The sequence below is a fragment of the Styela clava genome, chromosome 7 (assembly GCF_964204865.1).
Source record: "Styela clava chromosome 7, kaStyClav1.hap1.2, whole genome shotgun sequence".
NCBI classification, from domain to species: domain Eukaryota; kingdom Metazoa; phylum Chordata; class Ascidiacea; order Stolidobranchia; family Styelidae; genus Styela; species Styela clava.
The window spans coordinates 5,284,483-5,356,571 of NC_135256.1; the positions used below are offsets into that span (position 1 = coordinate 5,284,483).

General features: G+C 35.9%; 5 protein-coding genes and 1 pseudogene across 5 annotated transcripts; 1 reads left to right on the top strand and 5 right to left on the bottom strand.

Moving 5' to 3' along the window:
- Positions 1 to 11,735: 11,735 nt before the first annotated feature.
- Positions 11,736 to 21,291, top strand: LOC120328835 (uncharacterized). Its single transcript, XM_039395379.2, has 13 exons — positions 11,736 to 11,852; positions 12,346 to 12,735; positions 12,815 to 12,904; positions 13,521 to 13,919; positions 15,475 to 15,558; positions 16,043 to 16,441; positions 16,824 to 16,886; positions 17,187 to 17,258; positions 17,527 to 17,673; positions 18,169 to 18,270; positions 18,974 to 19,084; positions 19,670 to 19,888; positions 20,748 to 21,291. The coding sequence occupies exons 1-13, from the start codon at positions 11,816 to 11,818 to the stop codon at positions 20,972 to 20,974; spliced, it is 2,340 nt and encodes a 779-aa protein (XP_039251313.2). The 5' UTR covers positions 11,736 to 11,815; the 3' UTR covers positions 20,975 to 21,291.
- A 1,371-nt stretch (positions 21,292 to 22,662) lies between these two features.
- On the bottom strand, positions 22,663 to 26,652 carry LOC144425269 (uncharacterized). Its single transcript, XM_078114822.1, has 4 exons — positions 26,257 to 26,652; positions 25,739 to 25,798; positions 25,136 to 25,354; positions 22,663 to 23,268 (listed from the first exon to the last, which is right to left on the bottom strand). The coding sequence occupies exons 1-4, from the start codon at positions 26,600 to 26,602 to the stop codon at positions 22,985 to 22,987; spliced, it is 909 nt and encodes a 302-aa protein (XP_077970948.1). The 5' UTR covers positions 26,603 to 26,652; the 3' UTR covers positions 22,663 to 22,984.
- Positions 26,653 to 26,925: 273 nt separating this feature from the next.
- On the bottom strand, positions 26,926 to 41,563 carry LOC120327847 (uncharacterized). The gene is made up of 5 exons (XM_078114370.1): positions 41,514 to 41,563; positions 40,841 to 41,215; positions 40,393 to 40,461; positions 31,743 to 32,144; positions 26,926 to 27,083 (listed from the first exon to the last, which is right to left on the bottom strand). Exons 1-5 carry the CDS (start codon positions 41,545 to 41,547, stop codon positions 26,926 to 26,928), a joined length of 1,038 nt encoding a protein of 345 aa, XP_077970496.1. The 5' UTR covers positions 41,548 to 41,563.
- A 2,343-nt stretch (positions 41,564 to 43,906) lies between these two features.
- LOC120327848 (inositol monophosphatase 3-like) lies at positions 43,907 to 44,533 on the bottom strand (annotated as a pseudogene).
- Positions 44,534 to 50,598: 6,065 nt separating this feature from the next.
- Positions 50,599 to 53,523, bottom strand: LOC144425293 (uncharacterized). The gene is made up of 3 exons (XM_078114871.1): positions 53,446 to 53,523; positions 52,414 to 52,647; positions 50,599 to 51,614 (listed from the first exon to the last, which is right to left on the bottom strand). The coding sequence occupies exons 1-3, from the start codon at positions 53,504 to 53,506 to the stop codon at positions 51,424 to 51,426; spliced, it is 486 nt and encodes a 161-aa protein (XP_077970997.1). The 5' UTR covers positions 53,507 to 53,523; the 3' UTR covers positions 50,599 to 51,423.
- Positions 53,524 to 54,458: 935 nt separating this feature from the next.
- LOC120327849 (uncharacterized) lies at positions 54,459 to 60,682 on the bottom strand. The gene is made up of 6 exons (XM_078114371.1): positions 60,554 to 60,682; positions 60,303 to 60,399; positions 59,510 to 59,896; positions 56,506 to 56,739; positions 55,486 to 55,707; positions 54,459 to 54,700 (listed from the first exon to the last, which is right to left on the bottom strand). Exons 2-6 carry the CDS (start codon positions 60,334 to 60,336, stop codon positions 54,459 to 54,461), a joined length of 1,119 nt encoding a protein of 372 aa, XP_077970497.1. The 5' UTR covers positions 60,337 to 60,399; positions 60,554 to 60,682.
- Positions 60,683 to 72,089: the final 11,407 nt, after the last annotated feature.

The following is a 72,089-nucleotide window of genomic DNA, read 5'->3' on the forward strand; positions in this document are numbered from 1 at the left end:
CGGCTTCTCTTTGAAGCGTGGAGTCGGAAAACACATTCTGATGTCAGGCAGGTAGTTTAGAAAAGACAAGCAGACAGAATGCCTGAAATGTCGGGAAAAACACCTGCAAGGCAAGAGAGAGACGGAATTTTGAGATGCGTATTATGCATGGAGTTTGAAAATTTCGGTATATTGAGTATAAGCTTATCGTCTAGCAGAAAAATTGCATTTCTTTGTTAACCCTTTTGCCAACTTAAGCACCAATGCGCTCATCAATTTCAATGACAAAGTCTATTAGAAACAGACCATTTTCATTTCGTAGAATCGTGTCATGTATTTAACTATTCTGCCAAACAAAACTATAATTAGTTATTAAAAAAGATAAAAACAATCATTCTGAATAATCCAGTAACTGGACTGATAACCACCGAATATGGTGTAGCGGGTCCGATTGTACCCCTAGGGTTCGGGAGAGCTGTTCCGGTGGTTCGATGAAAGTCCTCTGAAAAAAATTCACAAAATTTTTCCTTTACCCAGCTTTTTACTAATGTAAAAATTAAACTGCAGATATGAAAATTCCACGTTTTGCTGCTTCATTTGGAATTCGTGATAAGGCACACATATTTTATTGTGAAAATTTACAATTAAAACTTTATTATTTTTTTGCGTCGCAATCCAAAGTCGCCAATGGTAGAAGCTATAGTTGTCATGCGCTAGATACGCCACTGATACTTTGAGAATGAACTAAAAATACATTCATTTTCAGCTTTCTTCAACACTGATTGAAAGTTAGAAAGACTGTACATCATTTCACCAAAAGAAATGCCTCATCATTTGTCTGGTATTCATCACTGAATGAGATGGAAGCCTATCGAGTCTGACCAGTAAACCAAGTATGTAATCGGAACATTTCGATTTTTTTAATTTGATTTGCATATTGAGGTTCAATCCGAAGATCCTTTGCACAATCCCCTATAGATTCTGCAGAAAAATAAAAAAAATTAATTTGTTCTTAACCCTAACTAGATAGTTACTAGTCTGAAACTTGGTGTCAAAGTTTTTGTACCAGTGATCCCAATCTAATATACTAAAATAGTGCTCTTGAACTTTTTACTACGTGTTACATAGTTTTCTATTTTTATTTTCTTCGTATATAACATAAAGTATAAAAAAGCTGTTTGGTGAAATCATGACAGAAGTCTTACTCCGGTCACAAGATATTATGTGTGATAAATGAACACACTACGTCAGAATTAACATTAATTTATGACTATAGATTGTGCTCAGAAATTACGTAGCCGCAAAATTTTCCAGTATATCTCTCCCCGAATATAACATTTTTTTTTGCAGTTATAATTTCTTCTCGCTCATGTAATTCATTTCGCTAAATTCGTGGCTTGAACAGACCAACACTATATGAATTTAGTGAGTCCCGATGTTGAATGGGACCTGTGCGCGTTCAAAAACACAAAACGGGCCGGGGAATTTATTGAATCAGACTGTAGTTCATCGTATACCTATTGTTATTTGTATACCGGTATCTGACTTGGTATTTACTCATTTATTATAGTATACTCGGTTGAATATCTACGCACTAAAATATCATTCCAAATAGGTAAGATTTGTAATTTTATGTCGAAATCTGCGACAAATTATTTTTTTTTGTATATTGAGTATAAACTTAGCTTATAGCAGAAAGATCCCACTGTTTTGTTCGTTTTCTCCAGTTTAAGCACCAATTTTTAATGGCAAAGTCTATTAGAACCAGACCATTTTAATTTCGTAGCATTGATTTAACCCTGTTAAAAAGCTTACCTATTCTGCCCAACAAAACCGTAATAACCTGTTATAGCAATATTCCCTGTTATGTCCTCTAGTCTGATGTGGAGATGTATTAGTATCGGCAATATTGGCCAATTTTTCGGCATTGGTATTGTATCGGTATCGGCTAAATGTATACCGATATTTTTGATATATTTAGCCTCTTTGTGATCAAAAATGTTTTAAAATTTAAGTGAATCTGAACTATTAGCCATGCACGTCCCCACCCCCGCGAGTATAAACAGGATTCTGACCTATTTTTTTTTAGCTATTTCAGCCAAACTAGTTCAACTAATTCGGATATTTCGCTGACTTAATTTTATATTGCCATTTTTAATATTACATGCATGCAATTAGAAAGAAATTTGAAAATCAGTGAATTTTCGAATATGTAAAATACAAAATACGACGTTATGCTACGAGTTTTATAATTGATCACCAAAATTTAATAGCGTCAGTTTACAATGTACCCGAATCAAATAACGCATCCGGATCACAAACATCAATTTCTCTTTATGGAATATGTTTCTTTTTCAATCTTAAATGATGTGTATTATGAATGATGTTCAAAGGAATTTCGTTAGACCTTCGCCACTAATGCAAAAATGTTAAATTTAATAAAAACGCCACGTTCTGAAAAAGTCGGAAGAAAACGCAAATTTCCATGAAGTGTCCGCCGCAATTAGACAGGCCACTCAAGACGAAAAAAAATTCTTTTTTTCGATGGATAATATTTTTTCTGTTATGTTGTCCGGCGCAACGTATTCAATTGATGAATATTCAGTCTACTTATAATGTCTTGCTTTATTAAGTTAATTGTGTGCTCAATGTAACTTGCGACAAAATAACATTTCTACGACAAAAGAAACCCACGGCAACCCACGGACATAAAAAGTGTTTTGAACTATCCGATTATATTTAGTTTTAATTTGTATTTTTGTGATGTTACTAATAAAGTGGTATCGGTACATCTCTAGTGAAACACGCACAACTGTTTAAGCTAAAGGCAGTTAAATTAATTAATATTATTCATGCCATATTTCGTCCCTTCTATTAGTGCGGCCAAGCTTGTGCGTGCACTGAAAAAATACCACAAAATGACACAAATTCATAAAAACATAAAAAGAGATGAAATTATAATTATATATATGACAAAATGTGCGTGTTTGTTTAAGCTGTGGTTGAAATTTGATTTGTTACATTTACAAGTTTATTCGCCAGCGTTTCTTCGTAAAGTTCTTTGAGTTTGATACTACTGTATTTCAATTATTTTTTACTGCCAAGACGCCTGACCAATTTTATATGTTCATGTTTTTTCATGGTATAAAACAGTCCTTTCTAGTGTGAATGATTTACATACATTTTCCCATATAACATCTTTCATTTTGTAGCTGTCGCATATTTTGTGCTTTTTCAATGTTTATTCGGTTCCTAATATTAATTGATTAATTGAAATAGAAGATTGAAAGTGAAGTGTAGCGTTTAGAGCACAACATGTGTATTCTTATTTTGAAGTTTGATATTAGGGCGAAACAATTTTTTTTATTCAATATTTTTGCTCATACTAAAATACGTTATAGCTCGTAAATTGTTTATGGCTGTGTTTACCGTTTATTTATTTATTCCAATTGGCTAGCAATAAGCACTTTTAAAAATGGTTATTTAATTTTTAGGCTTTGAGAAAGAGTAGCGTATATTTGTTTGAATATACTTGTACGAGTAACGAATATATTGACTTGCTTTAGTGTAAAGTCTGATTCGTTCGAATCATATCTTCAAATAAGGGGTGTGCAACCTTTCTCGCAGGAGGGCCAGATATCAATACCTGCATAAAATTTTTTAATGATCTTATGGAAACATTATTTTTGCAAAAATTATGAGTTAAAACGCATAATTTTTTGGAAATTGTCCTTCAAATTTATTGTCACACTGAATTTAAAAAATAATCAGTGAGAAATTTGATGCTAGATTCTTTTCTCAAATACTTTTATACAAATTTGCTCTAATGGAAGTGCTAGTAATTTGATATTCATTTTCAAAGTCTTCTTCTATCAGACAGTTTCATGACGACCATTTTAAAACTATGTTAAGTCGAAAAAAAGTCGTATTTGAAGCCATGACGTTTTTCAAGTGTGGAAAATTTTATCTTGTTCGAGATATGTTCGGTAAAAATCGCCAGGATTCATTTTCAAATATTTTCAGTTGGATCTTATTTTAGATTAGATTTAAACGAAATTAGCTAATAGACGGGAACCAAATCTCAATGAGCTTTTGTATCTCTTAATCGTACATTTTTTAACTGCTCTCCATTTGCCTAATCTCATTTGCCCGTTCTTAAAATTTCATTAGCTCTGCACTCTCCTAAAATTGCTCGCTACTCAGCAAGTGTGAAGCTCAGTTTTGTGAATCGCTTTGTTTGCTTCGCTGTTAGAACATTGTAATCACATAAACATAGATACTAATATTGGACTGGTATATAAGCGTTGCAAGGCAAAGAGAACCATATTGTACTAAATTAATACTCATTTCTCTGGCCGCGCACAATTCAAAATTAGCACCTCTCTGCGAGGCGCACAATTTTCCCTCGCCGACTGCATTTGGACCACGGGCCGTACTTTAAATCTTTTTTTGAATCTTTTTAAAATATATCAAGGATTTCGAAATCTATTCAATCAGAAAGTATTGTTTATACCCGTCAATTAATATGAAATCTATAAAAAAGTATTTGAAATTAAACATTTGCCCTTACCGAAGAAGCATTTGACCATAACAAATTGTTGCAACTGACGTAAACGTTCAAATTTCCAATCCAAATTTTAAAACGCCTAAGAGAAAAGAAAAGATTCTACCTTTTAAATTGGAAGATGTATGAAGCATGCCCCAATGAGATGGAAATTTGTCCACATTGTGCTTCGGTTGTGAATTGAATTAATTATATGCAGTTGCATCTTTCCCTTACTGTCGTCAATTGATAGTAACTAGGAAAAATGCAAAGCTCAGTTGTCGATATAGCTTCTGTTAATTAATTAAACAAAATCTTGAGGGTTTATTTCGTTCGTCTTTTTAGTTTCGTCATGGTTTGCCTGTTTCCTTGTCCGCATTATTGTTCCGTCATGAATTGAATTAATTAATCGCAGTTGCTTAATTTAAGATGTAACTACTGTTAGTTAGGTTAAAAAAAGTTTGAGGACTTAATCTGATTCGCTCTTCAAAAGTCGTTGTTTTGGGTTCACCTTCTGTAAATATGAAAGTATATATTAATACTATATATATATATATATATATCTGAAGGTATATAATAAAAGTAAGAAAGTATATATTGACTTGTTGTCCGTTGATTCACCTTTAAATTTGGATTAGAAATGCGTCAAATGCAATTCCTATCTTTCAAATGCGTTCTCAAATTTGAATCCAAACTCTGTCGCAAGATATGTCTAGTGGGAAAATTTTGGTAAACTTCATTATTCAAAAAAAATCGAGTTGAAAACAATTAATTTTTACGACTTTTTATCACAATGTGTTTTGATTTGTATTACGCTGATATTTGATGACGCTAGGATTTTACAAATTTAGTTTCAGAATGTTTGATGTATTTGTGAAACATGCAAGACCCGATAATGAGACCAATAAAAATTAAATTGTTGAATTTAATATTTTCATACGTAAGACATTTAACATTTCATTTATCAGATCAAATCAAGTAACTTAAAGTTGTCAAATTTTATATCTTCACGCAGTAAAAAAAAGTAGGAAACAATAGGATGAAATGTATAAGTTATACCTGTTTTACCTCCATTCTTACGTTAGTTTAAAATCATTAATAATATTTCAATAATCTGTTGCCGGTACTCGAGTTTATTTTATTTGATGTTGTCAGTTTGCAGGGATTGAAAGATTGAAACCACTGGGCACTGATGTAATGAATTTGTTAAAATAAGTATACATACTGTTTTCATTAGCATAATAAATGCGAAATAAAAGCAAATTATTATTGGGTCATATATACTAACTCATGCCCATTTATAATATTGCATTGAATCTTATGCTGTAAGTCAGCGGTCGGCAACCTACGGCCCGCGGGCCAGATCCCGCCCGCAGAGTAATATAATTTGACCCGCGACGCGTCACTGAATTATAGTAATAAAACAACTGTTTTGACTATTATATTCTTTACGTAACAGAATTTGTTGTAAGACACGTGAATACTAAATCATATTATAACCTAACAAGTACATAATTCACGATTTCTCGTTCAATGAGCCTATAATTCAATTATAATTGGACAAATGGCAACAAAACGCAAAAAAATGATGCTGAGTGCAAAGGGTATATTGACGCAGAAAATATTTACATGGAATTTTTTGAGATGCAATGCAATCAGGAAATAAATCGATACTCTATTCGAGAGATGTATCACTGCTTGATTTTTATTATAAAAAGTATCTTTTTCATATGAATCTCAAACAAGTCATTTGTAATTTTTTTTCTTTAATGGCAAGTAAACAAATACAGATATCGCATTAAATAGCATCACATTTGTTTTTGAGTATATTGTCAACATAGAATTCCTAGCGCGTATTATTTATCACATAAGCTTAGTTTGTTTGTATGAAGGTGGTCCGCAAAAATTTTCCCTCACTTAAAAAAGGTTGACGTCCACTCTTCTATGGCCCGCGGCTTCATTACCTATGGCCCGCGTTGCAATTGCGGGAGGGTAAAAAAATCGAACAAAACAAAATTTGGTGTTATTTCGTCATAAAAATAACCAGAAAAATCTTTTGAGACATTATTACTTCACTAATGTCATTGAACTGACTAGTGTTGTGGCTAGCTGAGGCAACCAGCGAAGTTGAATACTGTGCTTGACTAGTCTAAATTGTTAACTGGCTTTCTATCTTTTGGGTCGGGAATATATGCTAGCAAAATAGGCTTCATAAATAACTAAAAATCTAATGAAGAATCTATTAGCCTAGGTTGGTAATGCCTGATAACTAAATATTAATATTATGGCCGAACAATAAAATTCCCGTTGGGTGGATTTTCGTAATCAGCCCAAACTGTATTACAAAAAATGTTGCCTATGTATATGTCAGAAAGTTTAGTAATTACCCTCCTGTATCTCAAATTTGGTAAAATTCCTTATTCAATCAATCTGCAGTTATTTAGAAGTTACACTCTTGTGGTACGCGAACACATTAAAAATAATAGTGTGACCCGCGAGGCCATCAAGCTTGGGCCACACTGTAATCTAGTGGATCAACGCATACGAAGCCACTTCTGTCAAGTTCGGGCTTACGTGGGAAAGTGTCTGTCTACGCGATGGGTAAAGTTTTCTTCGCATTAGTATATATACGATTACAATTAAAGTAATTATTAAACTACTATAATAAATTTCCTGGGAATTGACACTGTTTAACCGCGGCCAGGGCGGTATTACGAAGTCTCCATTTCATTTCTGACACTTTTTTTTGATCAATGCGCGCTGCAGGAGTATGTGTACCAATATGGTGGTAACTAATTTTGTTTGCCTATTTTACATCAAGTTTTGTAAAAGGACGGAAGCCTATGGGCAGGGGGTATATTCATTTGGCTAACACAAACAGTCTCCGAACCCGTAATAGAACTAAAATAAGGGGAATCGGAATAAAATTATGGCCCAACCCTAACCTGGTACACATACTACGGGAGTACCGGTCAATGGGCACTGCACTAGAACCCAAATAAACGACTGCAGGGTGCGCATACGTGCAAACCCTTTTCAGTTCAAAGGGTTATTCAAAAATTCTGAACACCAGGGCAGATGTCAACGGCGGTATATTGATTTGGGTATTTTGGTATTGCGTGCCCAGGCGTGTTTTATGGTTAACGTGGGTCCTACAGATACAGTATAAACCCAATAAATTAACTAGTTTAATCAAATCAAATAAACGGCACCATCCCTAGAAAAGTTAACAAAATAGAATGCTTGAACTAATACAAATGGCGCAATATTGACATATAATAGAAATACTGCTCGTAATGGTGGCAAAGCAAACATTTCGTGAATATGCTATTTGCCACCCGGGAAAGCGACAGTCAAAAGATATCGGGGAATCCCAGAGTGGATTTGGTCGACTTTAAATACTGTTTGAACCTTGACGAGAGAGGTTATCCCGAGATATTTCGACACGAGAAATGTCAATATTATGGGTTACCTAATGCTCTAGTATAGTAGAGGTGTGCAACCTTACATGGGGGTCAGATATAAGCAACCGATTAACTAAACTAAAAGCTCGTTCCACGGACACACCATGCAAAATTGGTACTTCTCCTGGTGGCCGCACAATTTTTTTCCGTGGGCCCCATTTGGCCCGCGGGTCGGAGTTTGCACACCCTTGCCCTAAAGCATCACTTTACTTAATTAGAATCGTTTTTCATAAGAACGGCTCAAAACATTGCTGATATGAGAGTTGTTAAATTTTTTGTTCTTGAACATATTTCTCAATTTTTGACAGTGGCTGCCGCAATATTACAAGTTTTGACTAAAATGCTCAAAGTTGTCTATATAGTACGTGAACACTAGAGCAGATAGCGCACTGAGATAATTAATTTTAATTTTTAAAAAATTTAAGAAGTCTCGTTGAGGATGCGACTGAATTTCGACCCACTCCGTTTCTTAGTAAATGATGCCATTACATATACGGTAATTAATTTTAGGTTCCGGTACCTATCGCCGAAGTTTGTTTTGCTTACACGTAGGGATATTTTGTTCAAAGCCCCTGCCAAAAAAACGCCACCGCCCGAAATAAGAAAAATGAGTAATTATCCAGTTAGGGTTAGAAATACAGATAGCACTGGTAATTTTCAAATCATTTCTAACTCCAACTGCATGGATAATTACTAATTTTAAAATTACTAATTTCTAAAATCTCACATATTTTCATTAGTGGTTTTGTACAAAAAATCCGTCTTCCAGTTTAGAACAAATACATTTGTCTTGATATATGGTATATCAAATCAGCCCATGCAAATTTGCGTTTCAAATTCCTTCACTTATTGAATATTTGGAATTTTATCAAAAAGAAAAAAATAACAGCTTTAATAGCATGTGCCCCGCTCTTCATAAGCAAATTGATTTACAGCTTCTCGTTCAGGATATAATTTAATTGTTTGCTTTGCAATCACTTTTTTAAAAAGGAATCGGAATTTGTAAATGATTTATATGGAATCTATACGAGCGAAATATTCCATGATTCCATCTACAGGCATGAGCAAACTGTCAATTTGCGTCAGCGGATTTACGGTCTCAGGCAGTCACGTATGTAAGGGTTTCGCTTATACAGTGTGTGTATAGGAGTTACGAGTATTTACAATAGGAACCTTTCGAGTATAAACTGTTTACTGTATAAGACGTAGTGATAACAGGAGATTGAAACTACGGGGGTTGAAAGTTTTTGATTGGAAATTTCCCCTCAGGGTCCTAAACCTAGCTTATTCGAGAGAAAATGTGAAGTAAAGTCAGTACTCATTTGGTGAGAAATAGTGTCTTGAGGGGTTTCGATGTATTATCGTCTATATAAAAACGTTCTGTGGAACGAAATTTCACATCGAAAATGTGGGATAGTGTGATCTTTTCAAAAAACCGTTGTTCTTAGGTACCTTGGAGTTTTAGATTTGGATGAATGAATAAGAAAAAAATTAGATGATTGTTTAGTCCAGTGATTCTCAATTTTAAGCCGCGCCCACTTTTTGGAATTTGTCAATAATCTACAAATAATAGATATTAAGGCGAAAGTATGTTTTATTAGAAAAACACATTGAAAATACTCGTATGAAACGTAAATAACCAAAATAAAGAAATGTAAATGTCCAAAATGAGTGGGCGAGATCAAATATATTTCTTTTTTTAGCTTCAGGTTCCCTCGAAAATCGTATATGTCACCCTTGTGGGACGTTCACCACCATTTGAAAACCAATGGTTTTGGGCTTTAGGCAGAGGTTCTCAAACTTTTTTCAAGAAATCCATAATTTTGTAAATATGTATTTTGGAAAATCTCGCCAATGACATGATCAAATACTAGACGGTACACAGTGCTTTTAAGGCCGCAACGTTAAATTACTAATATAAAACAATCATTTTTACATAACATTCATTTCAATTCAAAGCTTCGCTTGTAGGCCGTGAGTCTTTTTTTTATGAAATTGTGACATGGCTTCACTTTGCAAAATAGATAACGCCAGGTTTTAACTCCGTGATGCTTTTCACATATATATTGGGCAACACTCTAATATCAAATGAAAAATAACAAAGAATTACTAGAAAATAAAATCAGTAACTTTCAGGATTGTGTTAACTTCCAGGATTTTGTTTGCACGACCCATTTTTGGATCGCGTCCAATACCTTCGGAAATATTGATATAATTAAAGTAAGCATATTTAGTGAAATTCGTGGCAAAATAATAGTTTGTGCTCTTTTTAAATGAAACAACAAAAATTTTGGTGAATTGAAAAATCTCCTTCCGGCAACTTTTTCTATTTTCAAGTATTGCAAATTTGGACACGATTAGTTGCGGAGAAAATCTTTTTTTTTGACAGCAATTTTCCGAAAGATACATGCTCTATATATGAAACAAAAAATCGGGACAGTGCGAATTGGACAAACCTTGATTAGTTTTCAAGACTTAGTAGTATCCAACTCATATGAATATTAGTAATAATATTAAAATTATAGAAATCGCATTTTGAATAACTTATCTGAGGAACAGCTAATGTTAGATACTAAATTGACGTAATAGTATATATATATCGTATATATAATAATTATTACATAACAATATAGTAGTCTCTCTCTCTCACCAATGAGCCTCCTTGCTCTAGTAAAGTGACTCGCAAATCAGTGATAAATGGACTGCTCCCCAGAAAAAAAAAATATTTTAGTGATATTAAATAAAATAAAAATATATATAAATAACTGTAATACTGCATGGCCGGGACATATAAGTCTACCGGGCGGGACTTCGGACATCTTGTTAAAATTGAAACTCTCGCGGCTAAACCGGGACGTATGATAAGCCATTGCATAGATCCACTTGGTATCAAATAGCGGGTTATTAGTACCTCCATAACAGCATAGTTAACTTCCTCAATAATATATTTATAAATCCAATTATATAGTTCGTCATTAAAACGCCTTGTCGGGGTTCTGATATTTGTGAATCCAATTAAAATGATTCGTCATCCACACGCTCTGCCGGGGTTTTAAAAAGGGTTTGCCCGCTATGCTTGATATGACCTCTGTGCCCTTTATAAAAACACAATATCTGTTATGAAAAGACTATTGTAATGTAAAACAGGTGATAATAACATTGGTGTACTTGGATTCGGGGACGAGAGATAGAAAAAGAAAAACTTTCGTAGTAAGCAGTACACCCACGCTGTTATGTAATTTGAAGTCTCGTGCTTCATTTTAGAGTCCATTGTTCTATTATTTGGTTAGCCGGGCACCTAGCTTGTAAATATTGCCTTGTAAAATAACTTCCCGATAATTGAGGTTCATTCGACAGCAGTAATTGAAGCTTTGTGAAGTTACAGTTGGCTAATAAATTTCTCGAGACATCACGTCACTATTGATTCTACATTTTGCATAGGAGATCTATTACACAGGCATAGCATATAGGCAGACTAATGGAATCGTAATATACTAGCAAGTTTGCAAAAAGCGTAGTCTGAATACTGATCTATGCAAAATAATGTCTAAATTGGGTATTCATATACAAGTTTTCATTATTGCTTTATATCTTTTGTAAATGTTGATATTGTTTGTAAACCTCTCCATCTCTCTTCCTTGTCATTAATATATTTATACCTCACGACGCTATCCACATCTTGTACTGGCCGTAATATTCTTTATTTTTAAAACCACAGAATTAGTATTTAAATTCCTCTATATATTATTATTTTTCTGAGTAAACTTTGATATTTATTCACAGTATAATAGCTGCCTAGAATTTAGATAAAATGTGATAATCAAAAAACATGTTTTCAAAAGTGTTACGATCATGGCATAAAAGAGGTGAGTTGTAATATAAAAATGAATACGAAAATTTTACAATATTTTATATCGCGTCCGGAAAATTTGCGCAGAAAATTTCGCCGATGAAAATCTCGCCGCAGGAAATTCAGTCATAGGAAAATTCGCCGCATGAAAAATTACCGCAATTTGCATTAAAACAGATATTTGTGATAAAAACAGTTAGCTTCATAAGGTTAGGGTATGCTCTTAAATAACGAATTCTTTTTAAATAAAAAGATACTTCAACAACCTGTTTTTATCAAAAAAACTTGTTTTACAGCAAAATGCTCTTGCAGCGATTTTTCATGTGGCAAGTTTTCCTATGCTACGAAATTTCCTGTGGCGAGATTTCCTACGGCAAAATTTACTGCGGCGAATTTTTCTAGACATGCTTGCAATGCAGACTCCTATTATTACGAATAAGACAACAATATGTACATCTTATTATCGTCGAAGTAAAATTATCAACAAATATTTTAAAACATTTATTTAGACGAAAGATTTGTTGTGAAATATCAGATTCTCGCAAAAACCCCATTTGTGATAGTTGTCTTATCCTTGGCGGATACAAGTAATGAATGTCAGCAGTATATCGTTAGTGGATACAAACAGGTCGACCACGGGGTTCCCAACTACGAAGTTCGATTGCCAAAGAAGACGACTGTCAACATTGAGTCTATTACCGGTTCAGCAGAAGTCAAACCTTCCGACGAAAGGCCCATATTGTACAGCGATCTAAAAAAGCAGAATAGCATCCACTACAAAGTAACATTACAGGCGCCCCATGCTGGGGATCACTTATTACAGCTTCGTTATCGGAGTGGCGACAGTAATATCCACACACATCCTTTCCATGTCACATTGGAAGAGAAAACAAACACAGGTAAATCATAAAGACATCAGTAATTATTAATATCTTGTTCCACTAGCATACCATATAAACCCTACATATTTACATACAGTGCCAGACATCCGTAGAGCAGGGAGCACAAGTCAATTGTCGCCAAGTGACACCCAAAAACCAGTCATCCCCAGCAAATCAATGCGACCAGGTGAGCATACATATTATTTTTTATTGGTTACACAACAATTTTCCCTGATGTATGGCGATCCGCGAGTAACAGTGTCGATGGAATTTAGAGCATTATTGAAAGCCATTGGAAATAAATGGTTGATTTTATGAATCGGAATACACAGTAAATAGAGAATGAAAAATACCTACGCTTTGCTAAACGAGGTTCGTCACATGAGATGAGAATGACCGCGCGGTGTTTGCCGCGAGACTTATGTACAATGAGGTGCATAAGCTATAAATCGATTTCCTTTTTATTTATAAGTCCACAGAAAAGTAACGTGCTCAGACTATGACATCAGCAAAAGTCCGCGAACTGAATATTTTTGCTGATACCTCTTGAGCGCTACAGTAGACTTTTTCATTCGTAAAATCGTACTGCTTTTCCCACCGAATGGGATGTCGACTTGTTGTTATTGCACTTCCAATTAGATTATTGCGCAGTTCGCTATTGTGGTTTTTATACCAATGAAATGTTAGATAATTTGGACAACTTCCCAACAATGAAAATACTCGCCTAATATTTTATCACGTAAATATTGTCCTTCTATTAGCTGTATATTTTAGGCGATAAAAGAGTTACATTATTTTTTCAGAGGGAAAATTTCTGGTGAAATATCAGATTCTGACGAAAGGTCCACTTGTTGTAGTAATTTATTCATTACAAGACACCGCGCATGCATGTCAGAAATTCACTGCTAGTGGATATAAGTGTATTGAAAGCGGGGTACGGAACTATGATGTTCAGTTGCCTCGATTTTCGGAATGTAACAGCAGTATCGAGTCTTCTGATCCGTCTGTGGAAGTCAGTCCACGATTTGAAATGCCTTTACTGTACATCGACCTGAAAAACCAGATGAGCATCCAGCATAAAGTCACACTACTGACATCTTCCGGTGGTCGTCACCTGCTTAATCTCTGTCTCAAACGAGAAAACGAAATTCTTCTCTCAGATCCATTCCATGTGACATTAGGATCTGATGATTTGTGTGACGGTAAGAGCTTATTTATAGATTTTTACTTTTCATTTTAGTTATTGATTAATCCACATTGTGGAACCATAAAAATAAATGCCTAATCACACCGGCTTTCTTCACCACCAAATCCACGCATCTGAAACAAATGGGCTAATACTGTAATAGCAATCTATAGGGTATGCTGAAATCTGGAAGTACGCGCCCTCAAGTACCGTACTTGTAGTGAGAGTACCATAACGATTTTATTAGTAAAATATTCCTAACCCCCAACTGAGCCCCGGTACTGCAGTACGGTAGCGGCGGTGTGGCTCGTCATGCTAAGCGTTAGGAATACGCTCGCCACCGCACCTCTGATTACTCTGCGTGGGTTCGCAGGTTCGGATTCCCATGCGGGGATGGACATGTGCGAGAGGATTACTGGACTCCTCGCCGCCGTAGGGTGGTTCACGTAGCCGCTGGTCGGTTACGGATTCCTCCACCATCAAGTCCATTCTTCCGAAAAATAATAAAAAAATAAGTAACTAATCCCGTACCCGACATGGAATGGTAACCGTACAAGAGGCCGTGGTTTGCCATATGGTTGAGCCATCTTATAGGCTTTCATCTCCCCCGGGATATATATGTATATCCTATCATATTCGAATGAGGCTCTCCTAAAATATGCGAATAGTCGTCCAAAACGTGCAGACGATCACCGAAAATCGGCAAGCTGTTTCTCTCGTTTTGTCCCCGTAATCTCGATATGAGAGAGATCGCTGGTGTAATTGGACAATTGTTGCTATAGTTTGGTAAGCACTATGACCTGTTTGCGACGTCGTGGTGACGTAATTTTTGGATGGCGTAGTCAGGTGGGGGTTAGGAATACCATATTCCAGGGTGTTCCAAACACAGGCCCGCGGGCCACGTGTGGCCCGCCTCTTCATTATCTGTGGCCCGCGTCGCATTTGCGCGAGGGTAAACAAAAAATCGCATTTGGTGTTGTTTCGTCAAAAAAGCAATTTTGACACTTTCTCCGTTATGAAAGGTTTGAAATTTTACACTAAATGTAGATATAGTAAGATTTTTGCACATTTTAGTGAGTTTTTTTGTGGTTTTTGCATGCTTTAGCTTAAAAAAAATGTCAAATAATGATCAATATATTTGACAATAGGGTGTTTGTTTTGTATTGCACTGTTTACATATTCTTGGCACTATTGTGGCCCGCGAACAATACAAAAATAATAGTGTGGCCTGCGAGGTCGACAACCTTGGATCACCCTGCCATATGCAAAATTTGTTATACTACGCCCACTGGAAGTAGTAGTAGTAAACTATAATAGACCTCGTTAACTAGACCAGAGGCATTTGTTTGCCATATGTTTAGGCCGTCTTAACCCCTTTGTCTTCCCGGGATGAATATGTAAATCCAATGACTGTGTAGCCAATGGAAGAAACATTGCATAATTTGTTATTTCCTATCAGGACAATGCAGTAATTGGTTATGATTATGTCTGTATGCTGGCGCTAGCTAGTCATGTTGTACTGGATGTCACTGGTGTGTTAAATGTTAATCAATGTGAAATCATTTTTTAAGGTTTAAACTTTGCTGTGCAGGATGCCGGGGTGTCCATCACAAATGAAACCGAACCAGAGAATAAGCAACAACAATTGAAACCTGGTAAATATTCTTGGATAATTTCCACAAATTTCAGCCTTGGTCTACCAGCAGACCAGTCTTCAGTCTAACCATGTGATTGGTTTTAATCAGCCAGTTCGATAGATGAGAATTTGTTTTAAAATTGCTCTGATGTTGAAGCAAAAACGTTGTATGGGGTTGAATTACATAGTCAGATAATGGCAAAACTATTCTTGGCTCTAGCGCAGTAAACGTCAGAACTCTTTAAATAACACTAAACAAAAATGTGTTGTGAAAATATTTTTGTTTGACGTTATTTAACCACTCACGGCGTGTACTTCTTTAGACCCATTTTTCTTTCTTTTCTTAGCTTTTCAATTCTTAGTCTGTTAAATTATGGAGTGAATGCCTAATTCACTTCCTTTATTATAAATTGTCTACTGAGACGAGCATGTTAACACTGACTAGTTCAAATTTCTATTAAACCATAGTTGAGTTCACTTCCGTGACTTTTTTACTTTTTCAGAAGAGAGATTTCTGGTCAACTATCAGATCCTTACTAAGGGTTCATGGATTATTGTGATTTATTCATTGGCAGACACCACCAATGAGCGTCACCAGTTAATTTCTGGTGGATATCAATGCATCCAGCAAGGTATTCCAAACCATGAGGTTCGGCTCCCTCGTTGGTCATCATGTGCCAGCAGTATTGAGTCGATAGATGGATCTGTAAAAGTCAAACCTGAAGAGGGAAAGAATCTTTCCTACATCGATCTTAAAAATCAGAAAAGTGTTCAACAATCCGTTACATTGTTAGCTCAACGTGGTGGTTTTCACTTATTGCAACTTCGTATAAGGAATGGCAATGAAATACTTCACACAGCACCTTTCCAGGTGACACTGGAGTATGAAGATTTGTATGAAGGTTTGTAATAAGTCCTATTTGTCAAACAGGATATGATTTACATATTTATCTCTGGGATAGGAAAGCCGATAAGACGACTTAACCATATGGCGAATCACAGCCTCTCGCCCGGTTACCATTCCATGTCGGGTATGCGATTAGTTAGTTATGATTTCGGAAGCACGGACTTGATGGTGTAGGAAGCCGTAACCAACCAGCGGTTACGTGAACAACCCTACGGCGGTGAGGAGTTGAACAATCCTCTCGCACTTAATTATCCCCACATGGTATGCGAACTCACGCAGAGTAATCAGAGGCATTCCTAACGCTTAGCACAATGACCAACACCGCCGCGCCGTGATATTTGTATGGGTTTTGAATATTCTTCAATCTATTTATACAGGTGGAGACCCATCAAAACCACAACCATCTTATACAAATCAAAGGCAAGGAGGAGAAGTTGGAGGTGACATTTTTTTTTCAATTTGTTTTATTGAGCATAGGGGAGTCCAATGCCGTCTCTATTTCTATTTTAATTGTTCTAGAGGTTAGGTCACTGATGAGATTGCCTTAAAGTGGAATATGTCAAATTGTGCAGTATAAAATTTATCTTGTTAAATGTCATTTATGCTTTATTTCAGGGATATTTGAACCTGATTAAAATTAATAAAAAAATTGTTTCGATTTAATCCTCATCAAACCCTTTTCTAGCTACAAGCACTGATTGTATTACTTAGCCTTACTCGTCTTAAATGTCTACTTTTAGTTCCGACTGCTGATCAGCTGTATGATGAAATTGACGAAGCATATGAAATCCCGATAGAAACTCAACCGAAAGGTACAAACGTTGATTTTATCTAGCAGACTTCACTGAAAGTGCTTCAGATGTATCAGTGGCTGTCAGTTTGCATGGGACTTAATAGTCTTGCTAACGATGTCTTAGGTTCTATCTGCATTTCACTCTTTTAACAGTTACAGACTATGATATCGCAAAATAATTAGGTGGAAAATTAAAAATTTGCTTCTGATAAGGAACTTTGCTTTACGTCGAACTTTCCCATTTATGATGTTTTTATTTTGTATTGATTTAATAACTTAATATTCAGTGCCAGTAGGAGTTATACGAAGGTTTGAAATCGAACAATATGATGATATACAGCTCAGGCAATCTCCGATTCCCAGACCCAGGACTTCAATTTACAATCCTCCACCTTTACCTGTCAACAATCCTCCACCTTTACCAGTAAGACCCGGTGAGTATTGTAATAACAATTTATTTAATAAAATTAGAAATTATTCGTATATGTGCTAACTTCCCAAGCACAATTTTTAAAACAATGAGAGTTTGGGTGAGCACATTACTGATAGAGGAATTGCAATGAACCTGCGACATGAATGAAGCACTTCGGGTAAAGATTGGGTGCTCCAGCAGTATGTGCACCAAGATGGCGCACAACCTGAACACAGTATGTGTACCAGTTTAGGGTTCAGGTTGTGCGCCATCTTGGTGCACATACTACGGGAGCGCCAAAGATTGTCAGGCAGAGAAAGGTCATTCTATGAGGCAAAAATTTCAAGATCGTTTTGATATTACGGTTAATGGAATTAAACTTGTCATAGTTACAACACTTTCACCGCTGGGCCATGCATCTTGTTGGTATATTACAGAATCAAGGAGTTCTATCTGCTATGTGTACTGAAACAAACATCTTTACTGCAACTGCTTAAAATTTTTTTTCTCATATTAGACGATTTTGATGATGATGATGAATGGGATGATGATGATAACCTATATGAAGATGTGGATGCAGAAAAAAATAGTGAAATCCCGACAGTAACCAGACCTCAAAGTACGGTGAATAAGTTCAATTTTTTTATTTTGAAATATAGGGAACAGTGGAAACATCCTTGTTCAAACTGCATCTACTTAGTGCTGAGGTTAAATGCCAAGTGGTGCCATTGCAACCCTAGTTCGGTACTCCTGAAGTATGTGAACCAAGATGGCGGACAACGGAACGTAGTATGTGTACCAGGTTAGGATTAGGCCATAATTTTATTCTAATTTTCCTTATTTTAGTCCTATTACAAGTTCGGGGACTAGCCAAGTGACTCACATAGTATTTGTACCGGAATATATGGCCTAACTTAGCCTGGTACACATACTTCGTTACGGTGTCGGCCATGTTGGTTCAGATACTTCGGGAGTACCGTCATTACTACCCTAGTTCTAGCTCAGTGGTTGGCGCATCGTCTTAAGCGTTAAGAATATGCTTGCCATTGCACATCTGACGGGGTGCGCAAGTTCAAATCCCATACAGGGATAATTATGTGTGATAGGATTGCTGGACTCTCCTTCGTCGTAGGGTAGTTAGTTTTGGCTTGTTCCACTCACAAGTCCAAGCAGCTGAAATAATTACCTGGATAACTAATGCCATGCCCAACATAGCCTCTTAACTGGACAAGAAGCGGTGGTTTATATTATTGGATTGTCTTTTCTATCTACTGTCTTAAATATGAAATTTCATCATATTAATTCAATTTTTATTCGTTCAGTACCAAGTACAGAATTGGAACGGACCAAACAACAAGACACTAAACCTCTGGTCAGTCAGGAAGAAAAAACTTTGAATTTCAATACAATGCCTTCTCTACCATTAAAGCCTGGTAAGCATTCTGTATGAAGTAAAAGTATGGTAATTTTGTATGAGGAGAAAATTATGGCGCTCCAGAAGTAGGTGTATCAATATGGAGGTAATTAATTTTTTTCGCCTATTTTACATCAAGTTGTGTAAAGGGGCTGAAACCTATGGGCGGGGGGATATTCACTTGGCTAACACGACGCTCATAACCAAACGAGCTGCCGTGGTTCGCTCTTCGCTGTATGATTAAACCAGCTTTCTTCTTTCCAGGGATAAATATGTAAATTCTATATATAGATTCTTACCCTATCGACTTGGTACTCCTGAAGTATGTGAACCTAGATGACGGACACCGCAACATAGTAGGGGTTAGGTGCAAATATTACGGGAGTCACTTGGCTAGTCCTCCAAGGGGTAGGGCGCCTATTTTACATCAAATTGTGTAAAGAGACCGAAGCCTATGGGTAGGTGGTATATTCAATTGGCCAGCACAGACAGTCCCCGAACTCGTAATAGAACTAAAATGAAGAACATTTGAATGAAATCATCGACTTTCCTCTTCCTCCAAGAATATAAAACCCTTAATAAAATTTTGTTTCCTGTGTTTCAGGAGAACCAACTGTTCGAGGAATTCTAGAAAAACATAATGTTGACAACTATTGGCCTTTTTTGGAAAAGTTTGGTATTAAAAGTGTTAAAGATTTTGCTCAGCTGAAAAAAGAGAAACTTGAAGAGTTCAGCGTCAAAACAGTAGGTGACAGGATCAGAATTATGAATGCTGTGGAGAGTTGTAAATCTCCTTTCATAAGTTCCAGCGCAGAAAAGAAAGGTAAGTCCAGAATTATAAATAAGACATATTACAATAACAAAAAAGCCAATGGGTCAAAATTTTGGACACTCCAGACTCAAGAGGTATGTGCACCAAGATAGCGCACAACCTGATAACCCTAACCTGGTACACATACTGTGTTCAGGTTGTGCGCCACCTTGGTTCACATACTTCGGGAGCAACAAATTTTGAATATCCTAAATAAGTGCATTTCAACATTTTTGGTTCCAATGAGATATTTTGAGGAACCCACTTGCAATAATTGAGTCTCTGAAATCTGAATTGTGTAATCCAGGGGTGTGCAGCCTGCGGCCCTCGAACCAACTATGGCCTAGACTAGGGGTGGGCAACCTTTTATTGGCTTGCGTGACAAAATCGGCTAAATTTAATGACAAAGTTATTCCGCGTGCCGACCAAAATTGTCACGAACTCACTCAGTTGTTATGTCATAATATATATATTTGTAGCCATATGTCATGAACGGACAAAAAGAGTTCATATAAACAACGAATTGGTCACAAACAATAATGAATGAAGGTAGTTTTATCAGTCTTGAAACGTGTTTTAAGGAGAATAATCTCATATCCTAGGCCTCAGACGTGTGCCGAATAAATGAGCTCGCGTGCCAAGATCGACATGCGTGCCAGAGGTTGCCCACTTGATTGAGTTCTTTCAATAATAATGGATTCTTTTTTTGTAATTATGTTTATGTGACATTTAGTCGATCTAATTCAATGTGTTGTTTATTTTCTTCCTGAAATGTGAATTGGAATTTGTGCTTGCAATGGGGTTGAAGGACATTCCAGAATTTGAAAGAACCTAGATATTGGAATTGAATTTCAAATTTTTTTAATTTTAGAAAACTTTGCTGTTGATGAGCTACTGGAGAAAATTGGCATGATCAATTTCAAGCCTCTATTCAAGCAGGAAAGAATATCGATGGAATTACTGAATGCAATGAAGGATCAAGATTTCAAGGATATTGGAATCAGGCAGGAAAATGATAGAAAAGCCATTAAGCAAGCACTTGAGGGAATGCAAGGATATTGTGACTTGGAATGTCATAAGTATGACATTGCGGAATAAAGATCAAATTTCTGTCTCAACTGATTCTGTAATAAGTTTTTAATTTGTAAAAAAAATTATAAAATATGAATTTCTTTTCGTCTCAGAATTCTATTATTGGCCTAATACTGGGAACCTTCTTCTTTTCATTAATAATGACCTCATCGTCACTAGGTCAAATTCACGAGATATTTGTCCCTTGTTACAATCTTTTCTTATACAACTGAAACGATTGCCATGTCGAATACAAACTACAGCAGGCTCAATAAACATCACGTAAAATATAAAATGCATACCGTTCATACATACATACGGTTGCAAAGTGCGGTATTGAATATTTATATGTAGGTATCTATAATGTAAAAAATCAAAAAACAATCAAACTGAATAAATTGATTCGAAATCAAAATAGTGAAATAAACATAGAAATCGGAGCCCTCTCAGACGCTACTGGCCGCGTTGAAACCTTGATAGACAAGCGATAGAAGTATGGAATTCCTATCAATGTGATTCTACCAGCACTAGCTACAGTATTGTCAAATGAAATCTCGTTTTTTTCTTTTCTTTGTATGTATTGCTCGGCAGATTTTCCCGTTTTCTGCCACGCTCGCTGACCTGGGTTTTACGTCTGTTTCATGGTACGTATTCCGACAGGAACGCGTCACAAATACATATATGGGATAGTATTATTATTAATATTTTGTGATATAATTACACAGGAAAGAACAGCTTGCGGGAAAGCTGTAAAAATTTCAAATGAGGATTAGAACACGGGATATAAATGCCCTACATGAGCAATCTTAATAATTGATATAGAATATCAGTGAAAAAAGGAAGACACATGACTAGAAATAGGTTTTAAATTAAAAAACAATACTGTTAAAATGCTCTCATGATTAGTAAAAACACTGTACTCGAATCGGGCTTAAACATTGAAATTCATAGCGGAACAATTTGCCTTTTATTTTATTTGCCGCATGACAGCAAAGTTATCGCTGTGAGTAAACCACGCGCAACGTTTACCTTGACATCATAGCAATAAAAAAGGTTCGCTGTTATAAAATTTCAGTAAAGTTGCATGGTTTTCTGAAATATTATTAGCAGATATCACCCACCAAAATAATAGAAATTTAGTTATCAATTCAGGCTAGACAAGCACTCTATTCAACTTCGCTAGTTGTCTCAGCTAGCTACAGAAACTCAATGACATTAGTGATGTAACAATCTCTCAAAAGATTTTGCTGGGTATTTTTTATGACGAAACAACACAAAATGTTATTTTGTGGCCAAAGATGGTGATGCTGCGGGGCCACATGTGTCCCGCGAGCCTGGGATAAGACCATTCTGATATAGTATGTGAAACTTGTTTACGTTTCAACTCCAAAACATACCTATAAGATTGGTTAAATTTCCGCAACATAAAAAAATATAAATCTCACCGCCCCAACTAGCCATAGCTTAACTACATCACGCCTGCATTGCATAATCAACAAAGTGAGGATAAAGTAGAAAACATATAAGTTTAATACATAGATAATAGACCAGTTTAGATCCTTCATGGCTTCCCTTCTCCGGTGAATTGTGTTCTTTTTTTCAATTTTGCATGCTACTCATTACTGGTGGGAAATTTACTATTACGAACAAAAGTTGAATATAAAGTTAGCTTATCATGCACAAAAACTTCATATTTTTTCATTTCAACTTCAAAACACTAAACCACACTCGAGCTAATCAAAAACAAAGTCTAAAAGAAATGTTAGCTCATGATGTACAAAATTCCGTATATCAAAATTAACATATATAACAGTAATTAAAAAAGTGCACTCAATCATTTTCGTATTATAGGTTATGATTACTTGAAGGGACTACTATTTACAGAGAGAAAGTGGCAATGTTATTCACATTTATATAAAAATTCAGTGACTAGTATGCGTACTGAGACAAAGTAAATGCCGATTCATATGATCTAATCTAATATTACAGTAATAGTAAACTAATTAATAGCTAATGTATCACGATTATACTAAATTATTAAGGGGAATCAGGAGTCACAGGCGCATAGTAAGGCACATTACAAGATGCAGAATGAGTAGCCCCAGGGGCATCCTGAGAAACATTACAATATAGCATGCTCTCCATTACTGCAAGTGCACCTTTAAAGGATTTCTTGTCTTTTTCCTGCGTAATCCCAACATCCTTCAGATCCTCGTCGCTCATTTTATTCAATAATTCCAAAGATATTCTTTCTCGTTTGAATAGCGCTTCGTTTTTGATCAAGTTAATATCACTCAGAAACTCTTCCAAAGAGAAAATCTCTGAAAAAGAGAAAACAATATTTTTATATCTTGGATGTTGAAGCCTGAGATTTGCACTTTTGAGGCTTTTAACTTTCACATTAATGTGTGTATGTACGGTCGGCGATTTTATAATTCAGTAATCGCTCACCAGGCAAATTATGGAAGTCAGGTGGAGGGCCATACTGGGCAACAAAAATAAGTAAACCCATTTAAGTTCATGATGAGCATAGTAGATAGCATCGTAAATGTAACTATCACACAATCGAGTGTCCTAATTTTTTGGTAAACTGTTTATCCTACTTTCTTTTTATACTCCTGAACTTGAGACATGGACTTTTAATATACTAGCACTGACCATTGAGCAGGCTATCGCTGCATCTTACTCTTTAGAGGTCTCGCGACCCGCAAGTCGGAGAAAACCCCAAATTGATCGAAATATTGTGAGTTTACTTACTTCAAATTTCATAAACAACGAGAGTTTACCGTTCTAATCAGACTATTATTATGTTGCATGGGTGCCTTTTTTTAAAGAGGATATATAACGCCTTCAGTTATTTTTAAAATGAATTCCCGAGAATTACCGTTGTATTTTCCGCATCTCGCGTTAATGTCGCTTTAAATTATATTCTTTCGTGACAGATATCACTTGAAAGCAAACCAGACACTGTGTGGTGGGCAAGAAATACGTTTCCGCCTTGTTTTCCTTATGTCACGTTTTTTTTTGACACTCATTTTTATTGCGAAATGTTTTATTTTATATAATTTAAAAAACAGCGTGAGCAAGCTTAGTATCATCGTCAAATAACAACCAAGTCCGTCTAAGTTGATATTTCGGGACCTAGCTAAAAAACTAGATTGCGCGGCGTTAAGTCGGCTCTGCGTTTCTTCACTATTGTCACATGGCCCACGCTTGAAAACAGAGGAGTGTTTTTTTCTAAAATAAAGGCACAAAACGTTAGAAAAAAGGGGGTTTGAATCTCTAGATCACAACCCCAGTTAGAATAGCTAAAAAAATCGTTCTGCTATTAGATACAAGTATAAGCTAAAATTGTTTCGCGGTCCGCACGGAATGTATCGACATGACAGGGTTAGGACCACCCTGGTCTACCTTATTAAAAAAAAATCCCGACTTCTCTTAGCGCTAGCTAGCTGAATTGCAATCGCGGAACCAACACATAGTGCAAATAGCTCATTGGTTGTATAGTTGAAGAGAAAAGAAGAATTTTTTTAAAACAAAATGCAGCAACAAGAAGAGAATACTAGAAAGAAAAAACAATAACAATTTAAGAAAACGACTCATAAGCCCATTTCGTGTCCAATAAATAGGTTTCAGTGTTTATTTTTAATAAAGAAGGTTAATATGATGCTTGAAGACGAAAAATAAGCAAACATTTTGAAGTTAGAGTCGTCTGGTTAACTTGTAATATTTTGATAAACACCGATAAACTATATAAAATTATGCTATAAAAATTTCTGTGGTGCCCTTCTTTGCTTGATGCCCTAGGCACGTGCTTATATTGTTTAATTGTTAATCCAGCGCTGATTGTAGCAATACTAAACTGCTGTTAATATTGTGAAGTGTACATGTCGGCGTGTCGCCTATGTCGTAGGATAGCATTCTATCCCCTGTTATCTTTAACAAACATACATAAATTTGCAAACAAACATTCTAATAGAATGAAAAAAAATTATCATTACAGAATTAAATCCAATAGCTATCAAATGAACATCAGCAAGTAATTCCTCCCGTTCAATGTTTTGTATGACATCAATCACAGCCAGCGTATAAACGTACCACAGCCTTAACTAACCAGCTATAAAAGTATTCATAAGATTCCATAACACTAATATGTCATGTTATAAAGTTTATAAACAATAGTCCCACCTGTCTCTGTGCTATTGGAGTTTATGAAAGGGGAGTCGGAATTCGCAACAGCATTCATAATTCTGATCCTGTCACCTACTGTTTCAACGCCGAACTCTTTAAGTTTCTTTTTATTTAGCCGAGAAAGATCTGGAACGCTTCTAACACCAGATCTTTCCAACAAAGGCCAATAGTTGTCAACGTTATGATTTTTCAGGAGTCTTCGGACAGTAACTTCTCCTGTGAGTTATGAAATAAAACGAGGATATTTTGTTTCAATATTTTATGTGTGTTTTTTTTTTATTTAGTTTGGACATGAGTCAATGTCTACTTTCACCTATATGGGGATACAAATCGGAACGGGCTTAAGAACAAAAGTGTGACAAACCAATTACCATGTGCAGTATCAAAGGTGCAAGTTCATAAACAAAATTCAAAAACACTTTAGAACTAATCAGGGAAGCAAACTGACTCTAATGATTCATTTTCGCCTATGCCAAAAGTGTTTTCTCAGTACATAAAATTTGGTTGACTATACAGACAATGGATAATTTTGTCTAGTTGCTTTTTATTTACCAATCTATAGAGGAGGCGGTAGGAATATAAATAAATAATCACTTTTACCGGGAAAAGGGACTTCACATGAATCATCGACATCAGAAGTTTCCCATTCTTCGTCACCATCTGAAAATTACAGAATGTTGTTTTATATCATTGTAGAAAAAATAATAGAAAGATAATATATCCCGTTATTAATTAGCTATACATACAGTCTTATTTGACCGATAAAATATTCAGGTTACAAATTTCAGTAAGATATTGCGAATTGAATGTTATCTGAGAATAATGCAAAAATTTGGCGTTGCCATGTGCATTTCTCACTTTCATTGACGATTCTGCAATGGCCATAATCTTTTAAAATATTGCGCATGAAAAAAATCTCTGTGAAAAGCAGAGCCAATTCACTATGAATTGAGGCCGCGGTATGGGGAAGATAAAAACGACTTTGTTTTGCCATTATATTCCTTGATATATGTAACAGTTTAATTTTAGGTCTGTACAATTCAGCGGAATCATCAAAAATATTCCTCATACTCTTCCATGATTGTATCTTGTATGACGTGTAGAAATAAAAGACGCACTGTCGTGCACATCTTCAACCTCCAATTTCACCTGGAAAGGTGTTGTGTGGAGCTTTTCATCGCCATTCCTGATAATGAGTTGCATTAAGTGAGGACCACCAAACTGCGCTAGCAATGCCACATATTGATGGATACACTTTTGATGTTTCAGGTCATCGTATAAAAGCTCTTTTCCCTCTTCAGGCGTGACTCTTACAGATCCATCAATTGACTCGACTCTGCTGATACATGGTGACCACCGCGGAAGCCGAACCTCTTGGTTTGAAATACCATGGATGACGCATTGCTGATATCCATCAGAAGAGAATTGGTGACATTCATCGGTGGTGTCTTTCAGTGAAAACATTACAACTACCCATGAACCTTTTGTCAGAATCTTATAGTTAACCAGAAATCTCTGCCCTGAAAAATGTTAAAGCAATTCTTTGATGATCGGAAAATCCAACCTATCAATATTAATAAACAAAGGCGCTCGTTTACCTTAGTGCAACAGTGAGAAATTCACAACTTCAACAAAATCAACGAGCAAAAATCTTTACTAATTGCCAATGCAAAATTGTAGGCAACCTGATGAAATTACCAAAATGTCGTTACCTGGTCATTCCATTAGGGCCTCCATATTGCCGTATATAAGTAAATACAGTGGGTTTTTATTTCTACACAAGATGTCTATTGCCAATCAAGTACAGTGTTTTCCCACCCCGTCTGCGAGTAGAACTTACTCCAAATTCTCAATAAATGCTTACTTCGTTTTGATATTGTTCTATTAAATGGTCCTGTCCCGTTTGTTCTGTCGTAGGAATCGTCTTGCTGTACGATTGGAATCTCTGTTAAACATATATTCTCTGTTAAACACATGATCAGCGTTTTAGTCAAAAACATTTCTAATCTGAAGTTTAATAAATTTTGTTCGTACAAAGTCCGTGCGATGAAGCACTACCTATTCATGGCGAATATAGGTACCTCAAAACGAAGTGATTTAGGACCCTTCGTCGTACAGTTGAGTCTTCGTCCCATCCCCACAGCATTTTACGACCGCAAGACAGTTTGAGTTATTACTTTGCTTTATTGTCATATAGTACTATAAGGTAAGAACACTTGTGGATTTATGCGTCATTTGGATTGTGGTCTGTAGTTTAAGTGAAGGGAACCCTATGTAACGTTTTTTTCGATCAAGGTCCGAGATTTTAGTGACCCTATCTCAACCGAGGAGAAATGTTAAAAATCGTTTAAATATCCGCGGTATTTTAGTTATGCATGATATATTGTTATTTTGAATATTAATCGATTATTTTATGTCAGAAACCAGAATACCGTAAACAGGGTAATTTCGGATGCCTTGCACCTTCGAATAAAATTTTCAATAGTTCATAGCTTGACTAAATTGCGTTGTATTGTGCTTTTGGTTTCTGTAGTAAGCTCTTATATCTCTGAAAATGTTATTGTATTTGATCGCTATGTCTTCTCTTTCTTGACTAAAAAATCACGTTTTAGCGAAAAAGTGACACTTCGTATCAATGTAAATGACATATCGCAAGATGTCGCCGCAGCTTCGAGAAAAATTCAAATAAATCAAGAATACGCGTTGAATTGAAGTCGCCCAAACGTTGATGATTGTTGACTCTTTGATTGCATCGAAATCGGTTAAATTTCCACATAAATAGTTTTCTGTGGATCTTAAATTCAGGGAATCGAATGTTAGAGGTGGCAATTCACAAAAAATGTTCATTGTTTCAAGTGAGTTCCTTTTAATTAATTTATCTTGAGAAAATCAAATGAAGGCGTCCACATCGGTATTTTAGATTAATTTATGCACGACCGGCATTCAAATCAGTCGATTCAATAATAGGATCGGTCACATGCACGCTAAACAGTATTTATCCGGGGGCTGTATACAATGTGGCGCGCAAAGACGCTGTCAAAACAATAACGTTGATAATCGCTCTTCGCATATTATAGGAGTATGTCAAATTATTTATCGTATTTTAAGGTAAATTTTGATCTACTTTTCCATGTTTTCGTTATTTCCCCCTATTATTTAAGTAATGACAAAAGGATGTAACAGACGCTCTATTCGGTGAAATTGTCGATTCTAAGTTATGATAAGATAGCGTCTAGTTCGTGATTCTTAAACTTTTTGAGCCGCGCCCCACTTTGAAAATTTTACAAACTTTGCGCCCCCGTTTTTTGTTTGAAAAACTGCTTTTGTGATGGGCCGGTCGCTTCATACTAATATGGCGCTGTAAGAGTGTTGGTCTAATAGCGTCATTGCTCAGATTGTTTAGGCATGAAACGCATCGGATTACAACTTCGCCATTCACTGTGGTATGCATAAAGCCCCGATCAAATAGTGGTCATCATACATTCTTCGTTTTGCGCTCAGTTTGCAATACCTAGTAAAGTCAAACTAAGTTTTCAGTGAAACTTAGAACGCAACAAACGTATGCTTTTTGCGCTTTAATTAATGTATTTTCAGCTTGAACGTTTACATAAGACACATGAATTTTTAATCAAATGTTTACTTCATCACATTGGGCAATGCAAAAATTATTTACTGTGTGTTAAAAACACACAACAATAACAGACTTCTTGGTTTGCCTAACGTCTCAAAAATTAACTACCAATACATTTGGACATCCACCAGGTTCAAAAATACAGTTTACAAAATGACAAAGTGTAAATGAATTTATGTATATTTTTATCATAAAGGAAACCAGTTCATTTTTTTAAAAGTTATTATGCATGTGGACAATTCCCCCAATCTTGACCGATGAAAAATAAAGTAGCTAATGATGTTTGCGATTGCATTGTGTTTTAATCTCCCGATTGTTTTTGTCCGCGTGACGTGTTATATAAGCCGTAAAAATCTTTATTTCGGTGTTTATTCTCCCTAAATCAGGAATTTTCCTCGACTCATGTTTTGTGTCCCATGAAACACGTGAAGAAAATGAGTTATTTTTTATTATATAGTAATCATAAGCGACGAGATGCTGAAGATAGAATAAAAAAGTGAATCCGCAACCAAAAAATTCTTGATTAAAAAAGCGGTATTATTGAATACTAAAAATAAAAAGTCATGAGGTTTGTTTTGCGATGGACCGCGACAGAAAAAAACCCTTTCTTATACATTGCAAACCTCATAAATTCATTGTGCCTGTGGCACACCTGTATTGATCTAAAACTACCGACTTGAAATAAAGAAATAAATTTTAATCCGTGGGATTTTATCGCAAACTTAGAAGTTACTCTAACAATGATTTAAAATGAATAGGTGGCAGCATTGCGATGGCGCGGAGTAAGAGTTGCAGTGACAACTCATATTGGTCTAATTTGCAAGAATATGAATCAAAACAAAATGTAATCGAGCAGTTCACAACACATTTTTAAGTCCGCGGAATGCCATGGTATTTTAGAGTACCGCGGAGATTCCGTGGAAATAAATATGTATTTTTGATTTACTAATAAACTTTACATGTATTTTCATTGTACCAAATTAAATATATTTTCTGGGATTTTATACCAGATCTTTCTGACAACGATAACGAATTCGCATGAACGCAATATATATCAATACTAAATATAATCGGGCAGTTGATTATTACTGATTGATTGACTATTATTACTATCAAATTATTATGACCGTGGATTGGCGTGGTATTTTAGATCTGTATTTTGTCGTGAGACGCGCAACCGCGAGTTACCTTGGACACAAATGAATTAAAATAGAGAGATATTTTAAATTTTTGTAGTTGTCACAGATTGAATATTTCGAGACAGAAAAATTTATTATACCTTGAATAAGCCGGCATATTTAACGAACGCGGTCACCATTTTAGGGGCCCCATTCGCCAAACTTCTTTATCGTTTAACGTGTTAGTAAAGCACCTACTTTCTCGTAAAAGGCAAAAATGGTATTCTCGAACATTCGAGAGAAAATATTCGAAAGAATTTTTTGCGCGCCAAAACAGACGTCTTGTAAATTGCCTTCTTCTCTCATTTTACCAAGAATCGGTATTCACCCAAGTTCGTTGACACACTGGAGTACTCGCAAACTAACGAGGCTAAATTATCCTCGTTAACAGTAATTCGACCTGTTCTTAGCATGGATTCAAGTTAAAATAGTCATGCTGTGGTGTTCGCATACTTTACGAAAAATCGGCAAGGTATTAAAAATCCCTAAATGCCCTTGGGTACGAGTAACTGTAGTCTAGTACCTGTAGAGTAGCCAATTCTATTCACTGGAGTACAGCTACAGGTACCGGTATAGGCACATACACAGACTAATCCGATTGCGGTACTAACATCAAATATGAGATTACATATTCATCTATTTTATTGACTGTTACAGAAGTATGTACTCCAGCATTTATTTCATATATCCATAGATTACTGATATATGACCCAAATTTTAAAACACAAGCTGCAAACAGGGGAAACCCAAATCGTCGCAAAATAGGCTTGTCCGCTCTGGGCGGATAGCGGCGGTGAAGATTACGGTTGATTGATCATACCATGGTTTTGTTCAACGACGACCGTGCGTAAGATTTCGAGAGAACGCGCTTGACCTTGCGTAAAGTGTTTACGACAGGGGTCGGCAACTTACGGACCCCGGGCCGGATCCGGCCCGCAGAGTATTACAATCCGGCACGTGACGCTCCACTGAATTATAGTAACAAAACAGCCGTTTTGATGATTATATTTTTTAAACTAAATTTTATTATAACCTAAGAAGTATATAAGTCACAATTACTCGTTTAATGAGCCTATAATTTAATTATAATTAGACAAATGGCAAAAAACGCAGAAAAGTTGAAGCTAAGTGCAAAGGATTCAATGGCGCTGAAAATATTCAAATGGAATTTTTTGAGATGCAATGGGGAATAAAATCTAAATCCTATTCGAGAGATGTATCACTGCTTGATTTTTATTATAGAAGTATCATACGTTCGGTTTCAACTTTCTAAAAATAGGTGTGGCCCGCCTTCCCGCTTTGCATGGAAATTTCTGATTCCATTTTGTGACCTCTCGTTGTATTTAACGATGGCGTGATCGGGTCACAGAAAATAATCCGTTTATTTTTAGGACGTACAAATTATCAGGTCGACAAGAAAATGTTATGCCCGTGTCGAGAATCACATCAATGTAATATATTACAGATTTGGCGCGAAATGGCGAATAAATAGAGTTATTGATGAAAATATTATAAAAGTATTAAGTATTAACGGGTGAGTCGAAGTGTGCAAGTGTTCTCAGTGTTCCCCGATTCTAATCAGCTCCCTCTCACTGGTATTTTGCATAATCGCACGTTCCGTTTGGATTACCCGATACTGTTCATATTATTTTAAAAGGGAACTGGAACATCGTTTAGTGAACTTGCATCGTCATAACTAAACAGTCATGCAACCATCAGTATACTAAGAAACTAAAAGCATCATTCCGAAAGAAAAAGAAGCTGCAAACACCAGAGCACTAACCATTTGACTTACCTTCATGCAAATCATCAGCTCCTAATGTCACATGAAATGGTTCTGAGCGAAGAGGGTAGTTTTCTCGTTTGAGACAGAGATTAAGCAGGTGACGACCACCAGATGATGTCAGTAGTGTGACTTTATGCTGGATGCTTGTTTGGTTTTTCAGGTCGGTGTATGATAGAGGCATTTTAAATCGTGGACTGATTTCTACAGATGGATCAGAAGACTCGATACTGCTGGTACATTCGAGAAACCGAGGCAACTGAACATCCGTACCGGAAGTTGCACCACTCTCAATGCTCTTATATCCAGTAGCAGTGAACTTCTGACATGCATGTGCGGTGTCTTGTAATGAATAAATCACTACCACGATTGAACCTTTGGTCAGAATCTGATATTTCACCAAGAATTTTTCCTCTGAAAAATGATTCGCAAAATGAAAATTGCTCAAACTTTCCACGAACCTCTAGTCAGCTTGGGCTATTATTGATTAAAAACATGGGTGTGATGATGTTATACGTTAGAATAAATAAATTTTAAAGAAGATTAAGAAGAGGGAAATGTTTAGGATGAACATGCAAAAATGGCCAGCAATGCAAAAATGTAAAATTTGGGAAAAGCACTTCCGTAATGTTTCAAGACAACAAATTAGTAATTATCCAGTAACGGTTTGGAATGCAGGTTGCGCCGGAAATCCAAATCATTCCAAACCCCAACTGAACCCCAACAGGTATTGAAACGTGGAGGGAGTGCTTTTTTTGAATTTCACATCACGTCCCTTTTGAGCGGGGGCTCCAAACCACACAATTTAAATACTAAAAATAGGTTAATTCAATGTACAATAAAAATATTCCTACTCGTAATGTTGGATATTCTGGAAAATTGCAATTGAAGTGCTTAGAAACGCTCTTTTTCATCAAGTATCGACATTTTTGGTTTATATCTTTTAAAATAATATGGATGCACGTTATTTTATTAAACCATAAAAAATAGTAAATTTCAATGTACTATGGAAATATTTCTACTTTTAATGGTGGGATATTTGGAAAAATCGGAATCGATTGGCTTTTCACCAAGTATCGACATTTTTGCTTTATATTTTTTTCAAATAATGTAGATGCACACTATTTTTTACATCCTAAAAAAAGAAAATTCAATGTACAATGGAAATATTTCTACTCCTAAAAATTGAAATCGATTGACTTAAAAACGCCCTTTCTTAGGTTTTAAGATATTGACATTGTCTTTTATATCTCAGCATGCGCATTGTTTTTTACATTTTAAAAGTAAGTGCAGTAAATTTAACGTACAATAAAAATATTTTTACTCTTGATGTAGTATATTTAAAAAGAAATATTTGCGTAGAAACGCCTCGTTTCGCGTTTCCCATTATTTATCGACATTGTTTGCCTTTTTTTTTAAACTTATATTGATGCGCGTTAGTTCTTACATTCGAAAAATAAGTAAATTCAATGTATCATAATAAACAACATAAATAATTCTACTCCTAATGTGGGATATTTTGGATAATCGCAACTGAATTGCTCAGAATGTAACTGTCGTGCTACCTATTTGAGCCAACATAACTCCAAATTTCTAGCAATGACTCATATTTTGGAAAACTGCATTTGGATTTTATAGATTCTTTTTTCGATTTTTCGTTAAATATCGCGACTAGACTGCGCATTTTCTTTGACACTCCAATAATTTTCGATTTTTCGCCCCGTGGAACTCTAGCAATTTTTGCTGTAATGCACTTTAATATTTTATTATTTTCTATGTGAACACTGCTTTGATTTGTGCGTGTAAAATTCACAGGATCGCGATGGCGTAATTCACGAGAGAAATTATCTCCACTATTATTTCAGTTTTGTAGCGCACACGAGGTAGCTACCTGAAAATAATTCGGAAACGCTCCTTATAATCAAGCACTTTGTTCCCCTGTTGCAAAAGTTTCCGAATAAAATGCTTTTACTATAAAAAAAAAAGTGTTCCCATCGCCCTACATTTTTTCTTCTCGGCGACTATGGCCACTCAATGCGGACTACTGTCTGACGTAATAAGATTTTGCATCTCAAGATTTTCAGTAACTTATTGACATATATCAATTTTCGTTCGTAGGGACTAGTCAGAATATATTCAGTATGATCATTTTCACACAAAACCAAAGAATTCTACCACATGTGCGATAACGAACTTATTTTTATATGTTTTCAGTATATATCCTCCTGTGGCCTGAATGTGTGTTTTTGCCCGTGCATCGACTTCCTTGTTTATCTCATGTAACAATTAATTGGCAGGAATAACATAACGGTGATGAGGAAATTGGATTCTTGCATTCGCCCATACTTTTTTCCCACTCGACCAATTTTTAAACATAGTTGTTAATATTGACATATTTGTGTATGACTGCCAATTGCAAATTTTTGTATTGTGTCTCAAATAGGACCCGACGGTATATGGCGTATCGTGCTCACCGTTAGGTAAACACGCTTGCCGTCGCGAACCTGAACTGGTTTGATGCTTACAACGGCAACAATACCGCGCGTCCTGAATGAAATACACAATTTCGTGGACTATGCGCCCCGTTATACACTGTTTGTTTACGACGATAAAAGTTACGGGGTCGGATTTACATATTTATCCTGGGGGATAGGAACGCCGATGAGAGGGTCTAATAATATAGCGAAGGAACACAATCGGTTACGTGAAACACTCTACGGCGGCGAAGAGTGCAGCAATCTTCTCGCGTATATTTAATCCCGCGTGGGATTCGAGCCTAACCACACATGGTAAGGTGCGGTGGCGAGCGTATTCCTAACGCTTAGCGCGATGCGCCACACCGCCGAGCCGAAGTATTTATTTATTAAAGTACCGCCTCGAATCTATTCCTGATCGCGATGAAATAGGGTCAAATGTACGTTTACAATAAATGCAAATATGGAGCTTAGATTACCAGGTGGGTACGAAACATCCACATCGTTGTGTGTTTTCATAAACGCGATCCCTAATGTATGCGGAAATTTTCTATTTTAGCCAACAATTGCAAACTCGAGCCCTGACTGCTACATTTAAATTGCCGATGGATTTGATAAATATGTTGAAGAGCGAGAGAGCAATATATGGACATCAAAACCCAAAAGGAGGTAGTACGGGTAGCAACACAGTAGACTACCGGTACCACACTTTTATGACGCGAACGCAGAGCAGCAATTTTTAATATTGATGACGTCATCGCACACAAAAACAAATCTCATAAAGCCAACAGTAAATTTTGAATTGAATATAATCTAAAATACATATTGGTACACTAGGTCAGGGCTACTCAACTGGCGGACCGCGGTCCGAATTCGGACCTTTTGACCATAAGATTTGGACCGCGTCTGCTTGTTTATTTTGGCAGCATAAGCATCGTTTTATAGTTTTAAATGATTTCGATACAATTTAAATACACAGCTATACAGTTTGTCGTACTGGTACCGATGTGCGATATTTGTGTCCATATTTGCGAGCCATTCATTGCTCTTGTATTCAATTTCAATCTTGTATTGAGACATGGCAATAATAAATTTCACACAATAGCGCTTATGAAAGTGGCCGCATTTTGTGCCAGACTCTCTATTGTTCCCATATCTTTGGTCCAGTGCAAACTATGATTAACAACTCAAGTTTAAACAAAAGTTTTCTACATTTATCTTTTACAAATTTTTTCTCGTGTCGTGGCCCCATTCAACGTTGGTTTCTGGCAAGTTTATATCCCGAACAAATCTTTACGTGTTTCGTGAGACTTAGTGTAAAAACATATCAATTCAGCGACCCATACCCTATCTCCATCTTTTCACACCGGAACCTGGGATATGGACGTGCCATAAACTGACTATTGTACATATCGCCGTTGTGACGTACCTTTTAGTCTTGTGTACTATACTAGCGTTTTATTTGTATAGTCGATTTCATGTCTGTTGTCCTAGTATAACGGAGCAGTCCTAAACTGCTGTTATCATTGTTAGGGGTACATGTCGCACATCTGTGTCTTAGGCCAGTACGGTCTTGAACATGTATCCCGTCTCTGTTTTACTGTTTAATTGCTATGCAGATACTGTTACATTTTTGAGACAAATGAACATACATACAATATTGCATTTGAAGTTTCGTTTATTTGATGAAATAAATTTTCTGTAATGTCGGGACCACAGTAATTTTGAAGTTTTGTAAACGGACCTTTGGTGAAAATAGTTGAGTTGCCCTGCACTAGGTAATGAGGAATTCGATTTTTTCACAACAACAAGAATAAAAATCCGTGTCCAACAACGAGATTTATGAGCAGCAAATGCTTGTCATTTATCCCCAGGTATTTCCTTGTTCACATGACAAATACTCTTGTGATGGTGCTAAATTATTGAAACAAAAAAATATGTGATGCGTCTAGGCTTGCACGTAATTGACAAAAATCAATTCCGTAATTACGGCAAAATCAATTACGTAATGACCCCGTAATTGCGATATTTTTCCACGCATTTAAACCTATCGTAACATCCCATTGAATCCACTTTTTTTCCGAATGGGACATTGAAGTTGGTTTTTCCTATTCTTGGCAGTAATACACGCCGGCGGCAGATGTTAAAGACAACTATCAAGGAGTGAATTCAAATTAATTTTATTCTGATTTTTATCTTTTGTGTTAGCTTTGGTTTTTCTTTATCACCTTCGCAAATTAACCGTCCCATTTTTATGCGATCAATTTTATTTTATTATTACCGACACTGGTATACGGATATTTATGGAAACGATAGTTTTTTAAAACCACCTTAGTACTGAATAAAAATTACGGGTTTCTAATTTATTAACCAACGACGAGCGTATTCTCTCATTTGATTACACTTGCGATTTCCTCGCGACGAAGACTTGTTTTTGCAGCGTTTTCTGCATTATCCGACATTACTGCCTTGTTAGCATTTTTATAATAATAATCATTGATGTCGACTTATTGACGATATTCCGATTACCATGCTTCATTTTACATTCAATCATTTCGCGGACTGAATGTTTATAACATTATTTGCGATAAATTTAGATCAAATATTATTCATTTGCGTTTAATTTAAATACCGAACTTATATGACATGCCCTCTCCGAAAATACAACGTTATATCGCAAAACAATGCATTTTGTGACATTTATTTTACACTCACAACATTTATTTGCTAACTCAAGTCGGCGATCCGGACTGATATATAACGATAAAACCGTTAACAGAACATCAAGATTTTGTAATAGAAAATGGATCTCGCACAGAATAAACACACAGGCTCATATTTGATTATATATGATAGCAGTTAAATTTTCAACGGTCCGCGAGGAATCCGTCGTTTTGGTTCATTACGCAATCTCTCTTTTGTCGTCATATTACTATTTGATAAGCGTGACATTAATTATCACGGCGAGGTAATGGCGCGAGTGATCAATCGCTCTTTTCGCTTATTTGGTTCCAATTCGTCGCGAAAGCTCTTCGTTAAATTTCACAAGATCGTCGTGTTGAAAGGTTATGGATATCTGAAATGAAACAGCCAAAAACAATATGATATTCCATGTTCATATATCAGATGTTGATATTAACAATAAAGAATGGTTAAGCATTGCTAATCCACACTTGGTGGGGAATTCCCACTATTCAAACGCGTGACTATAAAATAGAATAAAATAGAAACGGAACATATATACCATAAGTCAATGGTCGGCAACCACCGGGCCGCGGCCCATCACCGGTCCGCAGAAAGATTACTACCGGTCCGCAGAAAGGTGACCTAAAAACAGACAAGGCCCTGATAACATATATACAATCGAATATCTACAAACCCCACGACTGAAAGCTGGTGTTCCGTGTTGTTGTCTTCAAATTCTTTTTTATATTTTGGCATATTTTATGTCACAGTTTTCAAGGAGATTTTGTTTCTTGTGATAAATATCTGCACGAAGTTGAAACAATAACTAAACTGCTAAATGTAAACGGAAACGTAACAATTTAAATTTAATTATCGCTCAAACCCCATTTTTAATCATGTTCGGGAACATTGACTCGTTTTCGTAATGTAAATTATAAAAGTTGCTTAAAGCTGGGAAAATTTAAAACCCGACTCGTAGAATACCCTTAAAGAAGCAATAAATTCATTCAATAGTAGAAGTACAAGTAGGATTTTTGACGCCAGAAAGACGACCGACCATTGAAGGAGAACTACGTGTTTGCCTTTCCTAAATTCAGACCAAGATAAACGATGCGTGCTCATTTAAACAAGTTCATATACCATATTAAAATTGCATTGATATTAACGGCTTCGAACAGCCAGTTTTAAATATTTGGTTTAATCTCATTGGTACTTCAGTGTACTTTTGTTCTCTGGAGTAATGAATTTGTTACGTCTTTTTACAACTTGAGTCATTGGTCTAATTGTAATTTCATTCCTACGCAAAACCTGACAGTGATTATTGCTTAATTTGATAGTTTCCACGAAATTTAGAAATTTTCATTTGTTGTTCCGCGAAAAATTCATAATCTAAAAAGTGTTCCGCGGTTCGAAAAAGATGGTAAATATCGATGTTTCATACAATCTCCGGATTGGAAACAATAGCACAAATGCCGATCTCGCAATAAATATCATCACCTTCGTTTTTGTGTATATTGTCAGCATAAATTTTCTAACGCGTTTGAATTCACTACATAAGCATAGTTCGTTTATATAAAGGTGGTCCATCAAAATTTTGACCAGGCTAAACTGGACCGTCACTTAAAAAAGGTTGCCGACCACTGCCATAAGTAACGGAAAACTGGAACAAGTAAATAATAAATAAAAGTAAAATGGATACAAATGTTTAATAGACCATGTTTGATAGATTGATCTCCTGCGTTCATTAGTCATTTCACCCGAAGAAGTTGAAACCGGGCGTGTTAGCGTCCATCGGTCTTAACACAATTCTTCCCCCTATCTACGGTTATTATGTACATTGGCCATGGCCATGCTAGATAAGATGCGAGAGAAATTGAAACCAGGTGTGTTGGCGTCAATCGGTCTCAACGCAATTCTATCCCTTATCTATGGTTAAGTTGCGGGAGAAGTTAAAACCAGGTGTGTTGGCGTCAAACGGCCCTACTCAGTTCTTCCCCCATTAACTACGTTAATAATTTACATTGGCCACGCCAGATAAGTTGATAATAGGTTAGTAAATGGCAACGCGTCATGCGTTCACCTACGTAACAAGAGAGAGAAAAACGGCTGCGAATACCGGAACTCTAACTTCTTCTACTTGTTGAGCTTTCATTTTTCGCAATCGACGAAATTGACTGCTTTGAAGAAAGCTCGTTTCAATGCAATAATTACGACTTTACGTAATTCGTAACTTCCCTTCCGTAACTCCAAATAATTACGTAATTCCGTAAATCCGTAAATTACGTGCAAGCCTAGATGCGTCGTAGGCATCGACAACATTCACTGGACGTTTCGGGATTGTTATTAGTACAAGAGAGCAATGCTCAAATATATGGACACGCAGAACAATTCCCCAAAAATCATATGCGGTGACTTACCAGTACCTGTATCGGGGACCGGGAGACCGTGACGGTTTAGGAACTGTCATAGATATTTTAGGTCATGTGACAATGATCCATGTTTCTTGATTATATTGAAACATCAATTGAAATATCTTGTGATATGAGTAACTATGTGCCGTATTACCGCATCCGGTACCGAACCACAGTCAAACATTTCACATAAAAACGTTACTAAATAATGTGCGTCAACTCAACACCATCTGAATCGGGTTACAAATTTTGGTACAGTTACTGTCATAGCCGTTTAGAGCTTATGGACAATTCGACTTCACGGACAACTCACCAGGTCTATCTGTGGTCGAGTTGTCTCTGGTGAGTTGTCCGTGTGTAGTCGAGTTGTCTGCCTCCCATTTCACACTGTCCCGTGACAATGATCTACACTTCTCCATTCAATTGCAAAATGAATTGAAATACCGAGTATTCTGTTTCATTCCCTTCTCAAAATTAAAAAAAGTCCCGCTTTTACCAGATAGCTACGAGTTAGTTCACCACACTGTGTTACGGTACCGGAACTGCCCTATCTTTAAAAGTTCCTAGCTTGTGACAGCGTGAATTGAAATTACAAGATGGTCCGACTCACAACTGTAGTAACACCAACAATCTGAATCACTACTGTAATATAACACCAAGTACGGCACTATTCGCCATTCACCATTCCTCAAATCTTAGTAAAGCAAGGATTCCATTACGAACCACCGACGTTCGATGGCACGTGATCAGAAGAACAAAAGCGTCCGCAGAACGTTCGGTGACGTCATAGCAAACAAAAACAAATCTTACAGAGCTAACAGAAATATTTGAAATAAATAGAAGTAATAGCCTTCTGGAGAAAAATTTCATTTTTAACCACTAAAAATGTCAAAGCAATTGATCCAGTAATCAAAGAAAAAAGCGACTTTTTAGATTTTCCACTAGGTGTCCAAAAAGTGTCAAAGAACAACAACAACATAATATTGAAACGATCCTTATGTCCCCTACCGTGTCCAAAAAGCGTTAATAAAAATTTGAACGCTGAGATAAATTTTAAGGGTCGAAACCAAAACATCAAAAAAAAATGCGTACCCTGTTGTTGTCCGAGCGTTTTAGGTCCTTGGATACCGTCGGGTGACGCTGACTCTTCTCCTCTGGGAACTGTGCACAGTGAATACAGCATTAAATGAAGATAATGGTTCATCACCTAAGGTTTTATGAGGCTTCAAAAAAAGCAAGCTTCATTTGGAAAAGTGGGGCCTGATATTTAGCTTGGAGTGATTTCCCTACATCCCACTATATGAAGTAAACAAGCCCCCGCTCCCCTACTATAAAAGTGTAAATAAAAATGTATTTGAATATTTGAAAGTGGCTTAGTATACGCCGGTGAACATGATCAGTCAATACATAACACATTTTTATAAGTCACAAATAGTTTCATCACTAATAACATAATATCTACCACCCCCCTAAAATAAAAATAAAACTGGGGAACATATTGGCAGTGCCTACTGGTTATAAACTGCAAAAGGAAACTTACCTTCAAGTGTCACTTGAAAAGGATGTTTATGAAAATTGTTGGATCCGCTTCGAAAGCAAAGTTGTAATAAGTGGTCGCCACCACGTCCAGCAATTAGAATGACTTTATATTGGATGGTTTTCTGTCTTTTGAGATCGTTGTACAAAATAGGCAAAAAACTGGACGGTTTGACTTCTACCGACCCGTCCATCGACTCAATGGTGACGGCGCATGACTTTTGTGGCAGCGAAATATTATTTGGAAGACCATGGTCGATGTGTTTATATCCATCATTGATTAACTGCTGGCATTTATCAGCTGTTTTCCCCAACGAGAAGATTATCATCACATTTGGAGGCTGTGCGAGAATCTGGTAATTGGCCAGAAATTTACTCTCTAAAAAATATTACGAAAGTATGAGAATGATGCCATTAGTGTGTATGAAATTCCTAAATATGCTTTAGAAAAAAAATGTGTTGTTCAACACCTAATAAACTTTTCACTTCATTTTCAAAAATTTGGTTACAAAAGACAGTATACCCAAATATATTTGTTACGGCACTATTGTAAATAGGGGACATAATGGTCACAGTCCTATTTTAATGCTTTGCAACAAATGTATGACGCATATCTGACTAATAACCAAACAGTGTGAAAATATCATTAAAACTTACAAATTAAATTTAAATCTTACCTTCTCTTCGCCACAGTGCGAATTTTGAGAACATGGCGTTTTATTATTTTAAATATTATTTATGCAGTTAATACTGTAAATAAATTTGCATCTTTAGTCGGCGGTGGTGGAAGTATTGACTTTCGAATTCAAATGGTAATTTTGTCAAAAAAGCAAAGCTATGTTCACAAAAAAGCTATTTCTTTATTGTACTCGCTAAATCTTCAACATAATATGATTCATATTAAGCATCGTATTTGAAGAGGGCTGCAACTAATGGACTAATCGATTTCAAGTTTTCTGTACTTCGAAGTGAAAGTAAACGATAAAAAGCAAGCACAATAATTCACTCAGACACTTACTGTATTTTTTTGAGAAAAGTAGAACAAGTTTTATTCCTTATTTCTCGGGATCTCTGAGATTGCTTCACCCCCGATATTTCTAGCGTAAGTGATGGTGTATTTTGACAAGAATGAATTTTGCAAAAATAAACTATCGGGAGAGGAAATATTTTACGAAAACGTGCACATACAAAAATGTAGCTTTGCGAGAATGCCCTTTCCCAAACACTACATTTGAACAGCAACAATAGATTCCCGTATAAATCCGTTTTCACATAACAGCATTTCTGAAGTAACCCCAGCCATTACACCTTTAGTTATTGTTCTAGTTAACGAGTCGCTTCAAGACTATTCGAAAATACACCTCTGAATGTACCAAGTACCAAAAAGCCATTTTAGCTACCCTACTCTATTTTTTTCAACGGCGTTTTGACTACTAGCATGTAGCTTTGAGATGTTAATGAAACAAAAGTCAACAATGCCTACCGCTTTTGTTCATATTTGACGTAAGAGAAATTTCACATAAATCATTGACAAATAACATAACTTCAAGTGCTTGTAAAGCAAACAAATGTGCTTGAAGATGATAAGGCGACCTAATCACATGACCTCACAGCTGCCTGTCATTCATTGCAAGCCCAAAACGCGAAAATGTGACCAGGGACCAAATCAATTTTATAATCATCATCCGATTATCGGCAACGGCAAGGAGCTTAGATATTCTGTGATATATAAAATATATATATTTTTTTTTTCACAAGATTCGAACGGGGTCAAGGAACAAACATATTGACTCGCGAACATTGCATTGTGAAAGACGAAAAGTTTCCCTCATTTTATGGGTTGTTGTTACGGACTGCAGATACAAACATACTTTTGGCGTAAGTTTGTCTGTTACCAAGGTATAGACGTATTCATCACACATTCATGTCAAAGGGTTCATTTAATGACATTAGCACCTAAATTAGTAAGATTACGCATGGCGTAATTGTAACTGGCACTCATGTCGACACTCGTCGCTGCATATCTGCACGTTGCTAATTCACATAGGTATTTCTTTTTTATAAATATCGTTTCCACCCAAATTAGTCAGAAAAAAGATTTTTTTATCGCTCTCTGTCACACTAGAGGTTCCTCATGGCTTTGCTAAAGGGGTGAATTTCCCAACCCTTGAGTGAGTATTGCTTTGCTTTGGTGCATTTGTTATTCTTGTTGTAAGAATACTTTTTCTATTTCAAATTTTTGTTGGTTAGGGATTGATTTTGTTGCTAGAAACTTATATCAAGGATAGGATTTACATATTTATCCCGGGGGAGAGGAAAGCCGATAAGACGGTATAAGCGCATGGCGAACTACGGGCTCTCGTCCAGTTACCAGTTCATGTCGGGTATGCGATTAGTTAGCCAGTTAAATGACAAAGAATACTACAATCAAGGTTGCTTTGTCGCAAACATATATACAGAAATATGGTTGACTACCAGAAAGACAAAAGCATTAATTGTTGTTGGAAACTAAGCATCAGACATAAGTAAACTTGTAATTTGACGAACAAAATGACTGACAGCAAAATTCTTTTACCCAAGTCATGGTCACCCTACAGAATATTGAGGAAATCAGTAATTTTGAATAATATTGATCAGCTATTGCTGATAAAGAGAAAAGTCGATTGAAATTTATCACATACAAGATACGATTTGGCATTTTATAATATTGCTTTATTTGTACACACCCTAAAAACAAACAATTTACCTGTCAGACATAGTAGTCAGAGAGAATAAGTCAAACAATAGATAAAACACTAGGGCTTGAAATAGAAATCCAAAAATCAGAATCAAATTCTTGCAACGTTTCATATAAGAAAATCATTTCTGAGTTTTTATTGAGATAAAGAAAATTTAGCAAAACAGTTTTATCGCAAAATAATTTAAGTTTCTCGAGAACAATGGGAGAAATTTTATATATCAAACATAATTTCGGATTTTCAAAAAGGTCGTTCAAACTGGAATCTGATAGATTTTGTATTATTGTAAGCTTGAATTCAATGCATGGATGTGTAATGTATAAAAAAAAAAATTAATCATGCATAACCCAATTTTTGAAAATATTATTTTCAGGATTATAAAAAGCGGCGACAAGACCGCCATCATTTTTAGGGTCGCCAGATCAAGAATAGTCTATCGGAGAGACGGAGACCTTAATAAAGTTGTCATTTTAGCACCAGATGTATTTAGAATAGCGTTGCCAGCACAAATGTCCCACTTCTTTATTAAAGTGGTATGAAGATACACCGATGCATTCATTGCCTTCAAATAACGCTAAACTCTTGTATCTAGCGCCGCCTGCTGGCACAACGACCACATCCTCTCCAAATGCCTTTTGCGCAGTTCCTTTTACTTTGCCTGCATGTGACCAAGAAACGGCAATTACAGCAATGCAAACCATTGTTGTTACATACTGAAGCAAATCTTCAGTGTACTCTATTGTCGCATCTAGAGGATCAATTTAAATTGTAATGGCTCCCGCTTTTACTACTTCATCACTTGGGCCAACTATTTTATCGACTTCTGAATTTGTTGTTGGAAGGGGTGGCAGATACATAGCAAAAGGCTTGCTGTCTTTCTCTTCGGAGATGAACGGAATGTTTAGCAATCCTCTTGCAAATGATGTTGACATAGCCTGATGAGATAATTGATCTCCCATTCATAAATTTCTGAGGCCTCGATGGATTTCTTTTTTGTGTGTGATGGCGTCATCATATAAAAACTTGAGCACCTTGTGGCGGTTCTGTGTTTGCAATCTGGTGCTCCGATGGAGTCGTGAAGACTGTGGTACCGGTAGGTAAAAATATGTAAAATATTACTGTAAAATATCAAATATGTACAACTCTACTTTGGTTTTCGTGTCCATATTTAAGATCTCTTTGCTCGATTGTTTTACTATTGAACCACCGTAATATTCTCATCTCATCTCTCTTCTTGTAGATGCATATGTGATGAGATGAGATATATGAACCTATTTACGATGCTTTTGTGTAATCTCGGAAAAACAATATTCTTGCTCATCCTGAAAATTACCTCTTTCGAATAAAAAATAAAGGAGTCCCTGATTGGACAGAAAAGGACCTTTTTTCCAAAAGTGTAGGAAATTAAGAGACAAAAATTTTCTGTGTGACGAAGAAATCCCATTTACCTTCAAATAGAATGACCCAAGCCAAAATATAATAGAAAAGAGTAAGGAAATGAAAAAAAAACATAAGTGAATAAAACGGGAATTTAAATTTAACTATAATCGTACCTTTATTAAACGGAGCGATAAAATATTAGAATTGACATAATAAATATATAACAAATTTATGTTTGTAAAATTTTAAAACCAGTTAAAGACTGGGACATTGTCCTATTTTAGGGGAAACGCGGTAGCCCCCCAGGCGCTTCTTGCTCGGTCAGATTTTCAAGCGTGTACACGTAGGCCAGGCCTGCACAACTCAAATAACACGAGGGCCGCAAGCATAAATCCGAAGGCCCGGCGGGCCGCAAACCTTGCCACATACATATTTCACAAGATGAACTACAAATCAAAATAATATTGTGAAACAGTTAAATTTAATAAAACACTTTCATTACTGGGGAGCTTAAAAATATGAAAAATTTTATTTTCTTGGGTAAAAGCAAGGTACAGTATTTTTGCATATGAGATGGCAAATATGTATGTGGTTCATCTACCTTGAAAACCCACCCTTCATTTTCAATATTTCTTTTTTATTAGAATTAGGTATTGCGTGTTGCAGTAAAAAAACTGACTGCAGGAAAATATTTTACTCAGGTTCAGTTTTGTAAAAACGTCCCAAATATATGTATGATAATTTATTTAGTTATATCTAACATTATTGGATATTTCTGTCTGTTAAATTACATTTTTCTACAAAATCTGCTCCAATTTATTTGAAATTTTACAGTAAATAGCAATATCTGCAGAATTTCTGCACCATTCATAAATGAAGGAATTGTTTTTTAAGTTCTAAATTTGATCAAAAAAGAAACTTCAGTTTCATAAACTGCTAGTAAAAATTAATGTAAATTATTAATAGGTTGCTAATATGCCCTAATGGGTGTGAGATTGTATACCGATATTGTTTTAAGCGTGATTCAGTCTGAATACTGAGATATCTAAATCAGGATTTCCCAAACTGGGGGGCGAGGGGTCGAGCAACGAATTTGGAGGTCGCTAAGGGCACACCAATTTCAACCAACGTTTGATATTTATTGAAACTAGTGCAAAACCTAAATCTCACGATTTCGAATATGATCGGAGTAGCGGCGCGCTTTCATAACAATGTCGGCTTTGATTGTTAGACCCGAGAAGTGGCGTGTTTCCAAATAACCTGCGGGCCGCACAGAATGATCTAGCGGGCCGCATGCGGCCCGCGGGCCGTATGTTGTGCAAGCCTGACGTAGGCTGACGTTTCGTTTTTGACAGTTTTCAATTGTGTGTGAAAATGTAGGTGTAGATCAGAATAATATCATTAACCAACATTCGATTTGTCTCTTGAGCGAGTATTATTTGATTCAGGACACAACGTGAGAAACTTGGGGTAGACCGAACTAAAGTTATCTTTCGTAGTTTTAATGATAAATGATTGAATATATTAAAAATATAAATGAATATTTTTAATATCTGAGCGCCAAATCGTAAAATAGACATGAATAATTTTGCTACAGCCGCTATAGTACAGAAAGAACGTTTGAAAAAACATTCAATCAGCAAGTGGCAGCGAAAACGCATTGTGACGTAAGAACCGCTATTAGAAAATCGAAATGTCCTGTCGCTCTAGTGGACTCGTATCGGTTTGATAGTCATGATATATAGGCTTACCATAAATTTGAAACAAAAAAACGGGACGGTGCGATTTGGCAAACATTTGGTCGATTGCCAGTCTTGATAATATTGGAACGTCTACCATGCCATTGCGGGTATATACGGCTTTAAATCTCTACTGATCATTGAATTAGAAAAAACACAAAAAATTAGTTTGTATTATTCATTTAGACCAAAAGTATTTGTCTGCAGATGGAACCTTTCTCAAAAATTCTTGTTTTGATTTTGTCATAAAACTGATAACAAGAGACATCACCATTAAATTTGCAGGTTACGGAGTGGTTTTATATTTTCTTCTGGCATTCTGCACCTGCTTTCGGACCAAAATTTTTTAACAATGGAAAAAATCCTTTTAACAGATGCCGATGTTCCGAAAAACAAAATCAACCAATTTGCTGCAAATTCGAAATGCTAATATTTCTGTTAGAAAAAACGTTAAACATCTTTGTCCACTTAATTTCAACCGGCAAAGTAAGTCAAATTGCATTTGAACCATGCTCAGATAAATATCTCTTTATCAGTATTCGTAAAAGTGCATCGCTCTTCAAAATCTGATCAGCTAACCAAATATATCATTTATCAATTTTGCAGACCAAACACTTCAGTCCAGTTAATTTCACTCTTCAAATTTGTCCATATGTGTGGCCTGGCAGCATTGTAGGCTTCATCGTGCAGCTCTATATACGATAGACATTTCTCGTAAAAATCGCAAACAATTTTTTGCCTGCAAATTTAGCTTCACTTCTGACAGAATATTTGCAACATCTACGGCAGGGGTCGGCAACCTTTTGTCGCCCGCGGGCCAAAATTAAGGGTTGCGAGTCATTGGCGGGCCGCAGATATTTTTAGAAAGTTGAAACTGAACGGATGATAGTTTTCTATTAAAAATCAAGCAGTGATACATCTCTCGAATAGAATATAGATTTATTTCCTCATTGCATCTCAAAAAATTCCGTTTGAATATTTTCAGCGCCATTGAACCCTTTGCACTTAGCATCAACTTTTCTGCGTTTTGTTGCCATTCGAGCTTGAAGTAAATCATCATTAAATTCAGAGGAGAACAACGGAGCAATGCACCAACTCTCATTTATTTCTGGCTAAACGTGCAAAATCAGCGAATCCGCTTATCAAACAGCGGACATCAGAAATTCTAACTGTGTATATTTACAAGTTAATGCAAATTTGACCTCAAAAAAATTTGAAATTAATTTAGAGGTGCAGTCAAAACTTTGGTCATGAATAGCAGTGTGATAGGTAAATGTCGGCTGCCAACGACACAGAATCATCCGAATTTGTTATCGCAAAATTGGTCAGTCGAGTCGATGCTTCAATGTTATTGTTTTGTGCTTCCTGCTTTGGATATGATCGTTGACATCTGAACGTCCGCCATGACTAATAGAAAAACAGATCTGCAATGCGTACAGTGTACCTTTCCTCCTTCAGTTTGCTTCAAATAAGGTAAATCTTTCTTCAACTCATCAGAAATCTTGTACTTTCTTTTTGGCATTTCGACAACTTAACGACATTGCAGTTAACGCCAGAAAACGCATTAAAACATATACCAATTGTGACATGACAATAGAGCGATTTCTCTCTCTGGACTAGCAAAGTGTGTCGCAAAACAGCGGTAAATGGGCTGTCACCGTTAAAAAAAATTTGTAATATTAATGAATTTGAATTTTTTACCCATGAAAACCGTGCTGACAAACCGGGACATTTGAGTCAACCGGCCGGGACGCCGGGACAGCTTGTCAAATCCGGGACTGTCCCGGCTAAACCGGGACGTATGGTAAGCCTAATGATATATCAAGTGCTGTTTGCGTAGAAACAGGTAGACTAATACAAACACAAATTCAGAATATAGGTGGATGTATTTAAGTCCGGGCCCGATGTTATAATTTTTTTAAGGTTTAGCTTAGCGCAGTCAGGCCGGAAACCGGTGTGTGTCAACGTAACTCTACCGGTATTCTTTCCAGTCCTGGATGATTATTCTTTGTCTGCAAGCCTAACCGTCTGCGGCTTTATATTTGGATAAACCTTACGAACTTATGTATTAGCGCATAAAATGTTGAATACGAATATTCCTGGCGGACAAGACATTGGTGTTATATACGTTGGTAAAGCTATGACTAGAAAGCACTGCCTTAAATTAATTAAATGTTTTTTAGAATAAGTTTGTATTGAAAAAAATTCCTACTTAAAATTACCTATTTGTAGTAACAACACGCTCAACGCCGATTTTGATGGGCATGCAATCAGAGAAATAGTTTATTTTTTTGTAAACCGCTTTGTTCGCTCTTTGATTAAGCTCTCACATAGTACTATAGATTAAAAATATACATTATATTTTTTAATCTAATCGGGTTTTTTCTACATTTATTATAATTAATTTACTTCGTGACACACAAGAGAAGTTTATGAAAGATTTTTTTATGAAAATGAAACACCCTAAACTAGAACAGGCTCAATATACATCAAGTAAAATATAAAATAAATAAAAAAATATGGTTGCGAATTGCGGTATTCAATAGTTATATGTCGGAAACTAACTCCACTATACATGAAGGAGAAGCTCCAAAGTAAAAACATAATGTTGTAAACAATCGAGCTTATTAAATTAATTCGAAGCCAAAATAGCGAAATAAACAATAGAAATCGAAGCACTCTCAAACGCCCCTGGTCGCGTTGAAATCTTGGTATACAAGGATATAACGAAATTTCAGCGATATTGTTGTACCAGTACTAGCTCCAGCATTAACAAATGAAACTTCTGATTAAAGGAACTAGCGCATCACGTTCAGACCTAATGTCAGTCTATATAGATTCCAACAGAAACGTCATTCGTAGCGACAGAACGCGAGTTTGAGGGCAATATCTCACTTTCGAAATCCACATAGCTTTCGCAAACTTCACTTATGATATTAATCTGGCATTATACGCCACTTTTATATTTTTAATATCATGTTAAATCTACAATCTCAAACTTCCACCCGAAGAAACCATTCATGTTTTGAATTCAATTTTTTTGTTGCTGTATGTAGTATGTTTCAGCGGATATGCGTGTTTTCTGGCACGTCCTCATTGCAAAGGATTTTTTTATTGTTTCATGTTATGTATTCCATGCGCGCGTAACGCCCTTCGAGTGCATGTAAGTGAATATTACATGTTTTATTTCGATAGTTCATGCACAAACCCATTCATGCATGTTTATTTTACATCACATTCTCATTACTGCAACCAGTTTTGTGGGGCACGCAATTACAGAGAGAGAAAAAGAGTTTATTTTTTTTAAACGAATTTTTTACTGTACGATTGACCTGTCACAAGTTATAGATTAAATATTATACGATATATAAATATTATATTATCTGATTGGGTTTCTATAATTGTATTGATTTCATTCGTGGCACAAAAGAGATGTTTTTGATAGATTTCTTTATGAAAATGGAACGATCTTGATGTCGGCTATAAACTAGGGCAGGCTCAATATACATCAGGTGAAATGTAAAATAAATATATACATACAGTTTCGAAATTCGATTACATGTTATTCCAATCTATATTTGTCACTGTGTAATAAGGACAGAATTTTACATATTTATACTAGAGAAAGAAAATTCGATAAGACTAAATCAAAAACTAAATCAAATTTTGATATTTTATCTCAAAAATGCCTGAAGGTATTTGTTGATATTGCAGTTAATTCTAGTTTTGGTGAATTTAGTTTGGTTCTCCACTTCTGTAACACTGTAAATATTGTTCATAAAATATAACTCACACTTACATGGCCCGCCAGTCTGGATGAACAAAGTTTTTGGCCCCTGGTCCAAAATTCTTGCTCGCCCTTGGTATATATATACAGTGGGTACTCTCGTTAACCAGGTTTGACATAAATATAATACGTCATATTTGACGGCACCGAATGTTTTTAAAACCATAAATATAAATCTCAAACAGAAATAAATGCGTCATACAAGATGATCGCCTAAAAATAAAACCCACAATATTTTTGAATCACCTCCATGAAAATGAAGATTGTACGTAGGCCTACCCTTGTACATATTAAACCAAAAATTCAAATTGCATTTCCTCGTATGTCGGATAGCATAAATTCCTTACTTAATTTTATCGTAAGAATTATGAGAACTATGATACCTACCAATAAACAAAGACAAGGAAATTTTTATTTGTTATTACTATAGAATCGGGGGAATTCTTTGAAAAACTTGTATATGAAAAATGTTCATCTACATGTAAAAATAGAATAATCATAATTTCCAAGACAGACAATATGTATAATATATAAATGTTTACATAATAATACCAAAACGATCCATAGGTCCACTACGCGTCCAATAAGTGAACAACGTTGCAGAGCATAACCCTTTAATAAAGGACACAAAGTGGATTTACGGGTCGTTTTAAAAAAAAATATTTATTGTCGATTAGAGAATATCGCTTTTTCACGCAACTTATGCACTATTTTAATCAATATCATATTTTCGTTCGTGGCGATGGCTAAGTCCATAATTTGTTCTTACTTCGATTTTTTTTTTAATTTGGTCACAATATTGTTAATCAAATGTGAATATATTCATATGTATCGGATCTGGACCACATCGTCACATGAAATTTTGTATAATTCTTTTAATATTTGGCTGCGGTTTTGTTAAAATTGCGAAAGCGAAAATTGGATTTCGTGTCCAAATACATTGTCATCTTCTCGAATTCTGCACAGCACGCATGATTCGGATTCTGTCGCCAAGAGCTGCCACGCCGATTTCTTTCAAGTCACTTTTATCAATTGCAGAAAAGATTTCCACAGTTGTAACTCCAGCACCTTGAAGCAAAGTCCAGTAGTGACCAACGTCATGCATTTGCAAAAGCTGCTCAACTGAAACGTCCTCTGAAATGAAGCAAATATCGAAACTTTTCAGGTGATTGATAAATAATAAATTTAGGCTTTCAAATCTGCTCTATTATGATTTTTAATAATTAAATTTAATGTTTGTTCAATTCCAAATTATTTTAGTTGGCCATTTCTTGCATTCATTCGTTCCCAATAAAGTAATAATTTACAACAGTTTCATATCAGTTAAATCAGCTCTGAGTTCTGTCGGAATAATCCAACTCAAATTCTGTGTATATTGAGCTATTTATATTTTGTCAGGCTAATTCGCTATCTTTTTGAGGAAGTAGGTGCGAATTGATGCGGAGGCAGAACTCTGTTATTTGTACATTTGAATGATCAGATTCCATCCGATCAGGACATAGAGAGAGAACTAAATGTCTGCATGAATATCAAGCCGCGCTTTGAAGGGATGTACTCGGAGCATCAGCTGAACACCTCTCATTAGATAAATAGGTGTGAATGTTATGACGTTATAATGTTTTGTTGACATTGCATTCATTAGTTTTATTTAAAAGCTGCATTTTGTCCGCGTAATTGCGCTGTGATTTTTTTCCTGATAATTTGGTGCCGCACGAAAAAAAGTGGGGAAACCGCTGGCATAGTCTACTGACTTACTACGATTGGTCATTTGACGTTGAATTTCATGTATGAGGGCAATATTTTAAAGAATTATTTCTCTACTTTTGACATAAATTTATACATGAAACTGACATTTCAGATTCACGACAAAATAATATTGATAGCGAAATTTCGGATAGCCTCAAGTCCTATACAGAAAATACTTCTTACTTACGAGAAGTGTCGTAAATGGGGTTAAAGCGATGTTGCTCCATATTAGCCTCCTTAGGAATTCCTTTAGTCGCTTGTATTATGGCTTTGCAATATTTTTCTTCTGTAATTCCGATATCTTTCAAGTCTTCTTCGTCCATGTCAATCAGAGTGGCGTAAAGTATGTCTTCTCTTTTAAACAAAGGAGCCAAAGCGCCCAGGCCGAGGTTTCGCAAAAAATCATCGATGCTGCTAAATCCTGCAAATAAAAATGTTTTATCCTACCTTTAAATTCATCAGTTCTTATCCACCCGTTAAAAGAGTACTTCCAAAGTTAGCGATTCGAACAGCGACTTACTCGTCGTTCATAAATGACAAGAATCTCATTTCAAATATCGCGGTTTAAAACCTTAGGTCAACCTCCTCACACATGCCGCAACATATCGTTCGGCGTCTTTTGCGTTAATCACACACGATTGATGTCGTCTGCCATCGTAACAAATCATTTACGGGGGCCAAATTTAGATCAATGTCAGACTAGATTCAAGAATGTAGTTTTCAGCCAATTTAATTCTGCTCAAAAGTGTTGGGTAAATGACATTTGATAAAGTTCTGTATTGTATTAAGTAAAACAACCTTATGGTGTGCTTTGTGCAAATAATGGCGATCATATGGAGGTAGAGACAAGGTGTATTAAATGAAGTAAAAATACTGATGAAAACAAAACAAACCTGGTTAAGATATATTGAGGACTGACTTCAAAACAAAATTTGAAAATAGTTGATAAAGGAATCTTGACAAGCTACAGTCATGGAAGTCTTTTAAAGAGTCCTACATTTTTTTTTTGTAAGGGAACATCTTGTTTGATCTGGAACTTCGTCATATGCCATTCTGTACAATTCTTTCAATATTTCGTTTCGCTGAACTTGCGAAAGCCATGACGCTTGCTTTTAACATAGACTTTGCTAAGATATTCTAACTCATATGTCAGAGATTTTGTTCGGTTTATCCATGAAAACTTTTATTTAACATATAAAGACTTTCCAGATCGCCTTACTTTCACTCGTTTTAAAAATCAGATTCGCAAACTCGGGTCTCGAATTCTTCACAGCACGCATGATTCGGATTCTGTCAACAACAGCTGTCACGCCGATTTCTTTCAATTCACTTTCATCGAGCGCAGAAAAGATTTCCACAGTTGTAACTCCAGCACTTTGAAGCAAAGCCCAGTAGAGACCTACGTCATGTATTTGCAAAAGCTGCTCAACCGAAACGTCCTCTGAAATGAAGCAAATATCGAAATTTTTCAGGTGATTGATAAATAATGAATTTAAGCTTTCAAATCTGTTCTATTATGATTTTTAATAATTAAATTTAATGTTTGTTCAATTCCAATTTATTTTAGTTGGCCATTCCTTGCATTCATTCGTTCCCAACAAAGTAATAATTTACAACTGTTTTATATCAGTTAAATCAGCTCTGAGTTCTGTCGGAATAATCCAACTCAAATTCTGTGTATATTGAGCTATTTATATTTTGTCAGGCTAATTCGCCAACTTTTTGAGGAAGTAGGTGCGAATTGATGCGGAGGCAGAACTCTGTTATTTGTACATTTGAATGATCAGATTCCATCAGATCAGGACATAAAGCGAGAACTAAATGCCTGCATACATATCAAGCCGCGCTTTGAAGGGATGTACTCGGAGCATCAGCTGAACACCTCTCATTAGATAAATAGGTGTGAATGTTATGACGTTATAATGTTTTGTTGACATTGCCTTCATTAGTTTTATTTAAAAACAGCATTTTGTCCGCGTAACTGCGCTGTGATTTTTTTCCTGATAATTTGGTGCCGCACGAAAAAAAGTGGGGAAACCGCTGGCATAGTCTACTGACTTACTACGATTGGTCATTTAACGTTAGATTTCATGTATGAGGGCAATATTTTAAAGAATTATTTCTCTACTTTTGACATAAATTTATACATGAAACTGACATTTCAGATTCACGACAAAATAATATTGAAAGCGAAATTTCGGATAGCCTCAAGTCCTATACAGAAAATACTTCTTACTTACGAGAAGTGTCGTTAAGGGGGTTAAAGCGATGTTTCTCCATATTAGCCTCCTCAGGAATTCCTTTAGTCGCTTGTATTATGGCTTTGCGATATTTTTTTTCTGTAATTCCGATATCTTTCAAGTCTTCTTCGTCCATGTCAATCAGAGTGGCGTAAAGAATGTCTTCTCTTTTAAACAAATGAGCCAAAGCGCCCAGGCCGAGGTTTCGCAAACAATCATCAATGCTGCTAAATCCTGCAAATAAAAATGTTTTATCCTACCTTTAAATTCATCAGTTCTTATCCACCCGTTCCAAAGTTAGCGGTTCGGACAGCGAATTACTCGTCGTTCATAAATGACGAGAATCTTATTTCAAATATTGCGGTTTAAATCCTTAGGTCAACCACCTCACACATGCCGCAACATATCGTTCGGCGTCTTTTGCGTTAATCACACACGATTGGTGTCGTCTGCCATCGTAACAAATCATTTACGGGGGCCAAATTTAGATCAATGTCAGACTTAATTCAAGAATGTAGTTTTCAGCCAATTTAATTCTGCTCAAGAGTGTTGGGTAAATGACATTTGATAAAGTTCTGTATTATATTAAGTAAAACAACCTTATGGTGTGCTTTGTGCAAATAATGGCGATCATATGGAGGTAGAGACAAGGTGTATTAAATGAAGTAAAAATACTGATGAAAATAAAACAAACCTGGTTAAGATATATTGAGGACTGACTTCAAAACAAAATTTGAAAATAGTTGATCAAGGAATCTTGACAAGCTACAGTCATGGAAGTCTTTTAAAGAGTCCTACATTTTTTTTTGTAAGGGAACATCTTGTTTGATCTGGAACTTCGTCATATGCCATTCTGTACAATTCTTTCAATATTTCGTTTCGCTGAACTTGCGAAAGCCATGACGCTTGCTTTTAACATAGACTTTGCTAAGATATTCTAACTCATATGTCAGAGATTTTGTTCGGTTTATCCATGAAAACTTTTATTTAACATATAAAGACTTTCCAGATCGCCTTACTTTCACTCGTTTTAAAAATCAGATTCTCAAACTCGGGTCTCGAATTTTTCACAGCACGCATGATTCGGATTCTGTCACCAACAGCTGTCACGCCGATTTCTTTCAATTCGCTTTCATCGAGCGCAGAAAAGATTTCCACAGTTGTAACTCCAGCACTTTGAAGCAAAGCCCAGTAGAGACCTACGTCATGTATTTGCAAAAGCTGCTCAACCGAAACGTCCTCTGAAATGAAGCAAATATCGAAATTTTTCAGGTGATTGATAAATAATAAATTTAAGCTTTCAAATCTGTTCTATTATGATTTTTAATAATTAAATTTAATTTTTGTTCAATTCCAATTTATTTTAGTTGGCCATTCCTTGCATTCATTCGTTCCCAACAAAGTAATAATTTACAACAGTTTTATATCAGTTAAATCATCTCTGAGTTCTGTCGGAATAATCCAACTCAAATTCTGTGTATATTGAGCTATTTATATTTTGTCAGGCTAATTCGCCAACTTTTTGAGGAAGTAGGTGCGAATTGATGCGGAGGCAGAACTCTGTTATTTGTAAATTTGAATGATCAGATTCCATCCGATCAGGACATAGAGAGAGAACTAAATGTCTGCATGTATATCAAGCCGCGCTTTGAAGGGATGTACTCGGAGCATCAGCTGAACACCTCTCATTAGATAAATAGGTGTGAATGTTATGACGTTATAATGTTTTGTTGACATTGCCTTCATTAGTTTTTTTTAAAAGCTGCATATTGTCCGCGTAAGTGCGCTGTGATTTCTTCCTGATAATTTGGTGCCGCACGAAAAAAAGTGGGGAAACCGCTGGCATACTCTACTGACTTACTACGATTGGTCATTTGACCTTCAATTTCATGTATGAGGGCATTATTTTAAAGAATTATTTCTCTACTTTTGACATAAATTCATACATGAAACTGACATTTCAGATTCACGACAAAATAATATTGAAAGCGAAATTTCGGATAGCCTCAAGTCCTATACAGAAAATACTTCTTACTTACGAGAAGTGTCGTAAAGGGGGTTAAAGCGATGTTTCTCCATATTAGCCTCCTCAGGAATTCCTTTAGTCGCTTGTATTATGGCTTTGCGATATTTTTCTTCTGTAATTCCGATATCTTTCAAGTCTTCTTCGTCCATGTCAATCAGAGTGGCGTAAAGTATGTCTTCTCTTTTAAACAAAGGAGCCAAAGCGCCCAGGCCGAGGTTTCGCAAACAATCATCAATGCTGCTAAATCCTGCAAATAAAAATGTTTTAGCCTACCTTTAAATTCATCAGTTCTTATCCACCCGTTAAAAGAGTACTTCCAAAGTTAGCGGTTCGGACAGCGACTTACTCGTCGTTCATAAATGACGAGAATCTTATTTCAAATATTGCGGTTTAAATCCTTAGGTCAACCACCTCACACATGCCGCAACATATCGTTCTGCGTCTTTTGCGTTAATCACACACGATTGGTGTCGTCTGCCATCGTAACAAATCATTTACGGGGGCCAAATTTAGATCAATGTCAGACTTAATTCAAGAATGTAGTTTTCAGCCAATTTAATTCTGCTCAAAAGTGTTGGGTAAATGACATTTGATAAAGTTCTGTATTATAATAAGTAAAACAACTTAATGGTGTGCTTTGTGCAAATAATGGCGATCACATGGAGGTAGAGACAAGGTGTATGAAATGAAGTAAAAATACTGATGAAAATAAAACAAACCTGGTTAAGATATATTGAGGACTGATTTCAAAACAAAATTTGAAAATAGTTGATCAAGGAATCTTGACAAGCTACAGTCATGGGAGTCTTTTAAAGAGTTCTAATTTTTTTTTTGTAAGGGAACATCTTGTTTGATCTGGAACTTCGTCATATGCCATTCTGTACAATTCTTTCAATATTTCGTTTCGCTGAAATTGCGAAAGTCATGACGCTTGCTTTTAACATAGACTTTGATAAGATATTCTAACTCATATGTCAGAGATTTTGTTCGGTTTATCCATGAAAACTTTTATTTAACATATAAAGACTTTCCGGATCGCCTTACCTTCACTCGTTTTAAAAATCCGATTTGCAAACTCGGGTCTCGAATTTTTCACAGCACGCATGATTCGGATTCTGTCACCAACAGCTGTCACTCCGATTTCTTTCAATTCACTTTTATCGAGCGCAGAAAAGATTTCCACAGTTGTAAATCCAGCACCTTGAAGCAAAGCCCAGTAGTGACCCACGTCATGTATTTGCAAAAGCTCATGAACCGAAAAGTCCTCTGAAATAACGAAATGTTTCTGACGAGTAACATAAATAAGAAGTAAGCATTTAAAGCTATTCAATATGTTAGGAAATTTATTGTTTGTATAATTGTAATTGTCTGGTATTTTATCAGCCTTTTCAGCTCAGTCTGGGCACATTTTCAATCAGACAAATTTTCATGCTTGTTATGTGAGTTTGATTTTATTACTCTGTAATGAACAGGAAAGTGAGTGAAATCTGAAATGAGCGAACGATATGAGCCCGCGTTAGTTTTTGTTTAAGATAATTGTTGTTAAATTTTAAGTAGAACCCGCTTGAATAGTTCTACTCACATGATGATTTCGAAGATTTTTTTGCTTGTTTCAAAGAGAAATATTAACTCAGCATTAGTAAACAAATTTGAGACCTGGAAAGCCAGCCACGCGTTTTTGTTTACTTAGGATGTGATTAAATAAATTAAACACGTTTCGAGTCAATCAGTAAATCAATAGCAATCTCAAGTAATAAATAATTTACAGCAGTGGTTCTCAAGCGGTTGAGCTTGCCTCACACTGGGGTAGTTAATTTTTGAGAGTGCGTGAAGCTAATTGAAAACAAATAAATTTGTTAGATTTGATCTTGCACGTTCGTTTCAGCCACGCATTTTTCGAATAAAACATACTTTCATAGGGAGAATCGGCCACTGATTTAAAGGTACAATATAAATCATCAATAGAATGCAAATCCTGAAAGTATGTATGTATGTATGTTTATTCCTCTCGTAAAAGCAATATAAAAGAGTAAGTAATTATAAATACTGAAGACGGGATGTATGCACAAGACCATATTGGCCTAAAACACAGATGTGCGGCATACACACCTTTTGATATATATAAATTATAATAGGGTAAATCAAATATGTACAATATGGTCCTTTATACAGGCAGTTGTGCAAGGAGGGTGGGTGGATGCGGTAACAGGGATATGGGTGGAGTGTACAATACTGTTTGTACAAAGGAGTTTGTTAGACAAAATAACATCTATAAATAGAGACACAACACAACATGAAACACACTGCATATGAATATAGTAACAAAAAAATTTTTTAAAAAAAAAAATTAAGAATTTGGATGAATGTACAATACCATTGAGTGATGATACCACATACTATAAAACGCGGGAATGGTCAAGTTTAAAGTAAAAAAAATTACTTGAAAACATAGATAAAAATATTTTGCTTTTCACGCTGGTAATATTCAGCTTGTAAGTTTGTAATATTCAGTAATATGCAGCATAGTATTTTATTAAATTTACAAAAATTCAAAATAAATAATATAGGTACGCTTTCTTCATTTTCTTAAAACAGCCTTTTTAATTTTGCCTTTTTGATAAAGCCTTCATTGCACCACAACGATTGCCGCCTTTGCATAACCTTACTTACCGGTATGATTCAGTTTATCAGAGTCATTGGAAGAAATTGGATCTGTTGGCTCGGTAGGGGATGGAATTAATGCAGGTAATTGTTCATCATTGCTCGTTTCATCGTCATTGATTTGATTTTCTTGCATATCTTAAAAAGAGTGTTTCACGCGTTTACTGACTTAGAGAATATGCAGAAGCAGTGCATACTTGGTAGCAGACAGGGTCGAACTTGTACGATGAGAGGCTCATGCTATGTTTTTTATAAGGCCCCCTCTCCAACAATGAAGTCATAAATATCATTATGACGCCATAATAATTTTTTGTTTGGTATTATGACGCCACATGATCGCCTAATTTTGTACTTACTTCGGTGATATAAATCCTCAATCGTTAGGACTGCATCGAAAGGTGCTTCATGGCAAATATTATGTCCGGATGCGATGACAAGTTGCAGTGAGTGCTTTCCTGCTTCGGTCGACACCAATCTAGCTTTATGTTTGATGGACGTCTGCACAGCCAGGTCATTATACGAAAATAATTTTTTATCTGGCGCGATCTCCGCAGCATCATCAAGAGAGACAATTAAACAAAGAATTCGTGGCCGACGGGGCAACCGTACGCCACCCATTTCGACGATTTCATATCCATCTTCGACGATATGGTGTCTTGGGTTTGCGGTTTCTTCTAACGAGTAGATAACTATCACCCACACACCCTTCACAAGGATCTGATAGTTGATCATAAATTTGTCGTCTGGAATAAATTCATAACATTGTGGTTTTACATTCAAGTCAGGAAATGGTGTAGAAATTTTTGGCGCTCCAGAAGTAGGCATACCAACATGGAGGTAACTAATTTTGTTCGCCTACTTTACATCAAGTTGTATAAAGAGGCTGAAACCTATGGGCAGGGGGTAATATTCACTTGGATAACACATACAGTCCCCGAACTCGTAATATAGGAAATTGGAATAAAATTATGGCCTAAACCTAACCTGGTACACACACTGCGGAAGTACCAAATTTTCAATTGATACCAAAGAAGCGGAATATTCAAAGTTTACCCTATGTTTCGTTACTTTTAAGTTTTATATATTTTCATCATCAATATTACATGAATATGATTTTATGTATATAATAATTATGTATAAAAAAAATACCTTCCAGGAAACGTTGTCTAACTGCTGCAAACATGATGCCTGTGACTATCGATTCAAGGTTGTATAATACGTTACAGAATTTGAACAGCTTGATACACTGTAAATATAATTCGAGTTTCAATAAGCAATAACAATCAACACTTCTGTAAATGAGCAAATTTGTATTTGATACATTCCTGAAAAAAGTCGTAGTAGCTGTGTCGTCACTAAGACGACGATTTTTGAATTTTCAACGCTAACTAGAATTTTACTTTTTAATACACTGTGCTTGGAGCTTCTGTCGTATAAACGTTATTACATTTTAATGTTCTTGAATTCGGATGCAACATCGGAAAAAATTTTCTGCCAGTGCACAAAAATAAATATTTTTTCTCTGGGATTCCAAAACCTAATCCTCCGCTCTGTTTTGTCTGGATTTGAAGCAAGCCAAATCTAATTTAACTCCAACTATTGATATCTTTGCAAGCACTAAGTCCTACTTTATAATTCTAATTACTTGGTCAGATTAGCTTTTCAAATAAAGCAAAACGCCCTTGTCTAATCCCGAAAACAAACATAACACTGTTAAAAATATTTGTACTTTCACACGCGTCTGACATCCAATTTCAATAAATTTAAAATCGTTTGCTTTTTTAGTTTTAACTTTTGTACTGTTAACTAGTTTCTATCATGGAATTATTGTTAGTTGTATGATTTTATAAAAGATAAATTCTCGTTTGTTTGCTGACATAGCCTACTGATAGAATAATCACTGTTTTTGACAAAGTGACTCTGTTTGCATACACTCTTAAAGATTGAGGGAACTGCTCCCGATGTATTTATATTTTAATTAGCAGATGTGCCGAATTGTTGTGGTCGACGGTGAGCATACACAACGGAGTGTGCAATTAAGCAAATATATATTACAAATCAACCTTTCAGACTGCACAAAGTTTGAATTCGTGATTGAGGTCACGTACTTATGCAAAGTTACAACAACAGTGGAATTCTTTACAAAATACCATAAGTACAAATTAAAGTTGTGCCTTCATGATTAATAAACAGTCCGGAGTTGGAGTCGTATATTTAAAGGGCCCGGAGTAGGAATTACAGGTAAAACTCTTAGACATCAAGTTTACTAAACAATCTTGATAGACTATTAAAGAAGGCTTGCATGGGCCAAATTTCTTTAAATTCATATTGTAATAGAATTAGTAATTGTAATAGAATTAGAATTGTAATAGAATAGTACAGTGATTTTCAACCTTTTTTGTACCGCGGAACACTTTTTTTAATCTGAAATTGTGGCGGAACACCAAACGAAATTTTTGGAAATAAACTATATCATGCAAGTAACTGACGTCGATCATTTCGACATGAAAATAAAATAACAAAATCAATAATATAGCTTGTCAACTTGATGAAAAGACGTGACACATTCCGATTCAGAGCTAAAGTACGGTACAAATATATGTTTATGCAAGTTTGCTTATGAATACTATGATTATGGTAGCTAGAAACAGAAATGGTATTTTAGTGTGATATTTGGGTCTGTTTCGATGAGTTTCAAATATTTTATTCTGTTATCGAGGAGAGACAAACACGCAGTTCTTTCTCAACGGCTTTCTCAATTTCTCGCGTTTATTTTTATTATACGCAACAGGAATCCAGAAGGTCGGAGGTCGATTTGGAAATTAATAGAAACATTGAAAATTGGCAGCAAAGCGATTTTTACTCTTTAATTTCGTCATGATCGCTACTTTTTTCCACCCTGAACGTTTTCATATTACCGCCTTTGTTCTTGTGCGCAAGTATTAATTCTTGTCGATCGACGGAGATCGAAGTTTCTTTTTTCGTATAACTATATGCGTTCACATCGGCGAAAGATGTTAATGACATTAAGGAGCGATTTTAAATCCCAACTTAATTTTATTCTGATTTTTATCTTTTTGCGCAAGCTTAGATCTAACTTATCGCCATTTGCAAATTAAACGTCCCAGTTTAGCGAATAATATTATCAATATCGACAACAAGATGCACACATTTATTAAGACGATAATTGAGTTTCTTATGCACCACACTGGTGTCAGTGTTATTTCCGGAATAAATCAGTTAGATACTGTGATTAGATAAATCTGTGATTGCGTGAATCCTGAATGTTGATTTAAAAGCTGAAATAAAGGCATTTCTACGTGGTCATTAGGCGAGATGACGATGAAGAGCACTTCTTTAACGATATCTTACATGCGCGACCTGATGCCAAAAAAATTGTGAACAATTTTTTGCCCAATTTCTTTTGTGCTGATTAGACGCTGATTAGAATTAATCACCTCGGGTTTTAACGTTTTTATTTCCAACAAAACAATACCGCGACCATTATTATAGCTAAAATCGTTATCTACAAATTCACAATTTTATTTACGGAATTTGCAAATTCAACACTTCACTTGACGATTTCGATGATGCCCTAATTATTACTTCAAGAAAAGCTTCAAAATGCAACGAATGTAATCAACTCCAATGATGACTCCATTCATGGTCGAGTATAATGTTCACATTTTTGAAACATTATTTGGTCAAGAATGGAATGGATCACTAAAAATACACGCCGAAATAAAGTCTATTAAAAGGTAATATGCCCTGTCATTTCTTATCTAGTTACAAGTTTTTTATACCGACTTTCCAAAATTCTGACTCGCCGTTTTCAAATCGACTCTATTTATATTATTCGAATGATGTCATAATACTTCGAAAAAGCAATTTTTCGCGGAACACCTGGAGGTCTCTCGCGGAACACCGGTTGAAAATCACTAGTATAGTATCTGAGCAGTTGGTGCAAACAGATTCACTAACAACGGCAGAAAGGATCAGTCATACTCAAGTTTATTTTTTCCATCCAATAAAGAAAATAACATGCAAAGTTTGAAGAAAAAAATGTTGAATCCAAATTTTACTGGCGAAGGAAAGCTGCGGGGAGCCAAAGCTTGGTTATCTAGCAGCTACACTCGAGGTTCGAGTATCTAACTAAACATTTTAAGTTCTAACATTTTGATTATCAGAGTATACTGTTATTATTGATAAGCGAGGCTTCGCTAGTCAAACCATAGAGAATAATAAATTGTCAAACAACAAATATCGCGTAATAATAATTACATGTAATTAACTTTCGGCCTGCTTTGAGCCTAATGGGGTATTTCCCGATTTAGCAGACTGAATTGAGCAAAATAATAAAATAGCATGGGTCGGAAGTTACCACTCTTGACTGAAATCGTTTGCTTTGAGTTATCAGTAAAGCAGGTGTGTTAATACGATACAAAGGAGAACCCATTATTAAAACCTTTGAATCTCATCACTGCATATAGCGAGCGACTGCATATACTCGAACAGTGCTCTTCAACCGGTTGTATGATATACCCAAGTGTATAACGGACCATAAGTTGGGTATACAACATTATAAAATATTTAAGCGAAGACAGCAATGCAAACGCGGCGCACATGAAATATAAAATGCCATTTACGCAAAGAACCAACGTGAGCACTTTGTTACATCACAAATTATATAGATAATGCGGTCACGTGACTGGGTTGTGGATTTCGGCTGCCATGCACTTCGTTTCATTAATGTTGAAAAAATTATTCCCGTTCCCGTTATTCCCATTAATTCCCGTTGACGCTAAGGCGTCAGTCAAATTTAAAACTTGCGGTCACTAGCCTATTAGATTGCATGATGATATTGCAGTACAATATGTGTTTAAAATTTGATGTTTATTTAAGCCTTAAATAAACATTGGTATTTGTAAGGTATACAAAGTTCTTGAAAAATTGTAAAAGGTATACCAAGATAAAAAAAGGTTGAAGCACACTGTACTCGAATATTGTCTATATATACAGTGTTGTATTATAGCATTTCACATTCAGCTTCGCCTCAAACTCCGAGCAAATTGAAAAGTGAATCCGACTCCGATTGTGGACTACGTCGACTACAGGAATACCTCATTTCGTGTATTACACTGAACTCCTAGGATTACAATATGAACTCACAAATACAGTCGAGCAAATAGCTTAGTAGTGATATAACCCGTTCTTGATTTTTGTTATCTGACGACCGCAGAAAGAGGATTACGTGCAGTGGCGTATTTACGTAACATTACGCCCACGGCAAAGTTCAAAATGCGACCCCTTTGATAGTTTTTTGAAAATTTATGTTATAGCATTATATTCGTCGTTTCAAAAGTTATGTTCTAAAAGAGGAAACCTGTCCGATACCTACAAGAATCCATTATTAAATTTTGAATAGAGCGTATGGTAGGCTACTCGAATACCTTCTTGGTGATATATGCCGCGTACATTCGGATTCGACTCTAAACTCGAATAAATTTAAAAAAAAAAACGAATCCGGCTCCGACTGTAATTTGTCAAAAAGTTTTGACTCCAACTCTAGATTTGAATTCCGAGAAATCCAAACTTTGATATCAAAAACTTTGGTCTAATGCAACCTTCTTTAATTGTCTACTGTTCAGCCAACTTCAGAACATGGGTTCTCAACTTACTCAGTCGATTTGGACCGCTTTGCTTGTTTATTTTGGCAGCATAAGCATTGTTTTATAATTTTAGATGATTTTGATACAATTTAAATACACAGCTATACAGCTTGTCGTACTGGTACCAGTGTGCGATATTATTTGCGTGCCATTCATTGCTCTTGCTTGCTTTAGTTTAATATTGTATTTGAAGTTTCGTTTATTTGATGAAGTAAATTTTCTGTAATGTCCGGACCCCAGTAATTTTGTAAGTTTCGTAAACGGACCTTTTGTGAAAATAGTTGAGTAGCCCTGCCCTAGGGTATCACAGAACCTATCTTGAAAAACACAGCTTCAGAAATTTTGTCCAAATCTGTAATTCCGACCCCGAGGAATTCCAAAATTCGACTCCAACATCGTGCAATTTAATATACGACTCCAATCCTGACCTGTTTGTAAGTGTTAAAGGCAAAGCTGTAATTTGAACTTGCAGGGTTTAGTGAAAATGAGTTTAGAGGTTCATAATTCTGGTACCGTTGCCTAAGTACGTGGCATTAGTCAAATGATGAAAACGAACTCAAGGTTTGGGCTTGTTTAATTACACACTTTGGTGTACACGCTCCCCGTCGACCACAGCGGTTCTGCGTATCTCCTAATTAATATATAAATACATCAGGAGTAATTCCCTCATATTTGAAGTTTGCAGACAAACACCTTATCAGAGTCACCTTGCGAAACGGCACTTGATCACGCAGTATATCGTGCAAATAAACTAGGATTTCTCCGTTATAAATTCACAGAACTAACAGTACTTTCATGCATAAAAATATTTAAATATATACATGAAACTAAGAGTTAAAAGGCCGACGCTTTTAAATTTATTCGAATTTAAGCTCACATGATTTTCAAAGTACAAATAAGAATAATATTTTTCTTTGTTTGAAAATCTAATCTGCTAAATTAATTGGGACTATGATGTACGGACTTGTGCTGAACAATATTTTGATGCAATAGTTGGAGGGACATACTGATAGTTTGATTCAATCCCAGGAAGTAAGGGCAGGATATTTTTCTTGTTGTCAGAGAACTCTTTCCGACATTAGAAAACTTCCATTTGATGTCAAAAACACTAGATGTAATGAAATTATTACAACCAAACCGGGCACAGAATTATTGTCGAATAGGAAGTAGTACGGGACAGTCAGTGAGAGCATGGCTATTACTACTACAATTTACAATTAATGTATAGATTTGCTCTTTTACAATAATGTTAAATGTTTTTGCTTGTATTTACAGTGCACCTAGATGGTTAAAATTCTTTGACGTATTAAAACAATCCAGAATCAAATATCACCCCCATCATGGGTTCACTATGTTGCGGCGGAAGCCAGGAAGGTAGTTTATTCTTTCGATTGAACGTCGATTGTTGTATACATACATATAAGCACATGTATATATAATATATATATATATATTAGACTCGGAAAGATGTTATTTTCAAATTAGGGGAAACTTCAACTTTCAGTATAAACTTAGACTTTTTTATTATCTATTAAAATTTCTACTTCATCTGCTAACTTCAAAAAAGGCCGAAAGTAGAATTGAGGCTTCAACAATTTATAATTACAACTTGAAATTAAAAAAAAAAACACTATTTGGTCAAAATTTGGAACAGATAGTGTAAAACTACAATATAGATTAGTTCTCAATGGCGGGCCTTTCTTTCAGGAGACAAATTTTTGATCAAGTATCAGATCTTCATAAAGGGTGTGTGGGTGATAGTTATCTACTCGTTGGAAGACACCGCAAACTCTGGCCACCGAATCGTCGAAGATGGATATAAAATCGCCGAACAGGGTGACGTGCGGTTGCCCCGTCGGCCAAAAATTCTTAGCTTAATTGTCTCTCTCGATGATGCTGCGGAGATCGCGCCAGATAAAAAAATATTTTCGTATAATGACCTGGCTAGGCAGTCGTCCGTCCAACATAAAGCTAGATTGGTGTCGACCGAAGCAGGAAAGCACTTACTGCAACTTGTCATCGCATCCGGCGATGATATTTGTCATGAGGCACCTTTCGATGCATTCCTGACGAATGAGGATTTATACCAAAGTAAGTTAAAAAACATTATTTAATTAAACAGAACTTTTTTAGAGCCTTGAGTGTTTTAAAATTCAACTTACTAACGTGTTTCACCAAAAATAGGACAATGTCTTATTTCAATTTTCGTTCGAAAAATAAAATTAAGGCTTATTTTGGGGAATTGTCTTTTATTTTCATTTTTCAAAAACAAAATTACAAAGTAGAGATTTACCAGATATTCAAATATACAAAATATTATGACCGACATCTATTTACCTATAAAAAATGCGTTTTTCTTTGCGCTATCGATTACTTTTAAGGCGAGTTTTTTTTTTAAATCAAGCTAGATCTTATTTTCCGGGACACACGATATCCGATCTAGCTCGGACGATTAGCTTACGCATCTTGTTTGCAACTAAAATTTCGTATTTCAAGCAATTTTGAAAAAATTGAAACGTCATAATGTCATTTACATAACTCGAATACGACGATCATGACAACAAGACGTATTTGTTATGAATTCATTGTTGAGTGGCCTCACGAAGGACCCATAAGAAAAAGTGTAAAACATTCTTGCTTTTATTTTCAGGGGGAATGCAAGAAGATAAAGAAAAAGGTGATGGATCGAGTAAAGTGGAACAATTAGCTTCTCTATTTCCCTCAAATTCAGCTTCCTCCAATGACTCGGGACAGGATCAACGAAAGCAGACAAGTACGTAACGCTATGCAATGAACATCAATTGGCGTTTCTCCGACCTTTGACCTCCTAAAAATTCCCTTTCTTTAGCATTACCGACATTCATAACCTTTGACCAGTTCCAACTTCCGTATTGGTCAATGCAAAAAGAGGTGAAGCCAGCGATTTCTCGCTCTGAACGTTAACGCGCCTTGGTCTGACTTGCAATGTTTCCTTTAAAAATGGAAAGTAATGGTGTTTTGTAAGGGGACTTATAGACATACTATTTGAAAAAGTTTTCCGAGACGCTATGGTATTTAGTATAAATAACGTACACATTTGGGATATGGTAGGCCTATCTTGTTGGATAACAGGGAGCTCAGAGTTTGCTATGCTACAAGGGGGGTATTCTTTTTCAAAAGGTATAAGGTAAGATTCGATGAGTTTTTAATATTTTTTATATGCAATAATACTACCGGTATGCCTAACTTAGATGAAAACTGTGCTCACAAACAATTGCATATACCAGGGCTTCCCAAACTAAGAGCCGCGAAACGAATTTTAGGGGCAGCAAAGAGAACACCAATTCTACACAAGTACTATATCTATTTATATTTTAGACTCGATTCGAAATACTTAAAACTAGTTTTAAACAAAAATCTCACGATTCCGAGTGAATACATCATCATACCGTGTTTTTTTTAATAAGACCTTGTCTTCAATTTTTTTCACTAAATAACACTAGGACTTATTTTGGGGGGATTTCTTTTGAAAACCGGTTTCCATTTACTTATAAATGACACGTTTATTTTTATTTTGAATAATTGCTAAACATAGATTCCTAACCATTCAAAGTGAGTAGGAAAGATTTTTCTATGGACCCATCAAATAAATATGCGCTATTGACTAGGTCTTATATATTTTCGGGGGAGGGCTTATATTAAAATCATTTTTAAAATTCAGACCAGGTCTTTTTTGGGGAGAAACAGGGTAGAATTATCGCGCTTGCATAACAACACACCTATTCTGCCCGTAAAACCCGAATTGCGCGTGCTTGCATAACAATGCCGGCTTCAATCGTTAAGCCAGTGGTCCCCGAAGACGAATTGCTAGAGATGCGCCTCGAAAATTAAGAGATTTGTGTTAAATATTAACTTATATCGTTTGAAACGATCTTTATAAGAATCAATAACCCTATTTTACTTCGTTACGTAGGGTATATTGTGACGTAACAGTAGATGTAAACCTTTGCTACAATTTGCTTAACCGAGTTTAGCTAACATGAGTGATATTGTTTATCATTTTAATAAAAAAAACCAGCCAATGATGAGGAAGAGAATTTAACCTTTTGCTTTTATTTTTTAGGCCTAAATGTTCATAAACTTTAAAAGGCTTAAAGTACACAATAAACGATCACAAAATTGTGATTTTTTTTAAGGCAGCATTTTTTCGGGTAGGTGCGATGTGAATTTTACCTGATAATTATGCGCCAGACGAACCGTTGCCTCATGCCAGATTTGATCATTAAAAGTGAGTAACAATGGCGGAATAGGAACATGCCGTCAGTGGCCAAACATCGTAATTCGTTATAATTGAGGCCTGCATTAACAGACAGCGAACTACGACTGACTTGCTGTGCGGCAAAAGGAAGTCGCACCCATCACACTGATTAGTGAGGTTAATCTGGATAAATACGTGTTTGTTTTTGTTATCGATAGGCCCAAAAAAAGATGAAAATTCACTGTATCATTAAAAAATAAAAAAAAGTATATTTCGAACTGTTTAGCATTATTACAGGGGAAAATTTTTAAAATATTGAAAGAGGACGCGAGCTCAAAAGTTTGGGAAGCCCTGGCATATACAAACAGATTGATTTATGTAAGTATACTACTTTTTGTTTCAGATGTTCACAATTGGAACACTGAAGCTGAAGAAGACCTTCATGCTTGAGCTCTTACAACATGATCACCAAATTTTCTGTACATTGACTAAACATGCTTTACATTGATTGAAATAGCAATCAAATTACTGAAGAATAATTAATGAACAGTTCAGTTTTACCTTGACAACTTGATTTGGACCTTTTGAAGTATGTGAAGATGACGCATTACCGGAACTTAGTGTGTGTACCAAGTGCACATACTTCAGGAGCACCCTTGATTTTACTGCGACAGTAGAGGGGTTCACCAAGTTCACAATTATAGACTTCTAAACTTGCTTTTATCTACCAACTGGAATTGTTTGAGCAAGGAGTTTGTGATGTCAAAGAAACTCTTACAGAATGATATAAACTTACTGAAGTATCTAAAAAAATACTGAACTAATGGCTAGCAACTTGTTAACTACCCACTTTGCCTGGAACCTTGCAATTACTAACAGAAAAAAAACAATAATACTTTCCTTATATTTACGCAAGTTTTCTCTTTGAACCCGGTGGTCCCTCAGAGATTTTTACACTTTTTATATAAATAGTTGTTCCTCCCCGTTCAAACGTGCTAGAATTACCAATCAAGTATCTCTAAATGGATTACTAGATCTCTTTCCGCGTGACGCTGCCAAAGAGCGATATCGCTACTCTCCCTACCGAGGTGGGTTTTTGAATTGAATCCAAATAAGATGGGACATTTTGTCTTCAAAAGATGTGGGCTCCCCGTTTTTTTTTCTAAAACTGTGACGTCATAAACTTAATTTTTTTGGCATCAATGTGTGAATGACCGAATAAACCCAGATGGTCGCTTCAATATCTCCTTCATTGAGATTATATACTTGAAAGCAATATTTTCTATGTGGAATGGTCAATATAGGGTTCTATACATCACGTCTCGCCCATCACCACACTTTGGAAAATCGAATTACGTAGTTCTAAATTCTAACTTTATATAAATACTCAAATTCCAAAACCCACGACAACCTTTTTCTATTTCTGTGACGTATTCTCTCGTTCAGATGAGGCAATAACCTATCATTACTAGATCATACATTCGGAAGGCGTAAAGTAATCCTTACCAAGAAGTTACGATTAGGCATTCCCAACTAAAACATATTTTGGCGATGGACCATTTCGGCTTGTATTGGGGACCTTAGGAAAGGGCCTAGGGGCATGTAATTAATAATCTAGAGTCAATTCATGACCCACATGACACAATGTACCCATTCATGGCTAAGCCGATCCAATAGGGTTTTAACAAATAATAAATTATATACCACACACAACTGAATAAATTCCATCAAGTATTTCAATGTTTTCCGTAACATGATTGATTTTTATAACCTAAGGGTGTAAAATGCTGAACTGTTATATAGAATATTTCAATTGTAAAAGAATCGCGCGTGCCCTAATTCGTTTAAATACTTTTGAGTGAGTGAACACTCACTACTTCTTTCAACAATACCTTTCCATCTAAAACCCGCACGTTTCAAATCTTACTTGAAGTTTTGTTTGCTCTCCCGATTCTATAATCAATTTTATTTGTTTTTATCAATTACTTTATCGTCTATTATGCTGATTATGGCAATGAAATAAACTTATACTTATAACTAATACTTATATCATTGGGCATTGGCATAAGTAAAGTGAATAGGTTAAGTTTCTTTCATTTCTGCGCTTTGGCATACTTTTTGAGCAGCTACCACCGCACCTGTATTCAAGGGAACCATACCACCCATTTCAATACGTTATTATTCAATACTAAAATGACATACTGCCTCAGATTATATTTGGTTTTTCAAATCATATTTTTTAGTTCCCGCTACAACACTGTTACATTCCAGTAGTTATAAGAAATATTGCAAGCGAGACTTATTATACGTTAGGTGCGTGAACGCGTTAACGTTCATAGCAAGAAATCGCAGGCGTCCCCCTTTTTTGCATCGACGAATGCGGAAGTGGCAATAGGCCAAAGGTTATGATTGTCGGTAATTCCGAAATTTTTTTATGCATATTTTACGAGTTGTTTCGCAAGTAGAAAAGATGTTTAGTCCAGCGATCGGAAACCTGCGGCTCCGAAGCCGCATTCGGCTCATTGTTCTCGGAGCTCTTACTCTCGTGAATTAAAGTGGTTACAGCAAGTTTTTTGTTAGAAACTTAAGGATTCAATGAAAGACATATGGCCAAATACATCTCGCTAATTACACATCCTCACGGTTTCCAAAGTATAAGTCGCGAGCGGCGGAAATGGGTAGCATTCAAAGTGATTCAAGTCTTTTAGAACACACTTTTTCTTTTAATTTCCCAAGATCTTCTCATTTAGTCATAGATTGAACTATTGCATAATTCGTATTTCATTTGGCCTCATCGTAGTAAGAACTAGATCAGGGTGGTCCAAACTGCGGCGCCGACACATTCCGCGCGACCAGCAGAACAATTCCAACTGGTAATAGCCCTCTCCTAATTCCGATGTCGGGATTGATGTTTGTTGAAATCACGGAATTTCAATTTTGCATCTCTCAACGTCAAGACGGTGCTAATATGGGAATGACGTCCCGGGATAGGTTTAAGGAGAATGAATTGTCTTGTGCAGACAGGACCAA

What these genes read in the sequence shown, in the direction of transcription:
- LOC120328835 (XM_039395379.2), top strand. Translation starts at nt 11,816, where the DNA reads ATGTTTTCAAAAGTGTTACGATCATGGCATAAAAGAG. An exon ending in GGAAGAGAAAACAAACACAG is followed by an intron (nt 12,736 to 12,814) that starts GTAAATCATAAA and finishes ATTTACATACAG; the next exon opens with TGCCAGACATCCGTAGAGCA. An exon ending in GCAAGGAGGAGAAGTTGGAG is followed by an intron (nt 16,887 to 17,186) that starts GTGACATTTTTT and finishes GTCTACTTTTAG; the next exon opens with TTCCGACTGCTGATCAGCTG.
- LOC144425269 (XM_078114822.1), bottom strand. Translation starts at nt 26,602, where the DNA reads ATGTTTTCACTGAAAGACACCACCGATGAATGTCACCAATTCTCTTCT. An exon ending in GGTTGAAGATGTGCACGACA is followed by an intron (nt 25,799 to 26,256) that starts GTGCGTCTTTTA and finishes TGTAATTTTCAG; the next exon opens with ATGGTGACGAAGAATGGGAA. An exon ending in ATGTGAAGTCCCTTTTCCCG is followed by an intron (nt 25,355 to 25,738) that starts GTAAAAGTGATT and finishes CATAACTCACAG; the next exon opens with GAGAAGTTACTGTCCGAAGA.
- LOC120327847 (XM_078114370.1), bottom strand. Translation starts at nt 41,547, where the DNA reads ATGTTCTCAAAATTCGCACTGTGGCGAAGAGAAG. An exon ending in CGCACTGTGGCGAAGAGAAG is followed by an intron (nt 41,216 to 41,513) that starts GTAAGATTTAAA and finishes AATATTTTTTAG; the next exon opens with AGAGTAAATTTCTGGCCAAT. An exon ending in TTTTCAAGTGACACTTGAAG is followed by an intron (nt 40,462 to 40,840) that starts GTAAGTTTCCTT and finishes CACTGTGCACAG; the next exon opens with TTCCCAGAGGAGAAGAGTCA.
- LOC144425293 (XM_078114871.1), bottom strand. Translation starts at nt 53,506, where the DNA reads ATGCGTGCTGTGAAGAATTCGAGACCCGAGTTTGCGAATCTGATTTTT. An exon ending in GATTTTTAAAACGAGTGAAA is followed by an intron (nt 52,648 to 53,445) that starts GTAAGGCGATCT and finishes TTTTATTTGCAG; the next exon opens with GATTTAGCAGCATCGATGAT. An exon ending in CCCCATTTACGACACTTCTC is followed by an intron (nt 51,615 to 52,413) that starts GTAAGTAAGAAG and finishes GCTTCATTTCAG; the next exon opens with AGGACGTTTCAGTTGAGCAG.
- LOC120327849 (XM_078114371.1), bottom strand. Translation starts at nt 60,336, where the DNA reads ATGTTTGCAGCAGTTAGACAACGTTTCCTGGAAG. An exon ending in TAGACAACGTTTCCTGGAAG is followed by an intron (nt 59,897 to 60,302) that starts GTATTTTTTTTA and finishes AATTTATTCCAG; the next exon opens with ACGACAAATTTATGATCAAC. An exon ending in GATTTTTAAAACGAGTGAAA is followed by an intron (nt 54,701 to 55,485) that starts GTAAGGCGATCT and finishes TTTTATTTGCAG; the next exon opens with GATTTAGCAGCATTGATGAT.